The sequence below is a fragment of the Polistes canadensis genome, unplaced genomic scaffold, assembly GCF_001313835.1.
Source record: "Polistes canadensis isolate GaletaPanama2010 unplaced genomic scaffold, ASM131383v1 scaffold_5, whole genome shotgun sequence".
In the NCBI taxonomy this organism is placed as follows: domain Eukaryota; kingdom Metazoa; phylum Arthropoda; class Insecta; order Hymenoptera; family Vespidae; genus Polistes; species Polistes canadensis.
In genome coordinates, this window is record NW_014569552.1 from 1,301,143 (window position 1) to 1,373,231 (window position 72,089).

Genomic DNA, 72,089 nt, shown 5'->3' on the forward strand with positions numbered 1-72,089 from the left:
CATACGCAAATAAGTGTGTGTACTGTATGTTATAAGATTTCTTCGAGTATGTTTGTATACAATTAACTCTTAGAATGTATATGTACGTGTACGTGTACGTGCTTACAATTAAGTCTTAACAAGTCTCCAGGCACTGCCTCAATATTACCAGTATGTAGCTATGTGCTTTCGTTTGTTCGAATGGATTGAATTCGTTGACTCATATTCCTCGATTTCCACGTGGGAATATTCTTGAATTGCAAGCAGAACATGATCGCTCTCAAATAGTTTGGTTTTTTCCCCTATTTCCTAGAAATAAAGTTGAGAAATCCTTTTTTTCATCCCATTTATATTCTAACTTCTCATTGTTCTGGCGTACCTACTCTCTCTCTCTCTCTCTTTCTCTTTTTTTTTTCAACGGATGAACGATTTGAATCGAGATACATACATATGTATGTATATATACGTTCGTATATATGCACATACATATGTATATAAAAGGTCGAAACGATGGGATCCAAAAATCGTTGAGGATTTTAGGAAGCTACGTATTTTTTGCTGTCGGTTTTTATGAATTTTCTACCTCGCGTTTCATGCCTTTCACTTGTTACGACATATATACTATATATTTTCTCTTTTGAAGGTTGTCAAGTATGAAAATTCGGAGAAGTAATATCTAAGAAAAGGGAAAGAAGCAGACAGGCACAGGATAGCTCAGCTCCTTCGTCTTGTCTAGTATATCTTCCAAAATAGTTTAGTATTTAACGAGTTTCACAGTACTTGCTTGTAATGCGCTTCAGCGCTTCGTGTTCCATTGTAAGTAGCTTTTCTCAAAACGACTCGAAGAAATATAAACTCTAACGTGTTATGGAATATTTCTTCTTCTTTTTCTTCTTCTTTTCTTCTTCTTTTCTTCTTCTGTAATAGATAGAATAAACGTCTTTAAATTGAGTAACGCTCAAATAGATCGATTTTCATTTTCGTATTTGATAAAAATTTTGTTCAAAGATTCATATTCACTTAGGATATCAAAAGTATTGTTTTCAGTTTTTTTTCCTTTTTCTTTTTCTTTCCATCGACCACTCGTTTTTATTACTTTCATTTCTTAAGATAGGTACATGTAAAAGGATTGGTATTTTCTCCTTTTCTTTCTTTTCTTTTTAGATGAAAACTATGATACATTTTCGCGTCGAGTTCCTTCTGAAAGGGGATTAAAACTTGTGGGGATTAAAAAGGTAGGAGAGAAGGAAAATGCAAAACTCGTGTCGCGATGGAAGAAAATGACTACGTGAGAGGTTGCATCGGAAAGTGTTGCAACATTTAGAATGATCCTATAGGGAAAAAGATAATCTTTTTCCATTTCTCGATATTCCACGTTTCTGCTTCTTTTATCGTAAAATCTATAAAGGTAATGAATATTGCTGAGTATTCTAACTCTTTTCGTAAAGCTTATTAATTTTAATAGGTTTTACATCGAATATTAATAGAATCGCATTTGTCGATGGAATCGACAAATCAAGATAAGATTTTGTGATAGGAAAATAGGAAAAGGAACGTCCCTCGATACATATTATTTTAATTATGATCGTCCGTGTCGTCCTTATAAGTATATTTGTTACAGTTATCGACGGCACTAACCCTTGAGAAAAGTAAAAAGTTGAATAACGCGGACACCTGATTCGCAGATTTGAAAATACTAACTTTGCGGTATATTTATAAAAACGATACGTGGTACTAATTTTTCGTAATGTTTCTATTTTCTAATATTAAGTATCCATCGTTTAATTATATTTTTTTCCTTACATTACAATGCTAATGAAAGACATGGATATTGAGATAGATTTTCAAGAAGCTATAATATATTTTCTGACTAATATGATGCTTAACAATTAGTCACGTAAGATTATCGTATCGATATATATGTATATATTCGTTTCATATTCATCGTATGTATTATATTTAATATACATATATTATATATGTAAACAGTGTGTATAATTATTTTCGTTTGTAAAAATTGTTTGTAATTTTCTTAACTATAAGACATTTTTTTAATCTGTCACCATAAACAAGATCGACTTCTCTGTTATGTTCCGATGAAAAAAAAAACATGTATAAATTTGTTAATAAGCGAAATTCTCTCGTAATTGTAATTACCGATGAAGTACAAATTATATACCACTATCTTTAATATTTGAGATATTCGTTATTCTCATAAATAATCACATATCGGCTTAACTCGTTTCTTCTAATAACATGATAACTTCATTAAGCTTACATTATCGATCTAATAAAAAAACTAAGATAGACGAAGGTATAGGTTCGTTAATTGTAAAGCTCTTTGATGTTTTTGAGGTATCACATTTCGCGTTTAGGATAGGCAGTAAGGAGATAACGGTGATACCCATTTCTTGTCCTTGGTGAGAAAGCTTGGCGCGTATTAACGTCGTCCTAGGAAGGAAGTATACTTACCAGAGAAGCGCATTAACTTCGTTCGTTTACGTATCTACTTGCTATCATGAGTCTAACGCGTACGTATATAGTAGATATAGGTATGTCTTCTTCTGTTGCTCCTAACAATAAGAGAAGAGAAGAGAAGTAAGAGACGGTACTCGGCCCTTCTAACGGTGCTTTCGCGTCGTTTTACGCGGCTCTTCTCTTTCGAAACACACGAGCATAATCATGCGACGTTGCGAGAAATATACGTCCTGAGTGGTTCGTGAGCTACCTAGAAGGAGAAGAAGAAGTAGAAGAAGAAGAAGAAGAAGAGGAGGAAGAAGAAGAAGAGTGAGATAGAGAAAATGAGAGAATGGAAGAGAGAGAGAGAAAGAAAGAGAGAGGAGAGAGCAGAAGGAAGACGTACGAAGGGGGTGTTCTCATATATAGACAAGCGAAGAGATGACAGAGGGTGAAAAGGGGGTGGAACGGTGGGGGTATACGAAGAGAGTCGGGCTAAAAGGTACGAAGAAGGAGTGCTTTGCTCGTAACATCGAATAGAACAGGAACATAAAACGTTGGGTAGGAGGGTACTGTTAGGAGCGCGTTGGTCTCCTGCAATTTCCTCAGGATCAACAAACTCAGTCCCGTCGGCTTATTAACTTTTATGAGGGGCGATCGTCGAGAGGTAAAAAAGTTGCGAATGCTATGGTATACTCTTTCTCTCTCTCTCTCTTCCTCTCGTTCTCTTTTTTCTCATTTTTCTTTTTCTTTTTCTTTTTCTTTTTTTTTTTTTTTATATCGTTCGCTTTCTTTTACTCTTTTTATCCAGACCCCAAGAGATCCGAGAGTTTCCAAAAATTTTCTGAGGAATTCTTCTATTCGAGTTGGACCAATTCGTGTTCTTTTACTCGTAAAATCATTGACGATGTGGCTCTATAATTTTTAAGATACTTATGAACTTCTCGTTCTTGAAAAGTAATCTCTTGTGGTAGGCATTTGTATTTTTATAACATCGTGAGAATTTTGCGAGGGGTTGTTTTAGGATCGTTACGCTTGATTATATCGATATGGTTTTAAGTTATTTTTATTTTTTTTTATTACTTGTGTACTTTTTGCTTTTTTTTTCGAACGTGAAAAATCTGTACGAATAGTTTTCCCGAAGAAATACATTTTATCGACATTTTGTTTTGTTTACACGAATCCATTGGGCCAGGTGTGCTTCGCTAATTGCATCAACGTAAATGATACCAGATGAAAGAATATTTTTCCTGCGCGCTTTGCTACGTACTAAATAACTATATATATATGTATCGTTGGTAACATTGTGCAATTTATCGAGTGTAAGCGAATATCATTTTAAAAAGGGAAACTTTATTTCTAATTGCGTCGCGTCATACCGTTTTATAATAGATACAAATTTTCTCATCAGATGTATTCACGAACGAAGTTTACTGTTTCCTATCCCTTGGGATAGATTTACTAGCGAACATTTCTCAGATTTATTCGCTCTAAAAGAAAAAAAAAAAGGAAGAAAGAAAACATTTAAAGTTTGGCTTGAGTTATTTTTATTAATTTACATAAACGTTATGATTGGGTGTTCATTTTTTAAAATTATATATTAAAAGCGAATAAGCAATTAACAAATTTTGGAAAAATTTATATGCCGAAAATACTGAACGTTTGATCAAATTTAAAAACGTTTTTAATATAATATTTCTGTTTATTACTTTTACCGTCCTTTAAAAAGTTCTTTTAAAGGTTTCCAATACAAATATATATCTTTGATTATGTCTCGACAGAAACTGTAGCTCAGCTCATATTAAACTTGACTTGCATTCTAAAAAAAGTAAAAGCAAAAAAAAAGAAAGAAAATAAATGCGTGGGACATGGACAGGAATAATTAAATGTAATGCTTTTAATAGGAACGGCGCGTGCTCTTTAAAAGACGAAAGTATAATTTCGTAAAAAGCGTAGACTCGTTATAAAATAAAAAGAGAGTGAGGGAGAGAAAGAGAGAGTGTGTGAGAGAGAGAAAGAGAGAAAAAGAAGCTATCGAAACGTGACCAGAGCAAAAACGTAAGAAATTACAGTAATTTGATAATTGGACTGCCGATTTTCTTTACGCAAATGTATATTTTTTTTGGAAAGTAATAATAATTTGAAACGTAAATATAAAATTTTGTTAGTTTTTGTATATACATTATTTATGTTGCATATTTTATATTTTGCATATATTTTTTTAAGTGAACGTGTAGAAGTATATTTCAATTTGCCATATATATTTTAAAAATTCGATATTATTCACTGAAGTTTCGGGCTAAAATGTCGCAAGTCAAGTCAAAATCTTGATAAATTTACTAGTAAAATTCTATAGTGTATACAGACGTTATTTACGATATTACGTAATTTTTTAGGGAATGACAACAAGTATAATTCAGATTTTCTTTAATCTAAAAATGTGTGATAATGTAATGATAAATCTAAATGCATACATTATTTTTTATTATTTTTAAATGTAATGTAGTGTTCTCTCTCTCTCTCTCTGAAAGGAAATTCCTGAAACTATATTATAAATCGTTAAAATTTAAAAAGGCAAAATTAACAAATTGAACTTAAAGAACTTTACTTGAGTAAATTCAACAGGCTTTGTTTTTAACGATCATCAGTAAATAGTGATGTTATTATTATAGCATGTTTATTAATATACTTATAACATATATCAAATATTTTTGCATATCTTCTTGTTAGATTGCTGCATATGTTTATATATACTATATTTTCATATTATACATATATTATTCGCATATTTTAACGTATTTTAAGTGCATAAATATCCACAGTCCGCTGATAATATTATTAAAAAAAAAAGAAAAAAAGTATGGGAAGAAATGGATGCAAAATTCCATTGAAAAAGTTTTTTTTTTTTCACAAAACTTCGGTCGGCCATAGTCGACTACGTAAATTTCACAGATATTTACGTGCAAATATCGCGTTCGTTTTTCTCTCGGAACGATGAAGTTTCTTTCTTAGCGTTTGCACATAAATCTCTCGTGAAAATTTTTGCGGCCGTGGCAAAAGGGAAGTATATCTTCATTTTCCATCGTCGAGTTTCGCCAGAGGCTCTGTTGGTCCTTTGGGCTTCTTCTTCCTTCCAACTAATTCGTAGGCGATCTTTCTACAAGAACGTTGTATTCTAGCACCGATTCATGAATTAAACAACGTGACCTAATTCCACATCTACGAGCTATTTTGTTTGTGGTATATATTGCATGTGAGTAAACGCGTTAAAGATGTGCGAATACTACTTCCTTTTACTCATGGGGAAATTCGAGAAAGGGAAAGATAAAGGAAACAAAATAGAGAACGATGGAGTCTGACCAATTACGTACGACCCACCGGAAATACTGGTCTATTTGAAGATACGCCATTTTTTTCATTCTTAGGTATTTTAAGCTACCCTTCACGGCACCCTTTTTTGAGTAAAATTAAACGTATCTTTAAAACGTGTTTTCGATATAATCATTTAATTTACGTTGTTACACTTAACAAAGAATAAACGAGTTTAACAAACATTTTGCGTAACTGCTTGGCATTTCGAAAATGTTCGATTAATCTAGTTTACTTGTTTTATTGATCTTCTTACATGATTTGCATACTATATTGTTCTTCTCTATCCCTTTTTAATGAGCTACTTTGTTATTTTCGTTTTCACAAACCACTAGAGAAAAACGCCAATTATGGACGAATAATGACGTGATCATAGTAACTCGTTTGTTTGAAACTTCCTAAGAATATCTAATTCAAATGCAAGAATTACGTACCTCCGCGTAGGTAAATATTTGTTGCATCCGTTTATTTTAATTTTACTTTACGTAGGAGTACGAGGTAAATATATATAATTGTTAAATAAGGATGTTATTACATATATTATAATATTTCATTTTATCTATTCTTTATTGTTTGCATCCGCCTTCATCGGCATTTATATGAAGCAATTTGACGACAGTAGCTATTGTAATATTTGCAACTGTTAAATTTGCATAAGAATGAACCTTGGTAACGAAAAGTCGATCAAAGGAGTTAATTAGTTGTGTAATATGATAATATTGTTTCAATTTAATATATATATATCATATACAATTTTATATATTGCACAAAAGCTCATTTTTTCGTACAAAAATCAAGATAATAATATTATTATTTTATAATAATCTACTTTCCAATTGACGCCGTACCACAATGTGTTCTCTATCTTTATCGCTTCTCTATTTATATATTGTCTAGCCAACTAATTGAGTATCGTTTACTTTAAATTTTGAAAATATGGTTATTGCCCGATCATAAATAAACCCTAATAATAAGTCGAATATAAACATTTATAAATACTGACAATTTTGAAGTTCAGTCATAATCCTAGAATTGCTTAAAATCTTATGAATTCCGAATTCTGTTAATATTGGTTTTAATGGAATTTATCTTTTATTAATATATTTATTAATATGTATTTAAAAAAGAAGAACCTAATGTCTTATTTTACACGTATTGTATACATTATCTTATGTGTTAAATAGATCTTTTGTGAAGAGATTTGTGTAAATCTCTAGTAAGAGAATAATAAAATAGAAAGAAGAGGCTATTTTTAAAGCGATTACTCTAATGGGTAGCTATGGATGACATTGTGGTTTATCTCTTGATGTTCCTATATCGACGAAAACGGTAGAAGAGTATGACGTAAAGAAACAGCTTGAAGAGGAAGGGAAGGAAAAGTTCAGATTAGGAGCTTTACTTCAGAGTCCTTCGTCAAGGACGATCGTGCTCGTTTAGCCGCTTAGCCTCGATCTTCTGGGCTTTACAATTAAGCTACTGCGTTTCCCGGTGACGTACATCGTGAGGGAAAGCTTTCTCGTAATTATGTTACGTCATTAAGGACATTGTTAACCCTTGGGAATATTCGTGAACGTTGGAATCGTCGTTTTGCGTTACTGTTGCTCCTTTTGCTAAGAAATATAACCATATCCAATACTCGATTTCACTTCGATACTAGGCAAATAGATCCTGTATAATTGTATTTTCTCATTGGATATTATACGGTTAATAAGATAAAATCGAGAACGTAAAGAGAAACGAGAAAAAGTGAATAACAAAGTTGAAGATATTCGAATGCTTGATTCGTAAAGATTGTATTGAAGCTTGCATGCATGCTCGTTAAAAGTTTTGTATTGTTATACGAAATGGCCACCCTTGAGAATTCGTTGAAAGTTAGTTGAATAGATTTCATAGACAAGATAAAGGGCCAAAATATAAGAGCTTACTGTTTATTTGGGATTTTAGACATCCTCTATGAATACTCAGCTTAACAAAATTTCCTAAGCCGGCTTATAAATTTAAGAAAATTTAAAAACATTCGTCCTAAGTTTACTTACGAAATATTTATTTCATAATCATAATTTGATGCTATGTCACTTCGTGCAAGGGATTTTACATAAAATAGTTCAATTATATTCTAGGACCAATGGTGTCAAACAGATGGCCTGCAAGATTCTAAAATGCAACTCGCGTCTCGAAGTTTGAATCATGGATGCAACATTATAAATACCTTTAATTGTTTATTTACTTAAATTTTATTATAAAAAACTTTTTTTTATTTTACCTGCAGCCTGTAAATTCTCAAACTAAATTTAATGGTCTGTGTTCATATATGAGTTAAATATCACTATTCTAAAATAATAATAAGGACCAATCAAGAATATCCTTCCATTCACTTTCTTCGTCATTTTTTACTCTTTTACTTCTTTTTTATGAATTTTCCTATCCGGTTTGCCGAATGATTAGTTACCTCGGCGAGTTCTAACATCAATCAACTCAAAACTTTATCAAGATTCCAGACACGTTAGTTTAACATTATAAATTTCATATTTTTATATATTAAGAAAAAGTGTGAATTCTGCAGGAAATATTTATTCGGTTTAACGTCATCGTAAATTAATGCGAAAATTCTAAAATTGTTTGTTTCTTTTAATATCAGTTTTCTTCTTACTGAACATTGAATACGCTTGCTCACTTTCAAATTATCCAGCAACCCGTGAAGTTTCGCATCAAGGAAGCGTAATTTTCATTCTAACGAGAGTTCGTTACATGTTCGAGATTAGCTCGAAGCTCTTCTTCACGGTTTTCGAGTCCGATCTGCAGCATATCTACGCACTACCGATCGGTTACGAGCCGCTTGTGAAACGAGAGAAATTTTCGAGGCCTCCTTTAACGTGAAGAAGATTTCATTGCAATCAGCTACGTTCATGTTTCTATCGTTCGTAGCGTAACGAAATTTAAGTAGCATGAAGAAAAGGAGTGAGGAAGGGAAGGAGAGATAGAACGTGAGAAATAGAGAGATAGAGAGAGAGAGAAAGAGAGAGAGAGAGAGAGAGAGAGAGACAGGAAGGTAGAGTGAGATGAACAGATCAACGGTCGAGAATAACCAATCTAATTTGTGCCAATTTGAGAAGAGAAGGGATGAGCATATTGCCAGGGGCGTATAATGTAGGTATAAAATCTTGTTCAGTTTAACTTTTTGTTCGTTTATTTATAAAACTCCTTCTTTACTATTATCAGTAATCTTTAAGTAGATAGAGTTATTTGAACAGTTTTTTAAATTTGTTTTCTGATTAAAAATCTAAAAAAGATATGTTTAAGTTAATAGAATCGTGTTGAATGTAGTTTGTTAGGTAAATTAACTAAACACAAATCTTACTAATTGAACGTTATTAAAAAGTTAATAAACCTATACTTTTAATTAATGTTCTTATTTTATCAGTAAAAATATGATTAATTAAATAAATAAAGAGAGTTACTTTAGAGTTAATTTTAAGAGTAATAATAGTATAAAACTGTATTTATATATTATCTGAAAGAAATTGGAAATACTTCATTCAATGTGATTAGATTGTTAAGTACATTTCCTAATACTAAATAGACTCAATCAAGAATTCTTACAAATGTGTAATAGTGATAAAAATTTGTAATGTCATCGAAAGTATGATTGATAAGATTAATTGAAAAAAATCGTTTAAAATTCTATATAGCGAATAACACTAATACAATACTGTGTATATACTATCTGGCAGAGGTCGGAAAGATCTCAGTCAATACGAGTTCGAATGTACGTGCGGACGGTTCGTTTGAAAGTTCTAATAAAATGTATTTACGTTGGATGAATTTGTGCTTTTACGTTTACATTGTTTTCTGTTTCATTTGCTACGAGACGAAAAGTGAGTTTCTTAAAAAATCATCTGAAAAGAAATTAAAGATTCTTGGCCTTTTTCCACATCCCGGAAAAAGTCATTTCTTCGTTATTCAGCCTATATTAGAAGAATTAGCTAGGCGTGGACATGAACTTACAGTGATCTCGTATTTCCCAAGAACAAACAGTAGCAAAGTAAAAGAATCGTTACCAAATTATAAGGATATCAGTTTGATTAGTGATAAATATGAGGTTTCCGAGGAATCGGTTAATTTAGGTAAAATACATCACATTCCGTTCGTTACTTCAATAAAGGAATTGCTTTTCCTCAGCAAACGTGGTCAAAAAAGTTGTGAAGATGGAATGACCAATCCTGGGGTTCTCGAATTCCTTCATTCGAACCAAACAATCGACTTAATATTTATCGAGAACTTCAATACCGATTGCTTTTTGAGTTTCGTACATAAGTACAAGGTGCCTTTCGTGGGAATATCAACTTGTCAAATCATGAGCTGGACAAATAATCATATTGCAAATCCCGATGACGAAGCTAACATACCCAGTGTATTAGGATACAAAAAAATGCCGATGAACTTTTTTGATAGAACTGCAAATCTGCTATGGATTCGTGTACAAAATATTATGTTCGATGTTTGGTATAATTATCATCATCGTGGTCCAGCTGAAAAACTTTTTGGATCCGATTTACCAAGATTCGTAGACATTGCCAAACAACAATCACTTTTATTGACGAACACACATTGGTCTATTCATGGTTCTAGACCACAACTTCCAAATATTATTGAAATTGGTGGGGTTCATCTGCCGTCTTCAATTAAACCACTACCACAAGACCTTGCTAAGTTTCTCGATGAAGCAAAAGAAGGTGTATTGTACTTTTGTCTTGGATCCATGATTAAAGCATCAACGATGCCTCCAGCTAGGCTTCAGTTTATTATTAATGTCCTTAGGTCTATACCAAGAAAGATTGTTTGGAAATGGGAAGATGATAATTTTACTGCGAAACCTGATAACGTTTTCATCAGCAGATGGTTACCACAATTCGACATACTAAGTAAGTAGAAAACAAATCGAGTAATTCTATCAATTTAGTATTAGAACAGACGAGCCGAGTTTTCCTTGTTGTTAATCTCATTTCCTCGAACTGATTGATCTTTCAGTTCGCGTTTTTCATTTCCTTGTACTCTATAAACTGATGAGATTGATTTCCCAAATAAAATGAGTATTTATAAGTATCGTATGCATATATTATAATAGATATTTAAATGGACATGCATCTCTATTATATTTTAATAATAGTTATTTAATTTATATATATGTCTTATTCAAATTTTATATCTTATAATATTACATATAGAGATTAATTTTGATATTCGGATATTATAAGATTTTTATTTTGCTCGCAATAAATAAAAAAATTCTAAATTGGAATAAAAAAACGTACATGGTCAGGTATAATATTAAGACACTGTATTTAGTTAACACAATATGGCATAAATTTTATTTATATTATTGAAAATATTTATTAAATAATATGTTTAAAGAGTGAAATAATATCTGGGTTTAATGTAATTCAAATGTGCTGATTAAGTTATACTCGTATAATAAACGTTTAAAATGAAAAAAGTTATATAATAAGATAAGAAAGGAGATAAAAAATTAGAAGGTTGAAGATTAGATTATAAAATTTGAAATTGAATTAGAAGACTTCGGATCATTGAATTATTATTTTTTCTTTCAATGTTAAATTTGGAATGTTAATAATTCATATTATGACACCAGAAAATAAAAAATCCAACCATTTTTCTCCTTGATACCTTAGATCGAAAATTAATGATCCTCAGTCATCGCGAACAATCATTTCCGTCAATTTTTCATTTTGGTGTAAGTAAGACAGGTAAAAAGATTTTTCGAATGGCTTTGACGTAGAAACGATCAATGGAAATCCCCTGTAGAACATCACATGATTCGATGTTTTCGTAACGGCGATATTACGTATCACGTTCAATCATAAATTTCTTCCTTGAAATATCGGCTACAAAGAAATCCTGATCGTGCTAAACGAAATCAATTAATTAGAGGTTTGGTTAGTTTCGTGTTGTTTACTGGACTTTTATTATTTCTTCATTTTTGATCTTTAAATTAATTCAATAGAAAAAGAAATAAGGGAATCGAAGTTGATATTTTAAAAATGTACATAAATTATATATTTTAAAAGTTTTGTTCTCGATAGATAAGAAAATTTAAGTTAATGAGTTGCTATTGTTGACAGTAAATTTATAAATTATCCTCCTTCTCCTTTAGTTACTTTTATAAATAATATGTACATATATCATTATCAATTTTCATATCGTTGAAAAACGATAAAATCATGTAAAAAGAATGACTGAGAAAAAATCCCTTGTCTTCTTGTAATAGTGCAACTTTTTCGTTTGAAGTTTTTTAATACGATTATAAACAAGGAGATATTTAGGTGATACAATTGGGTGTCTCACACTGTATAATAATGACTGTGCGATGAAGTATTTAGATTTGTACGAATGTGAGAGTATACACATCGTGAAAATTAATTACAAGGAGAGGATAAGAGAGAGAAAGAGAATGGGAGAGCAAACGTTGACCGAAAGGAAGGACGTATGTAATAAATATAGCGTATGTTATTATATAACAATAAACATTAAGTTAATACGATTGAGTCATAAATCCATTCTGAATTTTTATAATTGTAAACATTTTTATGCATATAATCATTTTATGATTAATATTCACTAATCGAAATAATTTCATGCATATTTCCGGGATTAATATAAAATTATTATTTTTATAATATTAAATATTTATTAGTATTTTTTTTTCTTCATATAATTATATGCAAGTCACGTTTAATAAGAAATGTGACGTCAAGATGTTACGTTGACATTGCGTCAGCGGTACTATTTCACATCGTGCATTCCTATACTCTTAAATTAGACACGTTGCTTATACGAACGTTGTAAAAATAAATAGCTCATTTCAAAACTCATTATCATGGAGAAATTATCAAATTGATGTATGGTAATATATGTGATGTATAGTACGTGTAATGTCGATGAAAACACGTAAATTTATTGTGAATAGTAACGCGAGTGTTTATAACTTTTCTTTACATAAAAAACGAATCAAGAATGAATATATTTACCTGAATGAATATTAAATGCAATTATTACTTTAAGTAAATATTAAAGTTGAACTAATATAAAAATTATATTATTATAATTTGTGTTATGAAATTTAATGAAAAACTCAATGATTTTATATGTTACATTGTACATAAACCTTCTCTAAATCACGTACACATATGTGAGCGATAACCCAGATGATAATTTGAAAAGCTTTATACTTTCAGGTTTATCCCTTCGTTCAAATATGATACATGCACTTTCCAGTTTGAATAATGGAATAAATATTCTTCCTAAACTTAGAGAGTCAACATTTTTGTTTTATTATTTATTTTATATATTATTAATGATAATTTATTTTTTGTTGTGCATGCGTAAACCAAATTTTAAAAAGTTATGCGTTAAATTATCATTGTTGTAGGATTAGACTTATTGAAGTATGGATAATAAATACTAAAATGAATAAAAAGCCTCACAAATTAGTGCAATTCTGGCAATAATGTACACAACTTACTATAATCTTTAAATAACTATTTTAAACACTGTTTCCGTTCGTTTATTCAAACTTACTGGTTTCTTTTCTTTGTGGAACGGACGTACGAGTAAGGAATATATATACACACACACACATATACGATATCTTAATAGATTAACACTGATTGTGGAATATAAACTTGATAATCGCTGCTTTGCCTATATAATAAACGCGCGCTCACAGACAACGCTCTTTTAAATCGTTGCTTTTTTCTTCGTTCGTTTCTTCAACATATTTGGTGTTGTCTTAACGCATCATATACACTAAAATTGGATTCTCTATAAATACATGTAATTAATATTAAATACTATTATAGTACATGACTCGATAATTTACTATGAAACTTTTAATGTATTCAGACGAGGTCGTATGTTGTCATCGATCGAAAGCACGTGTATGTTTCTTTGCAAACACGTGATCTATATTTTCTTCGAATTATTGAGAGAAGGAAGTGGGAATGACGAAGGAGGAAAGAGAAAAGAGCAGGATAGATAGACGTTCAGCCTCTGACACTCGTTTCAATAACTCGAGACTCCTTGTGGATTCGAAATGCCGGAGCTCTGAGATATTTTCTTCTCACTTTTTTTTTTTTTCCCCCACATCCCTTCGATTTCGATCCACGAAAACCTTTCGTGAAAATCTGATCGAGACTTTTCCAAGACGTCTGACGATTTTTATTGCCATACGACGCGTTCGATGATCGACGATCGCACCTGCCGTGCATGCATATCGACTTTTTCGTTTTAGCTTTTCTATCTCTTTCTCTTTTTCTATTTTTTTTGTCTCTTACCTGTTATCTTCGTCTTTGATTATTTCTCTATCTTTTAATCTGATTAAATTTTATATATCACATAAATATACCGTAAACTAACAATAAGTTACAAAATTGAAAACATTGATTTTATTATATTATTTATTTTATATTACAAATTATATATTGTATTATAAAATAAATCATAAAATTAATTGTTATCCATTTTTGGACTTATTCCATTGTCATGAATATCGACACATTTAAAAAACGTTTAATTTAAAATGTTTCATTTTTTAAGATCTGTTTACTCGAATTAACTGCATTTTAATTATACAATTGCTGGAGATAGCATTAATTTTTTGATACGAAAATTATAATTAGTTCAAACATATATATATAACTTATATTTTAGAAATAAATCAGTCTGTAAATAAATAGAATCAATTGCTGAGTTACTTAACATTAAATCATATGTATGTTTATCTCTTGGATATCTAATAATCATTATCGATGATTGAAATTCTTTATTTTAAAATATATGGTTGAAAATTAAAAGGGGCAGGGAGATTGAGAGCAAGAGAACGGGTTAAACAGAGAGAAGGTTTACCAGTTGGTAACAAACTTGAAAAGAGGGAAAGCAACAGTGGAAGACGGAATGAGGCAATAAGGTTCGGAGGAAAAAGGTTAAGGAAGGCCATGTGGAAGATATGCGATAAGGTGCAGAGAGGAGAAAAATGGGCGGAAGAGTGAAGGAAGGGGTTGATGGTCCCGTTGGTGAAGAAAGGAGAGGAGAGGAAAATGGAGGAGTACAGAGGGATCACGCTAATGTCGGCAGGATATAAGATCTACACAAAAATCTTGAGGAGGAGCCTGGAGAGGTAGATCCAGGAAAGGAAATGTATCCCCCACAATCAAATAAATTTCAGAAAGGGGATGGGCACACTGGACAACATATACATGCTTAACTTCCTAGAGAATAGAAATCTGGGTAAGAGGAAGAGGAAGCTAGTCGTTCTGTTTGTGGATTTCAAAGCTGATTTCGACTCGATGAACAGGATGGTACTGCGGCAAGCACTGAGGGAGAGGGAAGTGGATGGGCCCTTGATTGGAAGGGTAGAGGAATGCTTCACTGATTGGGTCAGAGTGAGAATAGGAAGACAAAAAGGAGAATAATTCTGGACAAGAAGGGGACTCAGACAACGCTGCCCGTTGAGCCCCCTACTGTTCGGTCTGCTGTTGGCGAATATGGAGAAAAAGCTGCAGAGAAAGGGGAAAAGAAGTGGCAAAGTGTGGTCACTAGCATATGCGGATGATATGGTTCTACTAGCGGAGGATGAAAGAGGGATACAAATGTTAATGAGTATGTACGAAGAATTCTGCGCAAGAGAAAGATTTAACGGTGAATGTAAGTAGGACGAAAGTAGTAGTGTTTAGAAAGAGAAAGAATAAGTCAGAGTATGAATGGAGGATGAATAAGGAAAGGATAGACCGGGTGGATGTGTTCTGCAACCTGGGTTTTTGGTTTGGTATAGACGGAGGGAACGGATTACAGGTGAGGAGGATGTTAGAAAGGGCGAGTAAGGTTATAGAACAAGTTTGGTTTCATCAATCTTATATTTTTATTTATAGTATTAAGAAATGTCATTGTTTTTATAATTTTATCGTAAAAATGTATCTAAGATCACTGAGTAACTGGATTCGTAATATTGTGTTAGTTTAATCTGAAATTTAAAGTTGAATGCTGCTTTAAAAATCGATAAAAATCACTCGAGAGTGAATTCGTGAATAATTAATGACAAGCAGATCGTATATATGTATGTAGGCACGTATATATGTACATAGTCCGTATTTTATCGAGTACATAATCGATTATGTAATCGTATTGGACAGTTCAGACATTCGATACGATTCTCTTGAGATAATTATCGAAGTAATGTTTATCTTTGAGCTCTTAGGTTAATTGCTTTTCGAGCTTTCCAATTAGTTGACTTTGCTCTTTTGCCATCAGAGTAAAGCGATCCTTCCGACATCATCACTAACTTACGATCGAGTTAGCATGCTGAGACTAATTAGTGTACCCTAAATTATTTAAAAAAGAAGAATCATTGCATGAGGCCTAGCTAGACTGATCGTGTTAGTAGATGTGAAGGAAATAAATTAGTAAAAAACACATAGAATGACTTATTTTATCATTTAATCATCGTGTCATTATGTTATCGTATTTGATAATAATTATCTAATCATGGCAATGATGTGATTATTTCATAAAAATATTTTTTTACTTTGATACGTTTTATATAATCTCATAAATTGTTCAAGAGTTATATAATATTCCAGTTTTGTCTAATTATGTTAATCGGCCTAAAAGTTTTCAAAGCAATTAATTTTATACATATATAATAACTTTAGAATACACTTACAATATTTTTATAATTAATATGAATATAATTATGGTAATAAAAATATTACTCTAACGTTTAATACTCACTACCGCACCAATTTTTTGTTTGATAAATCTATAGACTTATCTAATAATAATAATCTTTATAACTTTTTGCAAATATATTATAAGAGAATTTATTATCACATTAGATATTTTACCCTCATTATTTTGTTCTTTTATTATTTTACTCATATATATATTTTAAATAAAATCTCTAAAAATTAAGTTTTGGACTCACCTTGTCATGAATGGCCCTAACGTTGTCTAAAGCTTTTAATTTCTTGCCTTTTATGTTCAAAGGATTAACGTCGATGTAAAGATATTGATAATGATTATAACATTATGCACGCTAATGTTTAAGCACAAAGAGCCTGCTTTGTAAATTAGCTTCTATATATTTTGTTAATAAGTTTTTATCTCGCGGTAATATATCGATTACTGTTCTTTAACATTATAGTTTCTTTAATGTTATAATAGCAATTTTCTTCAAGGAAAAAATATCTCTTTTTTTCTATCTGTCTTAAGATTAAGCTAGCTCACTCTAAAGTTTAAGAAAGCACGTTACCGATAGAAAGCCAAAATAATATCTTCGATGGGATTAATTTACATAGCGAGTTAGTAAATTGCTATGAAATATCAATTTTCAATTGAGATTGATTTGGAAACTTCGATATTCGCTATTCAACCTGGCCTTTCTGCAAGTAGCAAATAGTGTTGAAGCTTCAAAAGCAGCTTGCGTGGGCGGGAAGCTTTGAAAGCTTTGAAACCATTTCAGCGAATGAATTTAACGATTTGATGTAAAGAGGCATATCGATCGTTATATCGTTGTTTGTTCTTAAAAAAGAATTATTCTTCGTGTAAAAGCAACGATCATACGATCAGCATCCTACGCTTTGTTGGAAATTCGAACAATATTTGCCAATCGCATATCGAATTGAGAGAGAGCTATGTTTCGATAAACAAATCAATTATCATGTTCGTATTAATACGAGAAATCATTCGATTGCCGATTATTGGCTATTTGTTTTTTTTGTTTTTTTAAATAGCCTTATATTTTGACCATTAAAAATATGTAAATGTAAATACATACGTGTACATACATATGTATTATACATACGTATACATAAAGCTAAATGATTGCCTAGTTATTCGATCTCTCTTTCGAAATTGTTTAATTGTAAGTATCGTGTTAGTTCTTTTATTCGTTTAAACTAGGTATTGCCAATAGAGGTGAATTACTCATTGAAAAAGGTTATCCAATTGAACGCGTATAGATCATTTGAATTATCGTTCATTAACCAACTTGAATGAGATCAAATTGTAATGGGATTTACATTACATTGGAAAAAATTTACAAAAATATGTTTGTTAATATAAGAAAAATTCATTATTAACGTATTTATATACTTTATTATGTACGACGATACGTATTAAAATGAACATTACTATGTCTTATAAAAAATTTATTAGTGAATGAACGAGCAAATAAAAATTTGTTGAATAAATAAAATGAAAATGATGAAAGGTAACAAGCTGGGTCCCCTCTTATTGTTAGTTATAATTATTATAATTTTCATAAGCATAACCATTTCTAAGTTTACTATTTTTAGAATATCTTTGTGTACGTGCGTGTTCTTTTCAGAGTAATTTAAGGTCATGCTAATATTAGCTTACGTGTGGAAGGTTCGTGTGCCGTTTATAAATTCTCCCTCTCTCTCTCTTTCTTACGCTTCTTTGCTTTTTCTTTAATTACTTTTTAACATTTTGTTGAACTCTTTAGCACAAATAATCATTAATTAAATAACGTTAGTACTTTCATAATTATTCTTAGTATTCTATTTGAGCCAAAAAGTTATATAAATAAATGTGCAAGAAAATAGAGTAAACAGAATACGTTTAGTAAATTCAGGTGATGTTTGAATTTAATGATCATAGTTCGAAACATGGAAAACTTTTTGTGAATGACAAATCGAGCGGATGCTCATTTACTAACATTTCTATTTTTCGTGAATGGGACAAACGCAACGAGTAATTTTAATGGCAATACCACAAACGTTGCAGTGGTTTCTATCCTGAAAGTAACGCCCTTTGGAAGCAGCATTTTGGTTTACCGCTTCTAATCTTGCCAGCATGTATGCTGTATGTAATGTGTACATATATATATATACACATTACGTAAGGGTTCAATGTACTTTCACATTTTTGAACAAATGATATTAAAATGACTTTATTTCTACGAATTATCATTATGCAAACCTTTTCTGATAACCTTTTATAATTTTCATATATGTTACGTAATCAAATATATTTATCTTATAAGTCTTCATTTCATCATTTAAAACACAATTAATTGGAGTAGTTTATATAATATTTGAAATTTAATATACTTGTTAAGTATACAAGAGAGAGAGAGAGAGAGAGTATACATTATACTACCAGTTTCATATAAAATAAGTGTTTTTCAGATAAAAAAAAATAAAGGGATTTATATAGAAGATTAACTTCTATCATAAAGGAGATTAGAAAGACGATTAGATATCTTTCAAAGGGGAATCGAATTCGTTAAGTCAATCGGTATAGTGAATCGTTTCTCCTTCTCACTCTTTCTTTCTTACTCATCATCAGGATCATCTCCCAAGAGTCGACAGATCAGACCTCCTCGAATATGTAAAAACGACTCAAAAGATCCATTTCTTTTTATAGAGACTCTCGAAGAACGGTTCTCTACTAAACTCGACCTTTCTCTCTTCGTCTATCTTTTTTCTTACTCACACTCTCTCTCTCTCTCTCTCTCTCTCTCTCTCTCTCTCTCTCTCTTTCTCTCTCTCTTTCTTCATCTTGATTCTCTTTTTTCTTTTTATCTTTTATACTCGACTCCTCGTTCGATAGCAACGCGTTTCGAGTACTTCGGCAGTTTCTTACAAAAACAGAATGGTGGCTCTAGAGAGAAGAAGAAAAAGAAAAAGGAGGAGAAGGAAAAGGAGGCGGAGAACTAAGAGAGAAGGTGAAGGTAAAGGAGGCCGAGAGACCACGAGAATTTTCGCGTAAGCAGTTTTGCAGTTCGGCCTCTGTCGAGTGAAACGACTTTAATTAGGCAACTCGCTAACGACCCGCTGGCAACATAAATCACCGTTAAACCTTCCCAACGACGAAGCTTTTCCTCTCCCTCTCTTTTTTCTCTTTTTTTGTCTCTCTCTCTCTCTCTCTCTCACTTTTCTAACTTTTTCTTTAACATTTATTTTTTTTTGCACTCTTTGCGATACGACCCTTTTATTTATTTACACATTCCTTCATTTTCTCCTCATGTTTTTTTTATTTTTTTTCTTTGTCCCGTAATACACTTGAGCTTTTACGTGCTTGGACTTTGAAAATCGATTTGGGTGCAAAGCTAGCACGCACCAAAGCATGCATGAACAGCGCGTTTAGCATCCTATCGCAACCAGTGGCACGTTGAGATCGCGAATTGTCGCATATATAGGAAAATTTCAAATGTAGAACATTAGGAGATATTTAGGACGCTTTGAGTACGCCGCTTTCGATGAGTTAATATAGAGAACGATTCATTGGTTAGATCTATGTTATTAAGGAGGTTGAATAAATGCATGTCATTTACGTAAAACTTTAATTTTCGAGAATCAACGCCACGTTTCAAGGGTATGTTATTATACTTATTTGAATGTATTTTTCGATTAGCTACACGATGAAATAAGAAAAAAAATGTAGTTATACGTTAAAAAACACTGATTAATTTGATAACTTTTCTTAAAAATAGCTTCGCGTTAGGCTAAAACACTTTACCACGATCCCTAATAGCATACTACTAATATACCAAAACTCGTTAAAATCCGTGGGTATCCCAGTGTAAGGTCCAGTTGTCAGACACTCGTTGAAAAAACAATACAATATCAAATGCGCGCACGTTAATCCTTTTTTTTCTCCCTTCTATCGTCTTTTGTCATTTCCTTGCATTATTTCTCGAGTTTTCCGGACCATTCCTGATCATAAAAATTCTAGATTCTTCCTGTTGAGAATGTCGAAAGGTTTCGGTGCGACCATATTATACATCAGGTGATAGGCTCAAGTGGTTTCGGCCTTAAAAACAAAACACACACGTTCGTAATAAAACAATTATATTGAGTTTCCTAATTATCTTTTCTCACACAGAAGACAAACACTGTTCATTCGTTCATCCTCACAATTGTTACATCACATATTAGATGTGATTTGCGTTTTGTCAAAAAAAAAAAAACTCGATCAATAATAATTAAATACTGAAATTATTAATACGTTAAGTAATCGTAAGGAGTTCATTAATTAGCGATGAATCGTCTAAAGGAAAAAATATAGTAATGAGTAAGTGTTTCGATGTCTTCCAAGTTCCGACTACTCGAGTTCACAGTCGTTTTTCTTTGAAAACCGCAACGTGAAAGATTTAATATCGGTCGAGCGAAGGAGTCTACGCTTTTCCTCCTTTTCCTCGAAGTTCGGCTCGCCTTCTATTTTCCTTGCAAATTACTTTTCCAACGAAACATCTACATCCGTTTCCCTCTCCTTCCCTCCTTCCCCCCCTCTCTCTCTCATTTGATTTATCTTCGTCCGGTAGCTTAATACTTTTCTCTCTCTCTCTCTCTCTCTCTCTCTCTCTCTCTCTCTTTCTTGTTGCTATGAAACGTTCAGGAGATTGGACGGTCACATACGCGATTCTCAATTTTCCTTCCATCGATCGATTCGGTCGTCGATCTATTACCGGAAATTCCAATTAATAGAACATCGTTATGCGAACGTGTAACAAGGCGATCGAGAAACGCGAGTCCAATTATATCGTTGCCGACGACGAGAATGACAGTATATAAGATAAAACAAAAAGTATTTCGTATATTTTATAAACAGGTATCGGCTTTTAACCTATTTATTTGTTTGTTTGTTTCTTTTTTCTTTTTTTTTCGTTTATCCTGACAATTATTCTTATCGATCGATCGTCTTTAACGGTGATTGTTATTATAAAACCATTTGGAGATTGGTCGACGGAGAAGGTAAAAACGATAATGCGATATCGGTAATGTAGAAGACAAAATGAAGTTTAAAAGAGTAGACGAATAAATGGAAATCGTTCCCCATAAAATCTACCATTTGCCAGAATGTGTTTTCAGAACGTTTGTCGCAGTACTTTCTGTGACAAGGAACGTAAATTTTCATATCGAAACGACTAATGCATAAGAGAATGCTTGTTTGTTTTTATAATATTTATGTTGTAGAATATAAATAATATTTTAACGTTGCGTCATATTTTTCTATTTTTTCTTCATTGTTCCACACTTCCTTTTTTTCTTTCCTTGTGTTTTCTTTTCTTTTTTTTTTTTCAAATTGTACCTATCAGATTTGTTCACACAGATGCACATTCGATCGATCACTGAGTATAGTCTTATCGGAAACAGACCGCACCCTCCATCGTTTTAAGAATGGTGATCCACCCTTATTTTTTTCGATAGACCGCATACTTATCTCGCCAGAGGCTGTTTCGAATATCAAATGAAGGCCGATATCTTTCGATGGGCTACGATTAAACGCAACGATACTATTCTCCTGATAAGAAATTTCATTCTTTTTGTAGTTTGATTATTCTTAAATTCAATCGAACGTTTTTAAACTATTTTTATCATAGAAATTACATCTTTTAACAGTGTTTATATATTTTGTGCATTATATGTAATACACATTACAGTACTATACAAGTTTCTTATAATTATTATTTATCATAAATATACAAATAATATTACTACAATTCCGTTAATTGGTAAATGATTAATTAACAATTTTTTGTTTAATCAATTAAGTTATGTTTGGAGCAGAAACAATATCATAGATAAATAATATTAACTTCTGATAAATTATTTCTTGTGTTTTCTTTTATAAACATTGTTATTTATACAGACCTATAGATAAGAAGGAAAAGAATGAGAGTATACAAAGTTAGAAAAAAGTAAGTTTAATTTTCAATGAGAAAGCAACGTCGACTTGAGTTTTGGAAGCTCTCGATGCTTCGAAACACGAAGAAACATTTAAGTGGAGTCGATGCAGAGACGGTAATCGCTTTACGAGTCTCGATCGTTTCGACTTCGAGTTGCTTCTATTGGGAACGGAGTGAAAATATTGTCGATGCTGTAGTCTGAAATGTCTATCGCGAAGAGCGATAGAATTTTCAAGCACATCCGTTTCTGCTTCCGCGTGTCTCCTAACTTTTCTCGAGCAATGTAACTGATAGGATGGAAGCTCGGACGACATAACGAAGAATCGACGAATATATTCTCAATTCTCGTAAAAATCTTACGACGAGAGTAAGGTGGAACTAAGTTTTCAACGATTTCACCGAAATGCGAACTATTAATTATATTTCTTTCAGATAAATTTCTAGAACCGAAGGTATGAAAGTTAACCCCCCTTCCCCTTCCCCCTCTTGGGTGATAACAAAATTTTCAACCATCGTAACTTTCCAACTTATAAATTATAAATAAGACAAAATGAATAATTTGTATCGAAAAAGATGAGAAAATACATATATTATTAAAATTAATTGTTAGAAATAAATATATATCGCTACTTTTAAACTATAATTACTTCCATCCGACATTGTAGATTTTTTTTTAACCGTAATTTCGTGTTTTTTGTCGTTATCTTTATCTAAATTTTACATAATTATATAGTTTATAGTTTATGTAGTTGTATAGTCTATATCTTTATCTTAACGTTATGTTAGTATAATGTTTGTATTTCTTCTATTAGCTTGTCTATAATTAGAATGTTTTTATTTATGTTATCACTTGTAATTTAACCTTTATACTATTTTTTTTCTTCTGTTCTCTTATTATTTTTTGCACACGCATATATATATAGATGTATATTATTATTATTACTCACTTATGAAGTAAGTAAATAAATATTTCAAATGTAGAAATAAATTTAAAATCGATTAACACACAAATAAGTATCCTATTATTGCAATAAATTTCTTTATTTAGATTTATTTAATTACATTGCAATTATACATCTATAAATTAAATATCTTTATTTCTACTTTGATTAACATGCAATAAAAATCTCAATTTTTGTCTACTAACGATATTTTTTCTCGGAAAATATTGGAATCCGTCGATGGTAAAAATAATCGCGTCGGGAGCAGAGATAACAAAAATTGAAAAAAAAAAGAGAGAGGGGGCGGGGCGGGGCGGAGAGGGTGAGGAGAAGAAGAAGCAGAATGGGAAAAAATCGAACGTGTCGAGGGTTCATGCCGTGAGAGGAAAGCACGCGAATACGATGTCAGAGCGTGAAATCTCGCTCAAATCGTGCGAGTGGTATATACGTATGCCCGATTTTTCGTCTTCTCGCCTCGCTGCCATCGACTCGTCGGCAAAAATTCAGACTGATCGCTGGATCCTGGATGGATAGATGGATATCTCCCATTCGTATTCTATCCTCCTCTGTCTGTCTGTCTCTTTCTCCCCCTATACCTTTCTTTTCAATATGTATATGCAATCGGTGAGAGAAACGACGACATAGCGTATCTACCGTGAACGAAAAACCGTAGAAAAGATGTCTTCGATTTTTTCTTATTATAGTAATATTTATATATTAATAAGTAAATATACAGGGTGAATCGCGAGTCGTGATTATTAGAGATTATTACTCTGTAATTAGCATGATTTCATGATAGCTTTAACGTGATTATAATAAATTTCTTGTCAATTTTTATTTGGATTATTTTTCAAGGATATACTTTGAATTTTTCACAAATTAACATATAATTTTTGTTTATGTCTATTTGTTGGAGGATTTCAAGACGAATTTGGTAAATATCATAACATAATACGTGTTACGTTTTTTTTTTCATCTGCGTCGAAAAAAGATTAGTGCGTTCTTCGAAGCCTTGTTTAATTCTGATGTAGCTATTCTTTGTATCTTTAAGTTTCACAATGATATTCAGCTGTCTTACTTCTTTTGTCTCACCAGGTATATGCCTTTCGTAGTCAAAGAATGAAATATTTTTCAGTTTTTTAAAAGAATTTATGATCAAATAATGTTTTAATTATGATTTATTCTGCACACTTACTTGTACATGTATTTGTATACCTATATATTAAATATATATATAGAATAATTCTGTACTCATGTTACAAACTTTTAAGGATGATAGAGAGGATTATTATGAACAACTTTTATACAGGAACTTGTGTCTGAAAAAGTTTTGTTTGGGAATTAGAGAACGTGATATGTGTTGTCAGAATGTTCTCTCTAACTAGTGCTTTTGTTCTAAGGAATCATGGTAAATCATTGGCTTGCCTTTATGTAGACTATAATATTCACCTCTAACTTAAATCCAATTAATTTTTTCTTGTTAGGTCATCTGGAAGCTTTGATTTATGATACATCAATCGAATTAAAAAAAAAAACCCAGTAGCAAATAACATAATTGCTTGTGATACTCGAACATTTTCGAACGAGTGTGTCAGTTGATTTCATGACGCTATAATACTAGGTATTAACGTTAGTGTAAGACAGTTAGAATTACTTCTGTAACGAGTACTGAGTCGGTTAATACACACATCACGTACTGTAATTCCTAAAGGAAATGTTTCTGGACACGGGTTTCCAGATGAAAGTTGTTTCATAATAACCTTCATTATCGTTCCTAAAAGTTCTTAACATGTTCGCACAATATTAATTTGAATATATAGATGAATAAATAAATAGAATTAAAAAGAAAGGGATTTAATGCAAACAAGTTTATACGTTTCTACCTTTAGGAGAGTATGGGGTTTAAGCGTGATGGTAAGATGGTGGAAAGGGAAAAAGGAAGGGCTGCTATGCCGCGGTAATGGAATTTGACATTAGGATCGACTCTGGAGGTGGTATTCTGTGTCGAATAGGAGGGTGTGTCGCCTATCCTTCTTTACCGTAGACGCTTCGAGAAGTATATGTGTGTGTGTGTGTTAGAGAAAGAGTAAGGGAGATCGAAAGAAAGAATAAGATGGTACTGTCGTCGACGATAAGCGACTCGACAACGATTCTTCCGCCGAATTTTGCGATTACATGATGCGCTTTGCTCCTCGCCTAGAAGAAGGCTTCTAATGCGCCATTCGATTTCACATTGCAACTCGCTTTCGAAACGTTTACAGATTTTTTCTTTCTTTTTTTTTTTTTCTTTATCTCTTTCTTTTACTCTCTCATCTATTTCTTTCCTTTTATTTTTATATATGTGTGTGCACCACTCCGATCGCGTCTTCCTCGCTTTGATATCACGAACGAATTTTATCAGTTTGTGTCTCTTTCCTAGACTTTACGCTTCGCCTGTCTTTACATCGTTCTTGCTCGATCGACTCGGAATTATTTTTTCTGCCTTCCGGGAGAATCGGTTGGAACGATTTCAATGAAAAAAAAAGAAAAAATTGAAAAGTGTTTTTCTATATAGGATGAGTTTTATTTTATTTGTTAAACTGGGACACCTAGATATCTTGATTACGAAGCATTTTCTTTTTCGAAAGATAGTTTTATATAATATTTGTTTGATTTTAGCGAGTTAACGTAACAACATTATTTGTTTATTATTCGGTGGACGTTCTCACCATTATTTTCTTATTATTATTTTATTATTATTCTTTTTCTCTAGTATATACTTTCTATGAGAATTAACGTTTTTTTTAAATATAATTTCATTGTGTTAATTATTTTCTTTTTTAATTTTAAATTGGCAAAAGAACACAATCTTATCAATATCGATCTTTAAACAAGAAAATACAAAAAAATTACGTTTACAGGGAATATTTATTGAATAGGATTGTTATATAAACATATAATATGAATTCAATTATTAGATTTATTGAAAAATTCTCTCTGTACTCGATGAGAGGTTTATTTTCCAAGGACGAGATATTTTATTGTAAAAACATACAAAAGCTTTTATCAAGACAGAAAGAAGTTTCTCATATTGACGAATATGATATTGTTAACTAAATATTAATAAACAGCATAGAGATGCATTAGTTTTCATCATTTACAAAACAAAAACAGAACTTTTTCAGTAGTTTATATATTGCATTCCCTCAATCCCAAATAAGTTGTCACATTTGGTGAGTAAACGTTTATATTAACAAATGCGACAATTAATTTGTGACGAAATGAAAAAATTATATTTTGAATAATTGAATATTAATAATAATTTCTCTTATGTGTGTTTGTTACAGATCATCCAAATGTAAAAGCTTACGTGGGCCATGCCGGTTTGTTAGGTTTGACAGAAGCTGTGTACGCAGAAGTCCCGATGATTCTTATACCGATGTACGGTGATCAATATACAAATGCTGCAATTGCAGAGTATAGGGGTGTAGCTATATTACTCGAATACGAGGAACTAAACGAGAAAATCTTCAGGCACGCTTTGGATGAGATTTTCAATAACACTAGGTACGTTATTCAGGCATTCTCCCCTCATCCCTTTTCAACCATGACCGGCGTATCGTTCATTCGCCAATTTTCCCTTTCTCTCTTTGTTTGTTCTTTTTTTTCCACCAAACCCCCTCCACCCCACCCCCCAAAAAGATATCAGCACGGAGTTGGAGTTTCGCGTTGCTATCCACTCTATTCGATCTTCTGTCTCTATCTCTATCTCTCTCTCTCTCTCTCTTTTTTCCCCGAGCATCACAGCACGGGGTTTAGAAAGAAAAAGAAAAAAGAAGACGATAGGGAAAGAGAGGAAAATCGTATAATCTGGCCGGATATTCGCTCCGTTGAATATCTCACGAGCTGTCCGGACGCTAGGATATGCGGGAAGTGCATCGTCGTTGCCGTACCGGCGCACCGTTAATCCGTAACGCGGTTCACTGCCGCCTCCACCCTTTTCTTTTAGCTCGTTCGTTTTTTGACGCTACGTTTTCTCCACCCTTTCTCTCTCTCTCTCTCTCTCTCTCTCTCTTTTTTCGTCTTTTTCTCTCTTTCTCCTTAATAATGATTTTCTCTCTTTTCATCCCGTCAACTTTTTACCGACTTCTAACCTGTCAAGCGGGAATTACGAATAATAATACCGGTACCATACTTATTGTTAGACTCGATAAAACTGTTAATACAAGTAGAATTACGATTTTAATTAGAATGACGTTTACTCGATCGCAGAAAAGATATTTGAAAATGAACGATTATGAAAAGTATATTTCACTTGATAATCGCGTGTCATCGAATCGATTGGTAGATATTTCTTTTTTAAGAGAAAATTTTATTTTAAATGTATGCATGAGAAAAATTGTCTGCGAAGGAGAAAAGAGAAAAGGATAATTATTTGATGAGTTAGAAGGGATTTTTTTTTTTTTTTTTTTTTTTTTTTTTTTTTGTCGATTTAGTCGTAGATGAGATTGACCGAGATACTCGGGAGTAATAAAGTTTTATATACACAATTTATTTTATCGTAAAATAATATAATAGTGAGTGGGTATAATGGTTCTTGCGAAAATATCACAATTTACTGATTAATAATAATAAGCAGTAATAATAGCGATAATAATATAAGTGCCAGTGGTGATAATAATGATAACAGTAATGGATCGTGGAATGGAATGAAACAATGAAAATTAATCCAGTCAAAAATACAAAAAAAAAAAGAAAATCTTGAATTTCATTTGAAAATCTTTACGATCGGGTTACCGGAAGAGAGGAAAATGTTTGAATAGTTATACGATACTCCGATCTGTTTTCATTTACGAGTCTCGTAATTATCGAGGTATTAAATTGTTCACATTTCTTTTCGTTTGTTGTTTCAATGCGAATGCAATCACTACACTTTGCGTGTAACTTTAAAACACGTAGTATTAAAGTTTATCCATCAATCTACGCGTTTCATTTCTTTTTGAAAACGACAAATATAACAACGGGTATCGTAAAATTTCTTGGCAAAGTCTAATAAAATTTTTAAGTAAACCTTTATGGTTCTATCGATTAAGCAATAGCGATCATTCTCGAATCGGTGAATATTAGGAGTCAGATGGTAGAGGGGGAATGGGGGGAAGAGTTACGGAATTCGAAACACGCTTCTCGAGCTTACGCACGTGTGCGCGCATGCGCAAGTACAAGTCCCTTTATCCCTATGTAGAGAGCTATGTGTATGGTGGGTATTATCCGGCGAGTCGCATGGGAAATTTGGCGTGTGTTAAATGTTTCACGGTACGAATCAACGGTACCGCGGTATGCCGATGACGACGAGGAACCAACGTGAAATTAAACGTTAAATTATTCAATGGTGAACCGCGAATAACTTGTCGACCAACCCATACCTCTCTCTCTCTCTCTCTCTCTCTCTCTCTCTCACTCTCTCACTCTCTCACTCTCTCACTCTCTCACTCTGTCGACGCGGCAGCGGTCGAGTTTCCGCGTGGTTTCTGACTCCTGTCTTTCCTTCGACCAACATCGTCGACGATAATCCACGCAAAACCACGACAAACTCGCTAAGCCATTTTCGTGCATCGATTTGAGGAGAGAAAAATAAGTGGGACGCGTATTTAAATCATCAGATTTATTAACAATTTATTTTTTTTCAACGTTCGCTTATACGCATGCAAACGGATTAAGATTTATAATGAATAAAATTAAGCCGATTTGTAGACACCGATGTTTCGTTTTTGAAACTTCAGTAGCAAACGAAAAGGATATTAATAAGTTAATTCATTTTGAAAGGAACTACGAATCATCTATGAATGTTATTAAATGTGTATTATGAATCGTCGATTATGAAAAGACCGTGAATGCTCGCTTAATAAACCGCAATCGATAAAAGCCTTGACTTTATTTTAAAAAATCAAGCTTTATCGTTTCATCCGCGAATGAATTGACATTTATTTGGCAAATGAGAAATCGAACGATTATCTTTTATTCGCATGGAATCCGTTTATAATCAGAAAATAGCCTAAATTGTTAAGTAAATCTGAAATTTTTGTTAGGCACTTTTCGTTGAGTTAATTCCAGAGTTAACGACGAAAATAGAAAATGCAAGCTCATACGTGTACGCCATGTGATAACGTTGGGGAGTGATGGGGGCGGGGGTGGGGGTGGTGGTCTTTTGACGGGGTAATAATAGGATAAAGAAAAAGAGAATGAATGAGTGGAAAAGAGAAAAGGAAAGAGATAAAGAGCGAAATGTACAATATACACCGTTTGCAGACGCGACTCTCTCGTTTCTACGTCGTCGTACGAGAGGCTGATCCGTATCGCGCTAATTAGCAGGGCGATTTACGAGGGCTGTCCTTGTATTTTAAGCGTACTCGACTAACGTTCCGCGACTACCGGTCGAGATAATACCCTCGTTAAACCGGCGTCCCGCGTAACTATATCCTGCATGTATAGCTAGCTATCTGTGTGCATGCACGTTAAATATTAATTTTATTTCTAAACAAATTTCGTTTGCACCTGTTACCGATCCCGGTTGGTCGTTCCTGCTAACCGTGCTTCGACGACAATCATGCGAAATTCTGCTTACTCCATTTGAGTTTCTCCTTAACGTCCAAATAATGAAGATACGTTCCTTCCACTAGGATCGCACCTGCATACATTTTAACGTTGGTGTCGTGTAATCGTGTCGAGGCTAATTAACAAATCTGAGAAATAACGAGATAGAAGGGAAAAGATAAAGAAAAAGGAGAAGGAGAAGAAGAAGAAGGAGGAGGAGGAAACGAGAGTGAAAGGGAGGTAGAACGAGATTTGCTTTTTTGCAAGGGGCGTTAGCATAGCATGGCACTTGATTAGACGCGTTCTTTATCCTTGAAAAAGAATTAAGGCTAACGAATAATGTAAAAGAGCTAGCTGGATTTGGCTAACGTGCTATATCAAACACGAACAAGATTCGAATGAGAATCGTGTATGTTTGTTTTGTTTTGTTTTGTTTTGTTCGTGCTTTATAATTTTTCTTGTCTCTACATTGATCGAAGACAAATTACTATTTAAATTTATTAAAATTAATTTGAGGGAGATGGGATCATAAACTTACAAATATTATAACTACAATCTCTTAACTGATAATTAAAAATAATTCGTTTAAAATTATTTCATCTTGATTGTAATTATATCTTAATTGAAAATTATTTAATCATTTTTATTTAATATAATATGTACATTAGTAATTGGCGGTAACCGACTTTTCTTTTCTGAGTTAACAACCTATTTGATGTAGTTGTCTATTTATTCAATGTTACACTGATTAACTATTATGCAATCAAAATGGTGGGTATATTTTAAAAAAATATATATAAAAGAATAATATCTTCCTTATCATATTATTTTAAATATCTGAAATTATCTAAAGACTTGTTCGTCGATATCAAAGATTTAATTTAAGTGTTTCGATATCAAATAATGAAATATTTTATAAGTAACGAAAGTTGACATGAAAATATTAGTATCGATTGGAACGTTTCTTCGCAACGTGACATTTCTCTTCTTCCCTCCCGATCTTTTTTTTTGGTCTTTTAACGAATATAACAAATTTCGACGAGCTGTAATTAGCACAGTACGAATTTACGATCGAGTGTCTTGAATTTTCGACGAAATGAATTGAAAGCGTTAGAGGAATGTCGTACGCACAGCTGTTCTAGGGATAATTCGTTAAATGTTTTAGCCTAACTAAACGTACATCTTCTCTAAGAGGTGTTTAGAATTATATAGACTCTTTCTCTCTCTCTCTCTCTTTCTCTCTCTTTCTTTCGTTTCCTCTAACGAATGTAGGTCATGCTTTAAAACATTTTTCTCATACCTCTTTTCTCTCTCTTCTTTTTCTTTTCTTTATTTTTTTTTTCTACAAACGCGAATTTCGGGCGCTAAAAACAGCGTATAACGAAAGGGATATTCCCGTATTTAATTACACAGGGTAATATTTTTAACGACGTCGCAGATTCCCCTTTGGGTTTCTCGTTTTCTTTGCCTTTTCTACGGGGAATGGCGAAACACTTCCGAATCTAATTAAAAGTGATTTGCAGTGTGCCCACGACATAGGGACCGTTCTAGTTCTCTCTCTCTCTCTCTCTCTCTCTCTCTCACTATCACTTTTTCTCTTTTTTTATTTTTCTTTACTCTTTCTTCCTTTTTTCTTTTTTTTTTTTTTTTCAAAAAATAAAAGAAATAAATCTGCTACGCCGAGCGCAATATCCTCTTTCGACGTTGTATCGAGAAAATACGCTCGTTGGATTCTCCGCGTGAACAAAAGTCGAGAGAAGAGGGAAATACGAACGAATCTCATAAATCACAGAAGGATATATGAAAATATTGCGATTAGCCGAGTTGTGCTACGCTGTCCGCGTCCTTCCGAGCGAGCGTAATTAGCAGTCCTGTGGATTTACGAGGGTGGCTTTGAATTTTAGATGCTATTACGTTCTCCATAGCTATCGATTTTACCAATCCGCATGTTCTCTCGATATTTCTCTTACGACTTACCTATTTAATCGTTCTTGGATTACCTGCGAACGGATATCTCATGGCTAGGTAACGATAGCTTTTATTTATTTATGCGGTTGCTTAAATTGCTTCGATCTTTCCTATCATGGGATTGCTTTTCTATTCTTCCTATTTACTTTGCCTTCTTCTCTTGGGTGTAATTTCACATACACACATATAGACCCACATACACATATGCACGCATGCACGTTTTATATATATATACATATATACGATACATGTATTCATATGTATTATACAAATGCATATACGTGTCTACTACGTGTATTCCTACAGTTTTTTCGCTGAAGAGTCTTCAATTGTAAAATACGTATTTATTGGATTGTCTACGATATTGATATCGTTATCCTTATTGGAGATTATAAATTGAATAAAAATTCCAATAGCGACTTTGATTTCAGTACTTTGATGTATGTTATTTGTATAACGTTGGTAGATGATAGATATTCGTTATTTTTTAATTGTTTTCTAAGGAAAAAGATAATTTAAAGAATTTATTTATTTAATACTTAACTGTTTGTGAGTTCCAGGAGTTATTAAAAAAATCAATCGATAATTGTCAAGCGATACAATTATGAATCAATTGTACATAGCGTTTTAATAGCGTAGCATTGTTGATAGGAAAAAATCTAAACAACGTAATCACGTTGCTTAGGACTCAAATGGTTAATAAGTATTATTCTATGTAATATGGTATTTTATATGAGACGGTAGATATTTTCTAGAATTACATAAAATAAATAAAAATATATTTTTATAATAAAAAAGTAAAAGAGTAATTATAAGTACCTGAGAATCTAGTCATATAAAATACAATTTTTAATATTACTTTGTAGTTAATATTATTTGTCAATAATGTCATAAAATTTTTTATAGAAATTTGTCGCTACTTCATTTAGTTTCTAATTTTTGTATCTCTCTCATAGAAATATATAATACCATATATATTAAATTTTATCTGTGTACTTAATTGAAAAGTTACTGGCTAAAGTACTGATTGTAAAATTAAAGAAAAAAGTTTCTTCGGTATCGTCCACGAGGAGAAATGTACTTAGGAATTTGCAGAATAGTAGTAACAGTTAACGTTTTTCGTTCCACAGAAATCGTCCAATAATGGTAGGAGCATCAACGTATAAGGGAGAACACTTTGGCGTGGATCCTCTTCGTATCGATAAATGATAAATACAGCTACCGCCATCCGGAAATGGTTTTAAAGTAATATGGTCGAACACGGTTTACGACCTCTCGCACGAAAGCCGTGACCCGTGCCAGTAATCGTGCATCTATGTTAGTCAATTCTTTACGTCCTTTTTCCTGCGAATCGGATAGTAAAAGCAAGGGAAGGAGAGTATGAGAGAGAAGGAGGAAAGATAGAGAGAGAGATTCTCTCTCACAAGATCTTTGAACGCGATTGCACTCGCAAGCCAACTTTTAAGTCTTCTTTTTCCTCATTCTAGCGATGCGGTTCGCGTTTGAACATCCTCCCACATACTACAAACCCTTCATGTGATTTTATTGCGGTCATTCTCTTAATGCTTTGCACGGAACAGACTTTTGCGTTCGATCGTGAACACCTCTAGTAGAAATAATTTCACCTAATGTTGTTTTTAGGAGATTAAAATCAAACCTGGGCCCCTCCGCTCAGAACCCTCTTCTATAGGAGGATTTTCCGTGAACCATTAAATCGATTATTTTTAATTCACTGTTATCATTATTGGATTAAAAGGATCATCGTTGTTTTAATTTTATTCGCCAAATAATGGTCCCGATTTTTTCGAAAATTTTCCGTAATTTTTTAATCAATTTATAAATATGTTATTATAATGTATTTTTGAAATCTACAGTTCTTAGCTAGCCGAGTTAAGTATATAGTTATATAATGCAATTAAAAAGTTTTAACAATTAGCTTTAGCCAGCATGTAGTCCCTTGTATTAGCTCTATAAGTTTTATAGTTAGTAGTTTTCTTATACAAAGCCATAATAACCATGATGAAAATGTCAAAGTAATATACCTCTTTTGAAGCTTTGTGTAAATTTCGCTATCATAAATAATTTCGTTCTTTATAATTACGATATTATTCCGTTCAACTAATTTACTTCACTCATTTGTTATAAATCGATTTTGGTTATTCATATAGCATAAAACTTGATTACGAAATGAGATCATAAATATTGAATTTGTTTTCAAATTGGAAGTTAAATTTCTACGATTCGTTGCCCACGATTGTAACATATTCCTCATTTTATGTCGAACAGGTGTTACCGACGTTACTCCTCCCTCTCTTTTCGAAAAGTTCCAGTTTGCGAGGCATAAAAGACGATTCTTTCTTTCTTTATTTCTGCTTTTGTCCCATTAACGAGCAAAGCAGTTTCGATTTTCGAATCACGTAGGTCTCGTAGCACTTTAACACCGACTGTTAAAACTCTACGGCACGTGTTTTCATAAAATTAATCCCGATTCGTTTATTACTCCCCTTTTAAAGAAACATTTTCTTCGTTAAAATTTCTGCCATTCCATTAACCCATAGTTGGATCTTAAAAAGAGAAGAGAAAACATATCCGTAATTATAACACTGGGGATTGACAAGGAGACATTACAGTTAAACACCAACGAAATATTTTATCGTGAGAATACCTTAAAGGTATACAACTTAATATACCAAAGCTTATAAAAATCCACTGGTATTCAACTGCAATATTGTGAGTCAAACAATGGACAAAATTAAATATACAATTAAATAAAACATATTTAAAAATATTAATTAAAAATTAAATAAAAAAATAAATCATAAAATAAATTTTTGTATTTACTCCAATGTTTCGATTATTGGAGCCAAAAAATAATGATATGTGTATCTTTTAAGCTGGTCTCAAAATCTGTCAGTAATTAGCGGATATTTATAAGCAAACTAACACGTAAAAAGTCAAAAGAAATATTGAGATGAAATAAAAGAGAGAAAGAGAGAGAGATAGAGAAAGACGTAGTCAAAGTTTCGGCAGTTTGTAAGGAGGTACCAGACACGCCCTCGCTTCTGCTCTTCTTCTTCGGTTACGCTCGAGGGATAACGTAGTGCGGCTTCGTCGCCGAGTTAGCTCGACACCGACTATTCTCTCTCTTTCTCTTTTGTGTTCTCACGTTCATCCTTCTCTCTCTATTTCGTGGCAGACGAGGTGAGCCTTGTCTTCTTTATTGCCCTGTTGTTCTCATCCTTGCTCTTTCTCGCCTTCTCTCTCTTTCTCTCTCTCTCTCTCTTGTTCTCCATCTGTTCCTTTATATATATATAGACAGACATATATATATACTATGTCTGTCTTTCTCTCTCTCTCTCTCTTTTATAACCCTTTCACAGAATAACCAGTTTCACAAGTGAACGTTTCCACCCGTTCCGTTCATGGACCTAACATTGGAGCATCTTTGTTCTCCCTACGTTATTCTCTTTCTTTATCATTCTCTATTTCTTCTTATCTCTCTTACAATCGGTCGGATTTATTCGAGAGGCAAAATGTGCTTCAGACTCTTATTTCTTGTCTGATACCAGAGGGAAGGGCGAGGACAGTGTGTAGGTGGAATAGGGAGGACGAGACGGTACCCTTTTGCTGGGATGAGTAGGAGAACTGTGGAAGCTCCGAGTACTTCGACGCACCTGCTCGCCCGTAAGGGATGTAATGGTTCAAAGCGGGCTGAGAGGAAGAGGGGGGGGGGAGGGGGAGAAAGTAGTGGTAGAAAAAAAAGGGAGAAATACGGTGGAAGAACGAAAAGAGCATTGCCGCGTAACGACGCGCAAGCGGCGACAACGACGACCTCCTTTTTTCTGTGTTTCCCTTTATTTTTCTCAAGAATCGTTGATATCTTCGCGATATAACGAGTCCCCCTCGGTTCTCTTCATCGGAAATTGCGATAGCATAAATCGAGACTCGGATACGTTGCGTTATATCAAAGACCATTGTATTTTCTTGTCGTTTTAACGATAATCGAACGCTTATCTCTATTCATTCTCCCTTTCTTCTCTCTTTCTGATGATTAAAAAATATTTATATAAACGTTTATATATAGTTAATGGTCACGCAATAATTTAATTGCATTATTGTATTTTTATCTTCTCTATTTTCATTTGTTTTGTTTTGTTTACTTATGAAGCATACTTGCAAAGTTGTAGCTAGACCGTAGTAGAATGAATATCGTTGGTGAGATACTAGGTACTGTAATACATATGCATATATGTATATTGTTTTAGTTATTTTAAAATCTATTTTATTTTTATTAAAATATATGTATTTATGTTAAAAAATGATTTTGCGTTTATTGAATCAAAATTCAATAACGAGAAAAAAAAATTTATATAAATCGACATGTTTAATTCATCAGTATTTCTATAGAATAAAGTTGGGAAGTAAGAAATTGCTCGATCAAACAGTGCCCTTATTAGATTCATACGCGTGTATGTGATTAAAAGTATATAAACGAACAAAGATATTCCGAAAATGAGGAAAATAGAAAAATGAGCGAAATTTGAACATGAATTACATGAATTAGCTTCCGTTCGGTATGCTTTTCCAGCAGGGTTGGATAAATCTTTTGGGAAACTCCAAGCCAATTAATTCGGGAAAAGGAAATAAAGGTGTGGTAATAAAAATGGTCAGCTATAATGAAAAATATGAAAGCGTCCTACAGTCAGATGGAATAGTTATTTTCTATGTTTGTTTCATTTACGTTCTATGCTCGTTCCACTTATTTCGCATTCGGCCGTGTAACGGTCCAGAATATGTATACGTAATGATACGTTAATTGCCGGTCTCGTGTTTTGGTAACAAACAAAACATACAGGATTGCATATACCCGTCCTGAAATACATCCGTCGGTGACCTGCGAGATAGAAAGAGGAAACAAGAGCATACTGGACGAACGTATTTTTGCAAAACTCGTTGAGCTTGTTTTTTGGAAACATACAAAATAAAAACTTTTCACATACGGAGTCGCCTTCTCTTTGTCGCGTAAAAACACATTGGGGACTTGGTATAAAATGAAATTGAAATCTATTGTGATATATATACTATAAAGTTAAAATTATTGAGGTCAAATTTTCTAATACTGATTTGTATGCAATATAACCCATACAAAGCTTTTTATAGATGAGTTTTGTTATAACCAATATTTAAATCAATTTACTATACAAAATTACAAATAAACGATAAAAACTGAGTATGAATTGATTGTTTGCCCAGCAAAGTGGATTCGAGAAATGTATGAAGAACTTTTTTTTTTCAAATGTGGTCCTAAAGAATCGAACATGAAAACTTCTTTTAAGTCACGAAGAAAAGTTTCTCCGCTTTAAATCGTCACACCACGTGTTTCCAAAGAGACTCACTGAAATTTCCGAGGTAGGATAAGATATCAGGATTCTTATCTCGTTCGGTTATATCTCTGGAACTGTTGTCATATGTTCCTTCCTCTTTTTACTAGACCTTTCGATTTCTTGAATTCTTCTCTAACCTTTGATATTACTAAAACGTTCAGTCAAGTTATATCAACTACTTATTCGAAAAGTTTACAATATCTAAACATATCGACGAGTTTGAAAAGTTTTTAGTTTATTATGCAACATATATTAATTTTAGAAAACATATTTAGAATATTTATAACTTGTCATTAATGTTTAAAGTATACTTTCCAGTATAAAAGATAGCAGATTATATAATTCCTCATTTGGTATAAAAAAAAATGATTAAAATAAATGAAAAATTATAATAAGAAATTATGAAATTTATGAAACATCAATTATTATATGTATATTTAATATTTCCATCTGCCTTGTTATTTATATCAATTAAAATAAGTCTTCATATACGTTAATATTTCGTTAAAAATGTTCACGATTGTGGTTTATAAAGACAATTTGAAAAAAGGTATGATACTAAAGTAAAAATAATGAAATTTAAAAATAAAAAACTGTCAGCCAAAATTAAATAAAAATGTTCTCGGTGTTTATGAATCTATTCAGAAGTTCGCAAGTTTGAAAGAGAAAATTTCAAGGGGACATTCGTCTTTCTTCGTTGAAACGCTTCTCCAAATCGTAACGCCACCTGAACTTGAAAGAAGTCTACGTTTCAATATTTTACAGGGAGAGTCAGATTTTCGAATTTCGATATCGCTCTGCCGCATCCTTGAGAATCTTCGAGGTTTTATTTTCGTTCTTGCTGGACGACGATATTTTCTTTCTACTTTGCTTTATTCTCTCTCACTCTCTCTTCCTCTTATTTTTTTTTCTCTCCTCTTACCTCTTCTTGGTATTACTCGGGCGACTTATCGAGTTACAAAGACGTATAGCGTCGAAAAGCGATTGGATCTTCCAGACCACCGTAACCGTCTAGTACTCGACGAAGGAGAAGAACCTCCTGGGAATTAGATCGGCTTTCTATCTTTGTATATATCTTCTGCGTGTGCATGTGTATATGTAATGAGTTTACCTAGAGAGAATACAATATATAATATATGTATTATGTAATATATAAATTATTTGTGTGTATTTGTGCATGTGCGCGTGTGTCTAAGCTTACGTAAAGAGAATACATTATATAGCATATGAATTTATTTGTATATGTTCGTGCGTGCGCGCGCGTGTGCATGTAATGAGTCTGCGTAAAGAGAATATAATATATGATATAAATAATATATACATTGTGCGTTTACGTCTGTGTATGAGTTACTTTACAAAATATAAAGTCAATAAAAACCGAGTGATTTGAATACCTCGAAAGTAAATTTATAAATAACACAATTAAATATCACTCGATACTAAATACTCAATTGAATAGTGATGTTCGATAGCTATGTTTTATATCGTGTCTTACATATAGTTGGCAACGAGTTTATCGATTACCTATAGTTTCCTATATCTCTGAAACTATAGTTGCCAAGATCGATAACCGATAGGGCACTTTGCTATCCGATTTATATCGGTTATTGTCCGATATCGAAACGAATCGATTTCTTGTTATCAACTGTTAACAGAATTTTCCTACCGTCTGGTCAGACTTTTACGCTTTGTTAATCTCTTCTATATAGGTCATACTTTTATCACGAATTAGAAATTTATTTGAAATAATCACATATTTACGTTTAATTATAGGATATTACGAAAATGATTATCTATTAGAAATGTTGATGGAGAACTCGTCGTAGGATTTAATCGAACTTAAAATCAAAGTAAACGAATGACGGGAAAGAAAAGAAAAAAAAGGGAAGGCAAAAAAAATGTGAATTCCAACGGAGTGTAAAAGTATTCTCGAAAAATCTTTTTCTCGTTTCGAAGGAGAACGATCGAGGATTGTTCGGACACCCGGTGTGTCATTCGCTTCTGTGTACGTAGATTTTATGTCTCCCTGCCTTTACGGTATGCGATAATTTAGAATTGGTGTCAGGGACAGGGTAGCCGATCTATATGCATCGGCAGCCGTTGCCAAGGATCCCGCCCATTTTCCAACTCGAAATACTTATTTGGAGAAGCGTAGACCGGCCGTCTCCAAGAACAAATCGACCATAAAGATTCGTACGGTCTATGGCGGAGCCTTTAAGATTCCAAATGCAGATCGTCTTACGGCGACCACAACAGATTCGCATGAAAGATCACCTCGATAGAGTTCTTCAATACTCTTCTTTCTCTTTCTCTTTCTCTTTCTCTTTCTCTCTCTTCCTATTTCTCTCTCGCTATCTTATTCTTACCTCTTCAACTATTCGTCCTTGTAATGGCAACGACCGTAAATGTACTTCCATTTGCGGGTTCTTGGCAAATGCGACAAATTTGATTTAACCGAAGTTTATTAGGAAACAAGAAAATGTATCACGGAATATATTTTATCGAGTAGTTTTTTTTTACATAAGGTATTTAAAATAAGCCGCTTGAATAATTATGTTATTTTTGGTTTTATGAAAAAATTACTCAAGACAATGTTTGTATGAATTGATTTCTTGTATCATTCTAAATCAAAAAGTATTAGATTATATACATATCGAAAAATTGTTTATACGTTAAATATTTAAACAAATATGTCTGGTGTTATTACTCTATAAAAAGTCATATTTTTTTTATATTCTTTCATATTCTTTTTCTCAAGCGCATATAAGAATGCATTATTGTATCGTACTGAGCATAATTTCTATAAAACCAAAAATAAAGAATCTTTTAGTTGACCTGTTCTAAATATACTGTCTTATATATGAAATAATTAAAGTAGATATAAGAACTTAATATTATACAAAATCTTAAGCGAAAATGTTATAACAAGCTGAACCACAATCCTTTTCTAGAAGCTGGACTAATTGCTAGAAAAAGAAAAATAAAGTTTTATACATAAATAAAATAAATAGCTATACATACATCGGTATTAAAACACGAAGGATAGAACAAAATTATGAACAATTCAATATAAGGTGATGATAAACGTGGAACTAAAATTTTATATTTCAACATTTGGAAATAAATAATAAAATGAGAAATTATCGTAGTTTTTAAAGAGTATTATTTAAAACATGGAAGTAAGTTCAGTCGATTAGAATTTTCTTATAATAGCAAAAATAAAACATTACAAACTAATAAGTTAAAGTAGAAAACGAAGGAAAGAGAGAGAAAGAGAAAGAGAGGTAGAATGAAGCATTATGGTTAAAGTACTGCGTGCACATTCTCGGTGCAATCTAAATCAAGCGTTTATATACCACACGAAGAACATTTTACTTGTGTACTAGCAAACTATCTTCTATGGAAGCCACGTGCTCGTTCCTTCGTTCGTTCGTTCGTTCGCGTCTCGGACTTTATTGCTCATAATAATGCATAATAAACGATTATTTTTCTCTACCATCATCTAGTCCCCCCTTCTTATTTCCTCACTTACTCTATCGCATACACGGCGTTATATCTTTATGGAAAATTAACACCGCACGAGGTTTTACACGGTAGCCGTACAAACAGCAAGACTAGAAGATAATCTTCAAACGTTTATAACAATATACGTTCGTTTTCTCGTTTAAAATCGCAGACAATATTCTCCTACGTCTCGTCTTTTCTAAAAAAAAAAAAGAAAATTAGGTCTTAGCAAAACTTAAATGAGATCATAAAATTCTTGTTTATATTCTCTCAGTTATATTTTTATTATTATCGACTTAAACGGAAAAAATGTTTCTAAAACATTTAGGAAATATTACGTCATTGATTTATTTACAATATCATTTTAAGATTTTATTACGACTATCATCGTTTAATATTATTGTAATGTTTTTTAAGATTCGTACAATTGGTACATTAAATGCGTGAATTATGATAAAATTTCTTAAACTATCTTTTTTCGGTCTTAAAAAAAGAAAAACAATTGGAAAGAACAAAAAAAAAAAACACATTAGCTGGATCATAAAATTCTCCCGGTAATTTATTTTTAGTCATCTTTTTATTATCTTCGAGGTGAGAAAAGCCTTATAAAACATTTTGTAAAAATACCTGCTGAGCAATTAATTTAGAAAATCGCTCAGGGAATATACTCTGGTCCAGTAAGTATTACGAGTATCATCGTTCGACGATAGTTTTCTGGATTCGTGGCCGGAAATTGTTGAAGCGAGTAAGATGGTGGTAGTGGTGAAGTTCCCTTCATGGTGAAGATGATAGTGGTGGTAACACTTGGCCTGAGAAGTTCTTAATCCGACACCGACGAAGGGCCATGCGAGAGGTCGGTGTCAAAAGGCTGGTTTCCCTGGGAACCGGTTAATCTTTTTCTCAGCCCGTAGGGACGCGGACCGGTACGTGACTCGCGGAATAGACCGAGCAAGGATAGAGAACGGCGGGATGGGTAAACTTTTATTAAAAATCTAATTGGATCGGAGCTCGGGGCCTGAGGGCCATTTCGCCGTACTCGTCTTCTCTCTTTTTCTCCCTACCACTTTCTTCATACATTTTACTTTCTCCTCTCTTCCTTTCTTTCACTTTCTTTTTTCTCTCTCTCTCTCTCTCTCTCTCTCTCTCTCTCTCGCTTTTTCTGTCATGGACGTACGTTTCTCTGTGCACCACTAGACTACCGCTGGAAGGATTTCAAAAGGACGTAGACGGTGTAAATCCGTCGCGGCTCCTTAACTTCGTCGCACTCTTTTCTCCCCTTCATTTTCCTATCTTCTTCTTCTTCTTCTTCTCCCTCTCGGCGGAAGCTCGCTCGGCCATTTCTTTTACTTTTATCTTTTTTTCCTTTTCTCTCGCTGCACCCATCGGCTGCATTTCATTAATCTCGGATTAAATCTTCGGCCTCTTTTCCCCTACTTATTTTCTTCCTCTTCTATTCCTTTATATATGTATTATATATCTATATAGGTTTATGTCTATCTCTCTCTTTCTTATATGCTTCGAATCAAACCGCATTCGAAGTTATTAGACGCTTCGACTAGCTGACTGATGCTATTATTATTCATCTTCATTATTACGTACCTTATCATTCAACCAGTTAATGATTTAGTTCGCAGGCGATTCGACGTAGAAATCGATTTAATAATCTCGAGAATTATTATGCGACCATTTTATTGTTGGTTCAGTCATATGTAACAAATCGGTATTTTACGATGAAGATATTTTAATAGGATTTCTTTAATTGTAAGTTGAAAGTAAAATTTTTGAAAAAGTAAATTCCTTAGATATCAAATTTATTTAGTTGTGAGAAAAAGTAACAAATGAAAGATTATTAATTAATATGGTTTTTTGTTTATTATTTTATGCATTTATTATCAAATTCTTTTTATGATATCTGCTTGTAAATATATATATATATAGTATATTTTATCTAAAGAGGGTATTAGACAAATTTTCATAAATCTCTCTATCGAATTTGACAAAATTATTTTAAACTTTATAACTTTACGAAATAAATATTATATATCGAAATAATTCAATATTGAATTTTTTTGTTTAAATTTATAGGAAGAATTATAAATGTATATCTTTAGATTCGTTTTTTTTTTGTATGCATAGCAATACTGTGGTAATAAAAATAAATAAAAAAGTTATTTTTTCATATTGTAAAAAAAAAAACGACAATTTTGAAATCTAGCAAAGGAAACCAAAAAAATTCGATTATTAATTAGATTTTTTTGTTCAACGTGTTTTTATATCAACAGAATGAACAGAAATATTTTTAATGTTCGTATTAGATAAAACACTCGGTAAACTTTTATATTATATTTAAGGATATATAAGAGGAAAGAACTGTTCTATTTTCGATCCAATTAATAAAAGCCTCGAGGCTGTAAGCTTAGTTAGTTTGCTAAACGATCAACGCGTAACATTGCAGCGATTATCCCATAGGCAATACGAATTTTAAAACTTCATAAATTGTAAACTTGTATATCTGCGTATGCGTATACATATATACATAACGTAATAATACATAAATGTGTATACGTAACGAGTAATTTTAACGAGATCTGATTTTTTTTTTTTTTTTCAAATGTCGATCGAGGGGCTCGTTATTTCAGGAAACTAAAGAATTATAAAAATCTAGTATCGATCAGTGCCCTTTCGATCACACTTGCATAACTTGTCGTGTAATATTATATTATTTAGAGATAATTTCATGCAGATCTTCCCAAATCGATGTTTTTCTATATCGAAGTAACGCCATTTTCTATTCATTTTTAATAATTGTATGAGGAGGACCGGAAAGAAAACCATTATTTTTAGAGATGGTATAATTTTAATTAATCTCTATTCATACGCGGTGGAATAAAAATTTTTGCGAGCTGTTTTTTTTTTGTAGAATTATTTGTTGACTTTGTATTACGCGCACGAATAAAGTTTTTTTTTCTTTTAAGGATAAAATTTCCAGGCCCGAAATAAAAAACTAACCATTTGCTTATTGTTGATAGAGAAATCGTTACAATTGAGAGTCACAGGTAGTTTTGATAATTCAGTCGTTACAGCTTGTCAGTATCATTCAATGGTTACAATTACTTGGTATAATTCAGCCGATATACTTCTTAGCAAGTATATCAATTTACGTAATTCAGTAAGAAATAAAGAAAGCAGAGCAAATGATCGTAATAAGAGCCGAGAACTAGCTGATTTGCAGTTGCATTTTCATTGGTAGTTAAAGCGTGTCTTTCTTGAATTAATTTCTTCAGCCTTTATAACGTGGAAGTCGAAAAAATTGTATTTTTATACCAGGCAAAGTGAGAAAGCACGTGCACGAGTGCGTGCACAATACGGAAGTGAGGAGTAGTAATTCACGACAATACAAATATACATATATTACATTCATTGTATTTATTAGATATTTCTTCGTCCGACTATCATCTTTTTTGATCTGTGGAATACTTTTAGAAAAAAAAAAAACATTCTGAAATGTGAACGGTGTTGAAACAATATTTTAATTCATAACCACAAAGTTTTTAGAAATTTTTGTTAATGTTAAATGTTACACTATAAAATAATGGATTACTTTCCGGTCCCCATAGTATATAATTTCTCACTACACCAATTAGATATCGTCGATCAATGAGTGGGAAATGTATTATCCGGAAATACTGAATTAACAACGCGAATCTACCCGTTTTGTTGAAAGTTAAAGGGTCCTCAATTTATGGATGGCGAGAATTTTGATTCATAACAAAATTTTGATATTCATAATTATTTTCAGTGAGAAAAGAGAAAATTTTACTATCGTTGTAAAACAGTTCGTTAAATGAAATACATATATTGTACTTACATTTATATAGTATATATTATATATATACTATATAAATACATATAGAAATTTATTCTATTTATCGTTACGATATATGAAAAGTAATTCGTTTAGCTTGATGACCAGTTTTGAACGATTGAGGAACTGTTAAAATCGGGCTTTTGTACTTGATTTACTTTTCGAACTTTGGAATTGTAACATTTAGTAACATCCATTTTGATACGAATGCTTCGATTGTCAAATCGTTTCCTTTTTCAGTACGGCAAAATTTCAAATATAAAACACGACGGGATCGTTCGAAGAGGAAATATATTCGATGAAAAGCTTGTCAGAATTTTAGGTTTAAATGATCGCGCTAGCTGAAATTCAACGCTGCATGCGTGTGTCATGTCAACTTTTTCGTTGAAAACACGTGAGTAGTACGCACGAGTTACGGCATATATCAGTTATTAGAGACAGTTACAGAGAGAAAGAGAGAAAGAGAGAGAGAGTGTGTGTATGTGTGAGAGAGAAGAGAGAAAGGTCCCATTGCATCTCCATGATAACGTTACAAGTCTCAAAGTTTATAACGTAGGGCTGTTGGCAGAGCGACGAGCGGAGATATCATGCGAATTATGTCTCCCTCGAGCGTAATAATCGTCACATTCAATTCGATAATTAAATTCAAAGGATAGATCGAAATTATTATTATTTTATAGCAAAAGAAGTTTCTTGAATTACTTACAAAAATGATCGTATACTTTCAGATTAAAATATGAACTTGTTTATTGAATGATACTTAAATTCTATTGTTAAATCAAGAATAATTAATAAAAATATGAGATTAATTTATCGTTGTTGATATCGATAAAGATTTTTCATAAATTCACGTAGAACACACAAGTAATAGTTTTTTTTTCTCGATTTACTTGCAATCTCGTGACACTTTGCACGTAATCAAAATAAAGTCGGTCGATTGAAAAGTGTATATAATCATTTTTGTGACCCACTATAAGTTTTTTATGGCGCAGAAACACGAACAAGGATAGGCGTTAGAAACGTGTTGAAAACGTTTCTAATCTATTTTTATCGCGAGCTACGTGTAGATTCTTTTTTTTTTTTCAAAATAAAATTGATATATAATTCAATAAAATAATACCGTCTGTCTAATTACGATTGAAATATTTTTAACTTTAGGAATAATAAATTTATAGGAATTCCAAATCACAACCACCATTAACAAGGATAGTATATTGTGTTATTTAAATTCGAGAAAGAGAAAGAGAGAAAGAGAGAGAGACAGAGAGAGAGAAATAAGAGACATGAGGGAGAAACGAATCGTTCGTGGTGTCGAATCACAGAATAAGAATAAGGAGTGTAGAATGGTCGGAAAGGGAGATGGTAAGGGTTCCAGCGGCTCAGTAATAACGTTACAAGTCGGAAGTTGGGGAAAGTAAGTTTGTAACGTGCCAGAGAAAGATAGAGACAGAGAAAGCTCGAGCCGAGCGACAACGATTCAAGATATCGTGGGAATTATGATCCCCTGGAGATACGATCCGGCCTCCGAAATGGGACTAGAAATGGTTCTCTACCGTAACTTTCGCGACATCTGCCTTCTGACTTTCGTGACTAAATAATTCAGACAACTTCCGATAACGTTACTTCTCCTTCGAACTATCCTGGCAACGTTTAGCCTCTTTGCCCTTCTCTCTCGCTAACAATAAGAAGAAAAAAGAAGAAACTAGTTAGAAGAACATTTTCTTGTTCTATGTTAGCTCGTCCAATTACAACGACGAACAACGAAGATCGGTCAGTTTGTTATTTCTATCTTTCTCTCTTTACCTCCCTCTCTCTTTCATGTCACGTTCCTCTCTTATCTGCCAAATTTATTTCCGATGAATCATCTATTCTTCTTTTTCTTTTCGGAGAGAGGTCTAGGAAAATAGAGAAGAAGATAGAGGGAGAGAGAGAGAGATCGAGATAATCGGAGCCATTACATTCGACGTTCGACTATTTCCACTATGTGTTCCTATAATAATGCCTCTAGATAGTTTTCTTGATAACCTTAGCGGCGTTTCTCTCATTTATGTTTCAAGACAAATAGTACGTTAGCTCTTTTTCTCTTATTTTATCCTATACAAATGTTAAGTACATATATTTTAAAAGCTTATCTAACTCTTTTAGGTTTGCCATTTTTCTATTTTTGAAAATAATAAATTGACACATTTATCGATAGGATAAACGTTGCGCGGTCTCATTTTATATTAAATAATATATTTATATATATAGATTAATTAAAATATTAATATTTCATTTTGTACTTTCTTAATCGCGCGCTGTATTTATTTTAATTAATATACGATATAAATAGCAGTGCCGTCGGAGGAGTAATTAGGTTGCATTTAATACAAATCCGCGCTTCGAAAATTGTCATAAAAGTGCACGGGAGCACAAAAAGAGCGTGAGCTTCACCGGCCTATATAACTTTTTAAAAACTTGATGCTTTTCGAGCGAATGAAAGCGACCGCTATTACTTTTTCACTACTCTCGAGTTTTCTCTTCTCTCGTCATCATAGTAGTAGTAATAATAGTAGTAGTAATAGTAGTAGTTGATGGTAGTAATAGTAGTAGTAGTAATAGTTGCCGTTCGTGACATAAAAGCAGACTCTACGCTATTCGTTCGTACATACAATTCTTTTTCCTGATCTATATTTTTTTTCTATTACCAACGGATTGATTGATTTCCAAAAGTAACAAGTTTTCTTGGAATTTGTTTGTATAATTACTCGTAACTCGTTGTGTTTCTTTCATACATTCGTTTATTGCATTTTTTTTTGTGTTGTGCCAGAGCTTGGTAGTTGAAACGAATTCGTCGACTGGTTTTCCAGAACAAGAAAGCAAATAAATCTAAAAACAGCGAAATAGTATAATAGTAATCGTATCGTATAATGTAAATAATAATAATAATAGTGATATATTTTTCATTATTTAACATATTGTTTTTCATTTTGAATTAATCGATTTGATTTTTGATATTTAAAGACCTTTAAATTAGGCCTATCTTTTTTATATTATCGATAATGATACAAAATTTTAAATAGTTCTTTACGATCTTGAAAAATTAATAATTTCGATTAAAATAATTATTCATTTACATAAACACAGAGTCACGTAAATGTAATAACATTATCGTACATTGTTTTAAATTAATTCAACAATCATCGCTGTAATACTTTCGTGGAAAATTTCAACTTGAAAGAGACGAACGAGTCACGGAAGTTGTTCTCAAAGAAAACTAAAGTACATACCTACTATACTTATCCATCTACTGCTGGAACCCTTATCCGAAACATTTCCATTATCGTGGCAAAGTTAACGAGCTTGGTTCTCGAGTTGATTAGCCCTTTTGAAAGAGAATCTCAAGTAAATTACGTTTGCTCGTTCTAACATCTTTGACGTTTTTTTCGTGTTTCAAGTGTCAAATATTACGTTGAAAATGTAAAGAGTAGTTTCAGAATGAAGCCGATTTATCTAAAAGGGGATATCTTCTTTATTGATATGTAACTCAAAAGAGACAAGAGGAAGAGAGAGAGAGAGAGAGAGAGAAAGGTGATCACGAGAGTAACGAATTAATTTCCTCGGCCTATAGCTTCATTCGATAACATGAAAACATCGATATCTCCGTGGCGAGGGATCGTCGAGAGTTAAGGGTGGTACAGGGGGTGCAACGTACGGGGTGTCCGACGCGCTTAAAATTGATGGTTAATTCAAAACCGCCGCAGGGTTGCGACTGAATTTGACCGAAGCAAATAACGGCTACCAGGTTGATTCGCGGACTGCAGCTGTAAACACGAATAATGGAGAGTACCGATTGGTAAATTGTGTGTCCCGATTCATCCGAGTGAGCGAGTTCTGGTGTGTGTAAGTGTGTTTGGACAAGAGGTAGAGAGAGAGAGAGAGAGAGAGAGAGAGAGAGAGAGAGAGAGATACAAATAGACGTTTCTCTTCTTTTATTCTATAGCTCCTACTGCATATCACTCTCTCTCTCTCTCTCTCTCTCTCTCTCTCTCTCTTTCTCTCTCTCTCTCTTTCTCTTTCTTTCTCTTTCTATTCGTCAATCTTCTCGCTCGTTGGAAATCATCCTTCTTGCTTTCATTAATACATGTCATACATAGGAGAGATGATATTTGGTTTCGTTTGAGGTGTTCCAGACTCATACTTTGATCCTAAAGAGTAAACTATGTGTTTAGTTGCTAAACCGAGTTTTCTTTAGTAATACGAGAGAAATTAGATGGATGATATCGACGTTAATGTTTTACTCGTATATAGAGTATTAAATGTTGTAATACGTACGAATTTTATATAACAGTGAATATTATGAAATATAAATACATATATATGTATTATCGCGTAGAGCGTGAAATTGTAAAATATAAATATAAGTACGTATTTATTTATTTATTTGTATTTTTTTTGTTTTTACTTTTTATCTGTTATGAAATTCGTTTAACGTGTAAAATAATTCGCATTAATATAAAATCTATGTTATATATTTAATTTTAATATTAATATTTTGTTTGTCATATTTCATATATTCTTTTCATATATTTATGTTAAAGCATCAATAAATAGAATATAATCTTCCCTTATGTTTTTTCGTTCTAATTCCTTTTTAAAATGTCATTGTACTCGCATAGCACGCGAGCAAGGCACGAATTGTTGTAACAACGATTGCTTGCGTGTTCACAAATGTAACATTCATGAAAGGACGAGCGTGAAACAGAATGCCGTTATTTGGTTGCGTCCACTGAAGGACATCGTTGTGAAGCAAGTTTTACGAAGCAGTAGTAAAAGTATGCGTAATGGTCAGACAAGCAAACGTGAGTCGTGTAGAAAATGGTTGGTAGAAGAACCTGAAATGAGAATGAGAAGGAGAGAGAGAGAAAGAGTGAGAGTGAGAGAGAGAGAGAGAGAGAGAGAGAGAACACGTAGAACGTTTAAACATCGATTTTCCGAACATCACGAGCTCTTTATCTCTCTTTTTCTTTCTTTTTCTTTCTCTCTCTTTCTCTCTCTTTCTCTCTCTCTCTCTCTCTCTCTCTCGTTTATTCGTAGAATTAATTTCAACATTATTAGATTTTTTAGAGGTAATGTTTACATTGCAGAAATATTATTTAACATATTTGAACGTGAAAAATAATTATAAAAATAACGTAAAAATAAAATGTAATCTCATCGAACGATATCATCTACTTTGTTTATTCGTTATTTAATTGATTAAACATGTATTAACATTTTCCATTAAAGGAATGCTAATCTTTTATGTTCTGGTTTGGTTTCAGGTATAGGGATAATGTGAAAAAGCTTTCAAAGGCTTTCAGAGATCGACCATCGAGTCCATTGGAGACAGCAGTATGGTGGATCGAATATGTCGGCAGAGGAAATGGTTTAGCATATATTCGAAGCGATGCAGTGGAACAACCGTGGTATCAACGTCACCTTCTAGACGTCATTTTATTTTTGATCCTTCTCTTTTTATTCATATTATACGCTATTTATCGGCTGATCAAGTTTTTAAGTAAAAGGACGAGCACGAAGATGGAACATGTCTATGATAATAAAAAATCGAAAAAAAGAGATTAAAACAAATGAAAAACTTCGTGGAATTTTCTTTTAATCTATTAGATATTTAAACATTATAATAATATATATATATATTTAAAGAACGTTCACATAATTTATTAAGTCTTTATGAAAATAAACATATAAAATAAGAATATTTAAAACAGACCTCTTTTTTTTTTTTTAAAAATGTATTGTTCATTTCCATGTGAACGTAAATACTTTTCTAATGATTCTCTACCGATTCGCATAAGAGATCTAAATTGTTGCTCTGACTGTGTTTGAGAGACCGTACCCGATGCATTGTTTGACGAGCCAAGATGGAGACTTTTTTTTCGTTCTATGCACATCTCACTATTGTTGCAAGTGAGTACTCGTATTCGCTAGTGGCCGAAAGATAGCGGAAAAGAAATGGAAAAAGCATGAGAAAAACGTAAAAACGTATAAAAAGAAAATGAGAGGGAGAGAGAGAGAGAGAGAGAGAGAAACGAAAGAAAAGTAGTATAGAAAGAGATAAAGTGTGAAAACGGGTAGAACGGATGAAGAAAGATAAGAGAAACAGAAAGAGAGAGAGAGAGAGAGAGAGGGTAAGATTGAAGTTGTAAGGGGGAAAATAGGTGAGAAAAAGAAGCTAGAGAATAGAAAGAAAGAGAGAAGTATGGGAGAGAGAGCCAGCCAGCTTTATGGGCATTACGAGGTATTTCCCAGGTGGCCGAGTTTCCGGCTGCTTCGAGAGGTGCAGCCTTTTACTCAGTTGCAGAAGCAACAATAACAAGGAGCTCGGTGGCGCGAGATCCGAGACTGTTGCAAACATTTTCAACGACTGTATTTGCAGTGGCGTAGGTAGGTAAAGACAACTTGGTTCATTACGTGGAACGATAACGATGGCGGTAGGGAAAAAGAAAAAGAAAAAGAAGAAGAAGAAGAGATTAAAGGAAAAAAGCCGGAGACTTTCAAGATGGCGACGCCTGTTTTTCTTCTTTTTTCTTTTTTTTTTTTTGGTTACTTGAAAGGACAAGAAAGATGGATTGCGTCAAGCTTTGCGAGATTAAACGCAATTCCGTGAGTCTCGATACAGTGGCGCCGGCGCGGCACTTTCTGCTCGAGTTTGGCTTTTCCAGTTTTCCTTTTTTCTCTCTCTCTCTCTCTCTCTCTCTCTCTCTCTTTCTCTTTCCTCTTTCCTATTTCTCTCTTTTTCACTTTCTCAAGCTATATCGTATCTTTATTCGGTACGTACCGTTCATCTCATCGATCATATTCAGCTTCCCACGCAACATTTCCCTTCCCTTACCCCGAGTCGTGAGAAACGCGACGCGGTGTCTCGTAAATATCTAAACTCCGAGAATAGTGAATTTTGTGATGGTTTGCTTTTTTCTCTCTTTTTAAGAGAGAAAGAAAAAGAGAGAGAGAAGAGTGACCGAGAGGCTGAATAAGATTTAGGTGCTGGTTGCTCGTCTCTTGACAATATTTTGTGTATCGATTGAAATGAAATAAAATATACGATTTGACTATTCCATGTTGTTATCGTTATCAAAAAACTCGCGAGTGTTAGTTTTTATGATGGAATTTTTTCATTTTATTTTAGAGATAAAGAAAAATATTCTACCCTCATCGATCACGGATGAAATATACCGTTTGATAAATTCTCTTTGGTCGAGATATCATTTGTATTGTAAATATAATGTTTATTACATTCGAATATAAAACGTGATTATTCTGCCGGTACTGTTTAAATTGTCAATAGAATAAATATGTTCCTACACGTGTTATATACATATATAGTACGTGTACTCTTTCCTACATCCACGTTTTATCTATCTGTGAACTGGCAAAACTCAATAAATCAACAACCATGATTTGTTTAAAAGATATTTGATGAGGTACGAAACAGGTCACCGTAATTCATTGCTATTAATTAAAATCGATCGAATTGTTTGAGTATTTTGTGCTTAAGATAATACGTATTTTTTTTGTTATTTCTCCTCTCGTAAAGTTTCTTTCCAATTTTTTCTTTTTATTTTTCTCCGGAGAATTTTTGTCTTTTTTTTTTATTATTATTCGAAGCATGAAAATTTAGATTCACCGATGCGAGTTCATACTGTGGTTTGAAAAATTATACGAGAGAAGTAACGTGGTATCATCGTGGTGAACGAGAGAGCGTGATTGGCAACGTTTTCGAACAAATGCAGAAGGGTTGTCACGGGGATACATGGTACTATTTTGCGCTCGCTTTAACTTCGTTGATTGAATCATGAACGCGGTTTACCCTCGTACTGCTCGTATTCGTTCGTACCCCTTGGGCGTTGGGTGATGGTCCAAAGAGGGTGATCAAACCAGCCTGGGATTTGACCACTGGCTGAGCTTATGTATGCGCATTACTTCCATTCATATTTCTCGTTTCGATTGGAAAGACCACGAATTGAAAGGCCCATTAAAAGGAAATTTTTCCAATGTAAAAATAGAAATCAGAGCGAGAGAAACGGGGCCAACTTTTGTTCAACTGTCGAATATAAAAATGAAATAATCCCTTGCGTCACGTGACAATTTGTAATTTTTCTTGCATGGAAGAGTAGACACAAGTAGCATAAAAATCTATTTAATGATTATATGCTTGAGATAATTCCGCTGTGAACGATTGTCTGTATTAAAGCCTCGTAAACGAGATACACGGATAATACCGAAACAAGAAAGAAAGAAAGAAAGAAAGAGAGAGAGAGAGAGAGAGAAAGATAGGACATAATGAATTAATTTGTATGCTTTTTGTTATTTTGCAACAAAATATACTATCTGAGGAGAAATAGGTTAATTGTAATATGATAATAATATTTTAGCACAAAAATAAATATAATAAATAAAGTGTATTAATGATATTGTGCACATGTTGCAATTATTTTGATTTTAATCGAAGGATCGTTTGAATAACGAAATTAAAATTTACTTTCGTATTTATTGAAGATAAAGATTATCGAAGAAATGTTTTAGCGATGCTTGCATTTTTACCAATTTCGTTTTATAATAAGAAAAAACAGAGAGAGAGAGAGAGAGAGAGAGAGAGAGAGAGAGAGAGAGAGAGAGAGAGAAAGGGCAAATTCAGCTGTAGAGATAATAAATGAGAGGATTCAATAAAGTCAATTAAGCTTCCGGATTTTCAAAGAGAGTTCGTAAGAAAGTAAACGATAAACAGTTCGGTGGGGGGAGAAAAAGAACGTTAGACATAATTAAAAGATTCCTAGTATCCGGATAAAATGAAGCGCGACGGAATAAATACGATTAAAAGACAACTATAATTAAATATTAATTTTATATACCAAATTAGGGCAAGGATTTTTCGTAATTTATATTTGTAAAATTAAAGCACGATGACCGTCGAATTAATTAAAATCTTATATTATAGTAATGTTCATACGTGATTTCATTTAACGTACAGAACTCTATTCGGGTTTTTTATCTTTTTCTTTTTTCGACTCGTCGTTTGGCTTTTCGCAAGTTGCTTTGAAATATAAATCTCACTGGCATTTAGAAAATATTAACGATACAGCTCGCATTTGAATAGACCCGTATTTTTCTCTTTTACGATCCCCTTTTTACAGCCGTTCCATTTACTTCCGACTTTCTATCGTTTCTAGGCATCTATTGAACTTTCGAACATATCATCTCTCTCGAAATATTAGTGATAACACTGACGTGAAAGATGAGGAAAAAACTTTTATAGTAAGAGAGAAAAAAGTCCAAACTTGAACGCATTATATTAAGGTCAGGAAATTTTCCATGTTTACATTTCAATCGATTATATCTTATTAATTTAACATAATCTTCCTTAACACCATTTATTTTCTCATTAAAATTTCACATTTCTATTTAAACTAAATTTTTCTCTATTCGTATTCCGTATTATGTAAAAATTGATACTTTTGATTCTAACATAATAATCTTAATCTTTAAGAGATCAATAAGGTAGAAAATATCATGCATATTATATATTAATACACAATTCTTGGAATCTTTCGTCTCAGGAAATACCCAAAGATATCAGTGAGTTACCCATGAGACTCGTTTACTTAAAGTTAGCCAGAGATGGCCTTGCAGTGCAAATTTGACCACATGTCCAATCTTTGCTACAGCAATCATCTAAATTCAAAAACAAACATCATTTTTTCGATATTAATTGCAATGAATCGATGAAAACGTATATTTTCAACGATATACCTACTCATTTGAATTTCTCACCGGCTATGAGAAAGAGGCAACAGGTGATCGATTTAAATCTCTACAAGCAACCCTTTCATCTAAGTCCTCTTCTAATTAGTATGGAGTATCTGACGATCATTTAACGTGCGATATGAAGAAGGAAGAAATACTCAGATCGTTTTGCGAGAAACGTCGTGCGAAAGGTCGTCGTTTGGATTAGCCGAGGAAAGGGCAACAGGTGCTTTCTGACGAAAGAGAATATCCCCTCCGCGATGAATCGTTTAGTCGGTTTCTACCTGCCTTCTTTACCTTTTTCTATTCTTTCTTCTCACTTTTTCTATTTCTTTCTTCCTTCTTTTCTTTTTCTTTTTCTTTTTTACACATACGAGTACCTTTCCTTTATCATAATGCTTTCGCAACATTTTATCGAATTTTTATTACCGAAATTTTACCTGCGATATTATTATTATTATTATTATTATGTTTTCATATTATTGTAATTACGTTACGTATTCATTTTATTTCGCTTGTTTTTTTTTTTCTATTTTATATCATCATATTTATTTAACGGTTACGAATAAATTTGTAGGCCTATAAAATCTTCCAGAACTTTCTTTTAATTACTCTTCCACAATCGGAATAAGTCGGAGTTGGATATATAAACTCTTTAAGTCTTTCTTAAGTCTTCTTAAATATTAAAAGATAGACGGATATTCTTTTGCGTTGTGGTAGTGTATAGTTTCTGGTAGCTGAAGTAGTTTCAAGTGAGCAGAAGCTCGACTTCGTAGGATATTATAAGAAGAGAGAAAGAGAAAGAGAGAAGAAGACCAGTTTTCCGCTTTTCGACGCTTTCAACACTTTCTCGATCTCGTTAAACTTCGCAAATGTAAAACTCGGATAGAAAAAAAAAAAAAAAAATGGGAAAGAGAGATGGATGGTATAAAAAGAAATGCGAATATATCTACGACCGCAGAAATTTTATTAAAGTTGTTACAATGAAAAGATGAAAGATCGAAGATGAAAAGGATTAACTTTTGAACAAAATGCGAGGTAGGAATAGTGAGTAAAGATAATTGAGAATAAAAATATTACGATGATCACATCGTCGAGCATATTTATGTTTTCTATATATATTATTTTCTCTACTTTTCCTAGATGCACGTGGACTCGTGTCATTTGAGAATCCAATATAAATAATAAAGTCGTTTTTTAACCGTCGTCTTCTCGATATCGTTCGTTACTGTCAGCCAAGCCGGTGAACTCGAGCACGACTAGAAACATAATTCTTTCGTCATCCTTCACATATACATATATATATAGAGGTATACATCCGATCTGTTCGCTTTAAAATAGATCTATGTACATAAGAGAAATTCGTCTTTATTATTCCGACAGTTATGCTCGAGCCCTTCCATCAACTTTACAAATTAATATATGTCGACACGATTCTTCTCGAATAATCACGTTAAAAATATCACAGTAGCACAATCTTATCGATAAAAAAAAAAAAATCATCTTTCTAAAATAACTTACGAATATTTATATTATGCTCTGGATAATGATTATTTCAAATTGTAATTTTCAAATGCATATAGATGGGAAAATCGCGAAATATCTAAAACGTCTAATAACAAGTGATTCAAAATTAATCATTTACGACAAAAATTTACAGAAAAGATCGTGGTCGAAGTAAGGTGAAGCTTCACAGACGATGGCTAAGCCGGGATTGACGGCAAAGTAAGGTGATGCCGTTTGTTTGGTGGGATTGGAAAGGCAACGTATGTTATGAGCTGTTGGCACCTTGCCAAGCAATTGATTCTGATCTTTACTGTCAGCAATTAAAAAGATTACAACAAGAAAGTAAAAAAAAAAGCGATCAGAATTGATCAATAGAAAAAGCGTTCTTTTCCATTATGATAACGCCAGACAATATGCATTTTTGATGACTCGGTAAAAATTAAGAGAACTTGATTGGGAAGTAGTCCTGATTTTACACTATCAGATAACTATTTGTTTCAATTTTTTCAGAACTATCTTAATGGTGTAAAGTTAACTTTAAAAGGGGCCTGTGAAAATCACTTGTTGCAATTTTTTCGCAAAATATCCCAAGAGTCCTATAGCAAGGCAATAGATATTTCATCTGAAAAATGGAAAAAGGTTGTCGATCAAAACGACACATATTTGATTGAATAAAGTTTATTGGAAATAATATAAAAGTGCGTTTGAATTTAGTGTAAAAAAGCAGCATGAACTTTTTTGACAACCAAATAATAGATTGAAATACTCAATATCAAATGATGTGCAATTATTTAGTTTTTCATTCAATTTCATTTTATATATATATATATAAAAAAGAAGCAATTTAATTTTCCCGTAATGTCTATCTTAATATTTGCTTAAGAGCTAATTTAATATATTTTCTATAAACATTTTTCTAAAATCATTTATTAAAAATTTGACTACTGAAGGAATCTTAAATAAATCGATAATTTCATTTAATAACCTTTTATAACTTTGTTTAAATAAAGAATCTAAAAGAATTGATTGTCACACTTTTAATATTACACTTTACTTTTATTAGAAGATATATAATTATAGTACCAAAACTTTTTTTCGATTAACTCGTGTTATCTTCCTTTTCTTTTTTACATCCTTTTAATACATTATGGAAATACGATTGCTTTATATGACAAATTATAAGATAACATTATTAGGTGGTTTTTTTATGTATTTCAAAATTTCAAAAAAAAAAAACTTCAAACAATATAAATACAAAGGGAGGGAAAAGAAAGAGAGAGAGAAAAACAGAAAAGGAAAGAGTAAAGGGTCTCAACGTCATCAAGGAATTTGTTCGTGGTTGAGTGAATCGGACTGGCCGGACCACACGTCACTCGTTGCTACTCTTGCCGACTCCTGGAAACCGCTTGGTCGTTTTCTCCTCTTTCTCCTCCACCACCTCCTCCTCCTCCTCTTCCTCCTCCTCCACCTACTTAGTCGACCCTCTCCAGCTTTCCAACGCGCCAGTCGAGACTGTTTATTCGAAGAACGGTACTTTGGAACGAGGACAAGCAAAGAGAGAGAGAGAAAGAGAGAGAAAAAGAGGAGAGAGAGATGAGAGATAGAGGAGAAGAAGGAGGTGGAGGTACTTTGCCATGAACGGCACAGAGTGCTGCTGGAGGAAGCAGTAGAGATGGAGTTTCGAGTCAGACAGTGAAGAACCACAGACCTTCTCCTCTGCTGCCAACTTGTTAACGTCGAATGGCAAAGTTACAGATTGCCGTCGAAAGAGTACCCGTTCCTTTTTCTTCGTTTTCTTTTATTCTCTTTCTTTCTATTTTTCTTTCTCCCTCTCTTTCTTTCTATCTCTCTCTCTCTCTTTCTCTTTTTTTCTTTCTACCATCTCAGTCTTGGACTTCTCGCGCGAAACGACCACTATCTTCTCGTTCGCAGGGTCGAGTAGATAAAGTTGTCGTCGTTGTGTCGTCTTCGTTTCCGGCAACGAAGCTATACTGCGCTTTCTCTACTCTACTTTTTTTTCCCCCCCTCTTTTTTTCCTTTCTTATTCTTCTTTTTTTTTTTTTTCCCCTATGAATCTTGGCCACGTTCATAAAACGTTTGCTCTTAGTTTTACGAGGACGGGATGCTCCGTCGAGTTCGCAATGATATTATTCGTGGTATTTCGAGATAGAATTATCGAGGTTCCTCCTGGGTGTTGTTCATCGTTAATAGAGCAAAAAAAAAAGAAAATAATAATCATGTAAGCTGGGAGAAATATTATTATTATTCTTTTCGTCTATACAAGATAACAGAAGGATTATCTATCACTCGGGTTATTTATCAATCGATTTACTTCGACATAGTTCGATAACTAAAAGCAAAAAACGTTGGAATCGATCGCAAAGGACTTAACGAAAATTTAACGCTTCATTGATCCTGCGAGATCGTTCTGTCGCACGTCCCATCTAGCGCGGACCAAAGTATCGTCGTCGTCGTCGTCGTCGTCATTGTCGTCTATCGCGTAATTTTTCTTCTCTTTTTCGTGTTTTCTCCATCGATTATATATTGAATATAGAATTATATATAATCCAGCCCACCCTACCCCCATACCCCCAGCCCTTCATAGGGCTGGCTTTTATTCTATATTATAGAAGTGGGTATATATATAATATCAAGAAGAAAAGAAAGAAATGTATAACAAGAAGGAGGAAAAAGGACATACGAAAATCAGCTCGATCTTCGTTTACCTCGAAAAGCTCGTAAAAGAATCGTAAAAAGAACTCGAATTCGAAATTCTCTATCATCAAGGTATCGGTACAAGAGAGAAAAGATTAAGGGTGCTTCGAAAAATCTTACTGTCCATCGATCTTCTCGAAGTCCCTTGTCGCACGTTCCATCTGTGAGACGAAGCGAACGTATCGGTGTTTTATTAGATCGTCGGGTAAATTCCTCTTTTCTCTCTCTCTCTCTCTTTCTTTTTCGGGAATAGCGTCAGTATATTATATCGTTCGACGTTTCTCGATAACTCAAACTTTGTTGGCTGGTCAGTGCGGAGTAACCACTACTGTCGGTAGCTACCAATACTCTCGGATGCAAAGGTAGATACGCTTTAAATAAAATATTCTGTTTTCGTATCGAGCGTTGCATCGAGATATTTCATCGACGAAGCGTAGTACTTGTTCTAGTATCCACTATAAATATAAATATATATATATATTTATATACCTATATTTGTATGTACGCAGAGATAGATATATATATATATCTGTCACATGAAAGAATGAGTGGTAGATACTCGAAATAACGCTGATTCCGCAAGGATTTTGAATAAGTGTCATGAACGTGGTCCGTTATAGTGACGACGAGGAGGTATATGATGACGACATTTCTGTTTTGACGAATGTCACGTCAAGCAATCGTTTTTCGATGATTGACGTTCGTTTAGACACGAGCACACTTTTCGTTTAATTTCAATGCAGTTTATCTATATTCAATTGTCATTACTATTCTCTATTCTCTATTCTATTCTATTCTATTCTAATAAAAGTTTTGTTTTTCTTTACTAATATCGAGTTTCGTACTATATTTTTCTCTTTCATTCTTTGTCCCTTCTTAACATAATTGTGAACATTAATTAATGATGTAATCTTATCTAATCTAATTGAATTTTTCTATTTATCTTAGCCCTTATATTTACTTTCGCTCGAATTCCATTTAAACGAAATGAGCTTGCATTCTGTATCACGAAGGCGACACTAGAAATTAAGCATTACGCCTTTCTTTCCATCTAGAATAAGAAGAATCGCGCGTCGTTTGAATTAATTAAATGTCAACCAGCCGACCGTGCGCACACTGGCCGACCTTCCGTGGAATAATTACTTTTTTCATTTCAGAGGCTCGACCGAAACATCACCGGTACTTCGCTCATTTTTTCTTTCTCTTTACAAAGTGAAAGAGACAGAAAGTGGAAGGCCGCTGTGATGGGGAACGAGACAGAAAGAGACTTTTAACGTAGGTCAACCTAGCCCGTTCAACAAACGATGCAATAACGTAACGATGTAAAACGAGCTTTTATAAAATAATTAGTTTGCAAAGTTTTTCAAGAATCGCTCGAGTCCCATATGTCCATGGAAATTGCGTTATTCGGTTCTACTACAACCAACAACTCCGGCACGTTGTAACACGACACGTTAGCTGTGTTATTTGCGCAACGTTTAAACGATTTCCTCTCGAAACGATCAAGCGACTCGTTGATCCGCTTGAATGCATAGAAATATATTGCGATTCGTGTGAATCGAGAGAATACCTATAGCGGAGATACTTTCTTCTATTTCTATCGTATCCATGGGATCATTGATATAGCCTTTTGTAACCAAAAAAATAGCGATACGTTAACACATTGCAAATAGATCATGTTATACGATATCTCGTATTCCGTGTTATGTTTTAACTACATGTTTTTCGAGTAATCATTAATAGGTGATCATTATTTCTTTCAATTTAAGTTCGTTGTTTTTTAACTGTTTTTATCTAAATTATTTTAAATTATATATATTTTATTATAATTAGATACAATTATGTATTTATGTAATTATTAGATTAAAACAATTTATAGCTTCGTTACTGCAATTATTTCGCAAATCATATCTACAATTTGTTAAATATATATGTTCGTACGTAATTTCGATTGTATTATATAGATTTATCAATAGACATTGTTTCTATTATCTATTTAATTCGATAAAACTCATACCTCAGCCTTTTAGCTATAAGTATTTGGATATTTTTAAATATATGAAAAATAAAATTATTTACGTTAAATAATTAATGTGACAGCAATAAAATCCATATGCTTTTCTACGTATTTTAGATTTCTTAATACGCCTAGCTATGCTTTATGCGAGGTATCATAGTAATCGAAAAAGAAAAAGAATAAGAACGTCTTGCATACTCGAATTTCGAAAGGCATGCCCGCAATTTCAACGTCGAAGTTTCGCCGTCCGATTGCATTTCCATATTCCAAAACCAGCAATGGAATTCTTCTCATCCTCTAGTCGACTTTTGCAAGACGAGAGTCTAATATTCCGTGATATATTCAAGAAAATTGCGTTCAATGGGATCTCTTTTCGGTTTTTCTTTGTGAACAAAGACATCAAGATAAACAGGAAAAAAGAGAAAAACATAGAGACAAAATAGTGATCTATCAAATATATCGTAATTCAATCATTTTTTTTTGTTTTAATAATGCATATATATTATATATATATATATACATATGGCATTTCACGTCAAATCGGCCACTTTTGGTCGGACTTTAAAAAATTTGAAATTTTTTCCAACAAACGAAATTTCTCAAAGAGAATTTTACTTCAAATATTTTTTTCCAAAGAGTTCATTTAAAAACAAAAATTTCAAAAAAGAAATGTCCCCATAATCAATTTTTGACAAAGTTACGGCTATTTAAAAAAAAAAGACACTTTCTTTTTAAATTCATAACTTTTTTGGGTTGGGTAAAAAAAAATTGAAAAAATTCTCAGAGAGGTTTTCAATAGGGTAGAAAATGATAAAAAAAGTTTCAGCCAAATCGAAAGGGATTAGAGTCAAAAGTGGTCGATTTAACGTGGAATGCCTCATATACATATTGCATATGTAGACGTTTAATAGTAACAGACCTTCTTTTAACAGTAAACATAAAATTTAATATTTTAAACATATATCAGAGAGAAAAGAAAAATAAATCATTTGTAATTATTCATTTTTCTGAATGTTTTGTGATAAATTCAATGTTGTTGAAATAAACTTCGATGATAACATTATATTCTTTTAACGAAATTTCATTTACCTCTCTTTCTATTTTTTCTGTCCCCTTCGCTCGCATTTCTTAACAAATACGAAGAATTGGAGCGAGGAATCGAATTGAAATTATTCGGTGGATCGTTTTCGGTATCGGGAAAGCAACGTTTTGCATCCTCGATTCGAATACATCCAATTAGGATCCGCAGAGAAGTGGTTGGAGTAAGACGAAGGGAGGAAGAGTTAGCAAAGAGAACCTTTGAATCCTCATAGGACGAGATGAGGGAGTAGAAAATGCTGAAGGTTCTTCCATGCTTGATAAAGTAATCGCGAAGCAGCTTGCATAGAACTCTCTCTCTCACTCTCTCACGAATGCAATGAATATAAAAAGTGCTGGTGGACCGATTACGGTTCCAGCTTTTCCTTTATTTCGTGAAAATAAAGGAAGAAAGCGTGCTTTTCGCGTCGTAGAAACGATCTGAGAGAAAAAAGATGGGTTGGATGAAAGCTCGAGAAGAAAGAAAGAAAAAAAAAGGAGAATTAAGAGAAGGGAAGGAAATGTTGGGTGGGGAAAGGGGGGAAGGGGGCGGGGTGGGGGAAGGGAGAAGTGGAGGAAATTCTGCTTCCGGCCAGCAGGGAATTACTCGGTCGAACCGCTTCGTCGAGTTGAAAATCGTAGACGGGACACTAAGAGTAAGGTCGAATCGAACGACGATGTGTCCCGACTCCTGCGTCCTTCTTTGCGCGCGCGCGCATTACTACAACTATTCCTAGCAACGTTGTCGAGTACAGGAAAATGAGAGAGAGAGAGAGAGAGAGAGGGAGAGAGAGAAGTCGATGTAGAGGTAGACAGTAAAGCGAAGAAGGCAAAGTTGTGAGAACAGCGTCGGCATTAGTTGCTTTAGAGAGAGAAGGACGACGAATACAGGAACTTGATGAAGTAAAGAAAGAGAGAGAAAGAAGGGAAAAGAAAAAAGAATAAAAAGAGCGTGTCCTTGCTCCCAAGCTAACTTCTTCCTCGTGTCTTTACCCTCTCTTTCTACCCTTAGAGACCTTCGTATACCTTCTTTCCACCCTCCTGGATAGTTCAGTTTTCTTCTTCTTCTTCTTCTTCTTCTTGTTCTCTTTCTTTCTTTCTTTCATGTTCGGTGGCTTCTTCGACTTTATGTTGTCTCTCTTTCTCTTTTCTTTTTTCTCGCTCACTCTGACACATTCGCTATCTCTTTTTAGCTTATTTTCCTTCTTCTTCTTTTTGTTCATCTCTTCTCAACAAGCAGAAAGCCGCACACGACCTCACCGTACCACACCAGGGGAGAGGAGCTGTTCCCTATCCCTCCCTCCCCCGTTCAGCCTGTCCCTTCCTCCCTTCTACACACCATCCTACCAAACTTGAATCCAATTTTCCACATCACATCCCGCAAAAGTTACTTCGCGGCGTACACCCTCTTTCTTTCCTTTTTTTTTCTCTCTCTCTCTCTCTCTTTTTCTTTTTCTTTTTCTTTTTATCTATCTATCTATCTATCTTTTTTTCTCTTTCTATTGAGTTAGGAAGCGCAACGCGACGCACGAATGGCGGGAGGAACATTTTTATATCTCCTCTTTTGCCTCAGCACGGAGAGTGAAACAATTTCGGGACATATTGCTCGTTCTTTCTCTCTATCTTTCTCTCTTTTTCTGATAGACGTAATAACGCGTGTTCTCGGTCGTCGTTTTCGCGTTTCTTACATTCTTTTTTATTTTTCTTCTTCTTCTTCTTCTTCTTCTGTATCTACTTTTTCTTTCTTTTTAACACGAATGTCTACGTATTTCTCACCATAGTAGTTGTCGCCGCTTCATCGCTCTTACAAAACGAATTTCATAGCTACTAGCACCTACCATGATCAAACCTGTTACGCCTGCTCGTCAGCCAATAGGATTGCCTCTAAATTCAATTTTTTTTCTTTTATGATAGAATACTTGTTTTAGATGTAACAGATAAGTTTTCATGAATTATGTTGATTTTTTCGATTGTTTATAAATTTAATAAAGATAATATTTCTTTAAGTGATTTTCATTACTATTTTTGTTTTGGTCATTTTTATCATTAGCTTTACGAAGTTATATATATTATACAATACATTAAAAAAATTGTCAAAACTTCTCTTCTCCTCTTCCCTTTTGTATAATATGATATTGTACAAAATTAAAATACAAAATGAAAAGAAAAATAGAAAAAAAAAGAAAAATAAATGTTTCTGTATCGCTCTAGATATAAAATTTGATTTACTAATTATCTCTTCATGTAGTTATGTGATAAGCTGCAAGTGGAATTCTCTGGAGGCTAATTGAAGTAAACGACAAATTCGCTTTACGAGATCTATCTCTTTCCCTCATTCTCTTTGTCGATCGTGGCGAATTAATCGGAAAACGTCGTGTTTCAAATACTCCGCGATTTGCAGCGCGGTAACGAGTAGAAACGAGGCCGGCAGCATTAAATTTTCGGTAAAGCGATCGACGACCCGTTTGCTTTCCTTGTTAAGTACGCGTGCGCGTGCACGAGCGCGCGTCCGAGTATTATCGACTATGTCGTTTGCACGCTGCCAAAGGTCGTGAGATTCATCATTCGAGCCAAACGAAAGGGTCATAGTTGGTCGTATGCATGGAGATCGTATTACGTTGCTGCTTCATTTATGTCAATGACATTATAACGATCTATCGCTTCAATTTTACTCTCAAAACGATTCTAGAAATTCATTTTATCGATCATTTATTTAATTCATTTGCAATTGTTATTTCTGCCATAAGTTACTCCCATTTACTCTATCATTCAGAAAAATTAATAACATATTATTTTATGAGTCGTTATAAGTTTTTGTTCCAAGTAAGATGTAATAGAATAAAGAAATCATTTATCAGATCTTCGCGAAATTTTCTTACAATTATAGTATTTCTTTATGACATAAACGATGTTTTATTTTAACATTTTGTTATATTTCTAAACACTTACCGAAGAATGAGATACTACATTATTTTTACATCCATCGCTCAATGTATTTAATTTCAACGGGGTAGAAATAAACTTAATTTACAAATAGAAATAGCGTATAATTTTTTATCGTCAATGTAAAAACTCTCGTCCTTTCTCATTTTACCAGAGAATTAAAACTTTATTTGACCTATTTGGCTATGGTAACGAGGAACTTTCCGAGCGAATAGGACAAACGAGATTTAGATAGGACAAATCGCATTTATTTTTCATTTTGTGTTGACGTTTGGAAAAAGCTAAAGGTATCGATTACTCATGCTAAGGATCACATTATAGTTCACTTAACGGAGACATGTTAATAAAGTAAAACTGAGTTTGTATATACGTCTCACGTCGAATATTTAAACAATTAAACGTGATTGAAATTTGATTTTAAGAAAGTCAAAAAAAAAAGAATGACACGCTAAGAAATATATTTCAGATTTTCTCAATATATTTATTCAATATTTATTAATACATTTAACACACTTAGACGAACGTTTAAAAGGAAAAATTAGACTGACCCGGGTAGATGACTAACGAGCGGAGGAAATTATTATAAAATTAAAATGAGAATTACAACCAACCGTGTTTTCGTAGTTGACGGAGCGATCGCTAATGCGTCTTTAATAGGAGCACAGTTGCGAATATGTGTCCTCGCACGTGCGTCGTCCTTTGAACGACTTTAGACTTAGGAACATTGGAATTGGAAAGGAAAAGTGGAAGAGATGAATAAAGATAAAGAGAAGGAAGACGAGGAAGAGCAATAATTAGCTCGTTAGCGGTGCTTTGACGGTACACTCGCGATATTATTCAAACCGTGTAACATATTCCTTCTCTTTCTATCCCTCTTTCTATCTTGCATCTACTTCTTAAACCAAACTTTTTCTAATAAAACGTCAAATTAAAACCACCCCAGCCCATCATGATTTCTCGACAGACTTCGATTCTCGTAATGGTATTGTTAATTATGGAATATCTATTGGTCAGGGTACGGAGATAATAATCTTGGTTGACCTCGTTCGAAGTGTTACAACAGAGAATGCTTTGCATTGCATTTACCTTATTCCTGACGGTAATTAATAACGTCTCTATTCTAATTATTTCCCTCTTGGAGATGGATCTTCAATAATTAATTTTAATTAATCCATTGTTACGCGTGTAAATTTCAATCAATGCATTTATATGAAATAAATTTAACTTAACTATCATTAACGGCGATAATCTAATTCCGTTATATCTTTTTGTTTACCTCTTTTTTTTTTTTTTTAAAAAAAAGATCACGTTATAAAGGACGTCTGATGGAGATACGTGAAACTTTCTCAAAGGTTGTGTAAATAAAAAGGTAATCCACTTTCTAGCGTGCGTTTCGAAGAAACACGATACTTATCGAGAACGATCACCGTTATTGCTTGAACGTGCCTCCCCATTCTAGCAAGTAGTGTACTATGCCGAAGCTTTCGTACGGTTGTACTTTGCACCTTTCAAAGTGGTTATTGTATCGATAATACTTATCGCAGACCGCAGATGTTCCCGATGTATTACCTTTATCGTACTCTTAAATCGTAAAAACTCTGAATGTCTATAAGCGGAAACTTTATTATTATTTTTGCAACAGTTACGAGGTTGCGTTTCTTAATACTTAATTAATTAGTTATCATATGGCATTTTCTATTAACGGCTATATAACTCTATATACAAGACTCTTTTATTATTATATTCTTCGATAAAATCGTTCATATTTTTGTTGACAATGGCAATAAAATGAAATTATTTCTATTCTGTATAGAGGGATATCTGGAAGATATGTTTTGATGTCATCGTGGAAAGTATATATGTTACAGTTAAAGTACACTCTTTTGTCTACGCGTAGAATACTTTGTCGAGTTATAAATTTAGCAAGTAAAGTTCATAAAATGTCAGAGAATGCAATGATGTAAATTGTGAATCTTTGCATTTTCTTTGAAAGTTTCGGTAAATATTTTTTATACTAAAAGTTAATAGATTTTAATGATTCTTATATTAAATTAAAGTACATTATTTTGTCTACGCGTAGAATACTTTGTCGAGTTATAAATTTAGCATGTAAAGTTCATAAAATGTCAGAGAATGCAATGCTGTAAATTGTACAACTTTGCAATTTCTTTGAAAAGTTTCGGTAAATATTTTTTATACTAAAATTAAATAGATTTTAATGATTCTTATATTAAATTAGTAGTAGGTAGTTTAGTAGTCAGGTAGTTTTGAAAGCGCGGGCACGTGTGCGTTTACAATACTGAATGTGATAATCATTTTATGACTGTAAACTATCTGTACTCAAAACACAGCAAACTGAAGTACATATATTGTAGATTGATCAAAAACCCTCTTGGCATTCTATAGATTGCCAATTTATGCAATGTTCTACTCGATTGGGCTTTGTGTACAATGCCAGTATTACTATATTGACCGTAGTATATATTTATATATACTTTTTTTCTTTTTTCGAGGGATTTAAAGGTACAATTTTTCTCTCTCGCAGAATAATAGCTGTCTCACAGATACGATGAGGATCTGAGACCACGTCTTTCTAAGATGAGTTAAGGTGAATGAATACAAATACTATCACGACTCTCGATGAAGAATATAATATACATACGTTTATAAAAAATGACAACACAATTTTTCTTTCTGTTATATTTAATTATTGAAATTATTCACTTGCATGTATAATCAATTTTAAATCCAAAGGACGTTGCATAGCTAGAAGTAGAAAAAAAAAAACTCATAAAAATTTCAATGAGAACGTTTACTTGCATTTTGTAAAACTAAAATTGCATTTTACATGTGGTACGTTGGTTTTCTATTTTTTTTTTTCCCCTCCTCCCCACGATTTCATATAATATTCATAACAAATTTGTTTTTTATCCATAAGAATGAAATATTTGTTGATAAAATTTTTAAATCACAAGAAAAAACATCTATAAGATACACGTAATATTATAATAGAAAAAAAAAAAAAAATAGACTTTGATAAAAAAATTAACTTCGTATTTACGTTGAGAGAACGACCTCAGTCATAGGGAATATCTTTTGATGAAAGGAAAAGCCCTCGGAAAAAAAATCTCTAAATTCTGGTGAGAGTGGTAGGAGGGGGGGGGGAGGGGAAAGCGGGTAGAAAACAGATTTCAATATGATAGATGGAATTTTTGGTCGGAGGAAGGAAGAAGGATAACAGGATGTCGAAGGTAAAACAGTGCTCTTGGCTAGCTACTAGGAACGTATCGAGCTTGAAGTTTCACCCCTTACTTTATTCCTCTCTTTTTTTATTCTCCTTCCTTTTCCCCTTTTCCTTTTCCCTCCTCGTCGTCGTCGTCGTCGTCGTCGTCGTCGTCGTCGTTTCGTGTATTCCTCGCGTATGCGAGAAGCGAGCGAGATTACCTCGCGACGCGAGCGAGCAAATATTGGCTCTTATTCGAGTCGGTTATACGGTGCTTACATACCCACGGGTTTACTCCCTTTCCGTCTCTTACGACCTATCCCCTTTTCCCATCTTTCCTCCCTCTACATCACTACCTCGTCCCTTTCTTTTACATTCTTCTTTTTTTTCTTTTTTTTTTCTACTCGTTTCTAGCAACAAGCCAACTACCTTTCGGTTCTACCAACGTTCTCACGAAAAATTTAGTCTCCTTCATTTTTGTGTTCCTAAAGAATAATATTTTCTTATTCTCAAGAGATTATTTAGGATACTGCGAATTGTCAAATGACGGGCTTTACATTTTTTTCTTTTATCAAGATTCTATTCTCAGTGTTATTGATCGTTTTATATTCTATCTTATGGTAGTTAATAATTATTAATATTGTTTTGTTATATAATTTGATAACCGGTTTTTTTATATTTATTTTTTGACTTACAAGTCAAATTGACTTTTATTTGTATAACTTTCATTAACATACTAGTCATTTGTGAGCGATTATATTAATAGGTAGACATACCACCTGTATAAATTGTCAGCAGATTAAATAGTATCAAATCGCTGTGAAAAATTAAATTGAAAATTAAATAATTTATAATAGATTATTTTTTATTAGAGAAACATAAAATATTATTTTATATAGAATAAACTAGATAAAAAAATAATTTACTAATAATATATATTTTTAATATTTATTTCAATGTTAGTAACAGTTTGTGTAAAACTGATAAGATATATCTAAATGCTTTATAATAATTACTTTCGAAAAAATCATTAACAAAGTTCATACGAAAATACTATTCTTTTATTCGGAGCATTGTGTTTGAGATCAGAGACACGAATGGTATCCCAGTATAAGATAGCAAAAGATTAGAACAAAAAAAGTAAGATAAAAATGGGCCTGAAAAAGGGATGAAAAGAAAATTGAATGGACTCCGAGTTGGAATTATCTTCGCGCATTATCGCCATATTTTCCCGTATCGCAAGGAGCTTTCCACGCGTTGCCGAGTTTCCATTTTCATTAAAGGGAAGTTCGTGTTACTCATCGTCCACTCTCTCAAACCTCTCTTTTTATCGTCTTATCTCGTTTTCGTTATGACAGTGATTAAAGCAAAACGTTTATAACGAAGCATCGTAGAGGAGAAATGCATTCGAGTCGTTCACCTTTCGGATAGTTCTTTTACAAACGGCACATCGAGGAAAGTTTAACTTCTTATCGAGTGAAAAATATCGAGTAGATATTTTCAAGTTTCCTCTTAAACATCGAAACTTAGTCATGGAACAAACTTATTTCTATTTATTTTATCGTACCCCTTTCGTTATATATCTTTGTATAATTATATTTATTTTATTATCGATACTAAAAAGTAATTTAAATGAAAGCTAGGTTAATATTCATTTTATTCTTTAGTATAAATGAAATTATATTATTACCACGTAACCCCCGATATTATATAATTACATTTATTTATGCAATTTATGGATAATTTTTTCTTTTCCTATCATCACTACATCAAAGTAAATAAATTTGCGGCAATAAATTTCTAATCTTCCATCCATCCTAATATAATATAATCGATACAAAATTCGCCGAAAGGAATATATAGGAAAAAAAAGCAGAAAAGAGAGAGAGAGAGAGAGACGTGAGAAGTGGAAAGAGAGAGGGTTGGGTACGGAAGAAGAAATTCAATTTTCCCGCGTTCGATCATTTATCGACGCTCTCTATTTCCATCGAGAAGAGAGGAAAACGACGAATAGGAGAGAGGATTTTCGTTGGATCGAGCAAAGGATATCGAAGGATAGACGTGGTAAGGAAAAGTTCGCGTCACTGGAGATCATCATCGTCGTCGTCGTCTTCGTACCCAAAGATATCCAGGGTTACGTATGCATCGCATCGCATCGTATTCTTTCTCTCTCTCTCTTTCTCTCTCTCTCTGTTTCTTTTTCGTTTTCTCTCTCTCTCCTAACTCTCTTTCTCTCGTCTAGTTCCGTTTCGTCTCGTTCGTGAGGAGAAGGCCGCCTTTTCGGAGAAACGTTATTCCGTCGCCCTTTCGTGGCTCACACGGGGAGGGGGGGGGGGAGTGGGTAGATACTAGAGAAATTTCTCTCGGGGCGATATTGGTTTCCGCAGTGCGCGTAATGTCTCTCGACAATGTACTACAGCCGGAGGGCCCGCGCGCGTTCGAGCCAGGAAACGTCGAGTTCCACGGATTTCGCGTTTTCTCTCAGACCTCGAAACAGATTGCATTCTCCCTCGTGTCTACCACCCTCTCTCATACTCTATATCCCCTTTTACGTATCTAGATATACATATATAGATAGATAGATATACCTAGGTAGGTAGGTAGGTAGGTAGGTAGGTAGGTGTACAGCTTTCTATCTATGTGTATATAGAAATATATATGTTTGTCTGTGTTTGGTTCTCAATGTGTTGCCCTCCCTCAGTGTGTATATTTCGTATGCATCCATCTATATCTCTTCTCTCTGGTGCTTGCGTCTCGATGTGGGTTACGACTCCATTCAATTTGTAAAGATACATAGCAGTCTCTGGCACTGGTCCCCCTCGTTATTTCCGGACGGTCGAAACTAGACGAAGACGGCTGATAACGTTGAATCCATAAGTCCGACAAAGACGCGACTTGTTGCCCTGTGGAAAGAGGGACAAAGATAGCGATAGAGTCTAGCTAGTGCACTCGTTTAAACGGTATCCTCTCTTTTCTATTCTGCGGTAAATGCCGGATGCGTCGGTCTCCTACGAATCGCGTATCTTTCGACTCTCTCTTAGAGATTTATTGCGTCCTCCTCGTCGTTTTCCTCCAAACGATTTCATTTATTTTTCTATACCTTTCTCTATTTTTTTCTTTTTTTTTTTTTTTTATTTTATCTTTTCTTCTCTCCGAAATCTCGAATTTCGACGAATCGCTTCCACTTATTCGAACATAGATCAAGATACTGAGCTTTGTTATATAAAAGAGCGCGCGTGTCTGTGTAAAATCATTTCGTATTACTCAATCTGTTTTATACTTTTAGCATCAATATAGTTCAGAAAGAGAGAGAGAGAGAGAGAGAGAGAGAGTTGTCTCTGTTTTCGATATTAATTTATAAGAAAAGATAAATAGCGATTCAAAGAAGATAGTACCTAAACGTTCTTGTCTATTTCTTTTTTATCGTACAAGTTTTCCAATACTTTACTTCTTTTCTTTTTTTTTTTTTCGGTTTTTCTTTCTCTCTCACCCAATTTCGTATGGCGGGAGACCTTTTTTCTCAAATACGACGACGCATCTGTTGCCAATTTGCTAGTAACATATGGAACAAACGAAAGAAATTTGTCTCGGTTGTATTACTGAAAAGGAAAAAGACATATTATCTGTTTCTATGAAAATCTTTTCCTAATGCGTCACGTTTTAGAGTTTGACGCTGATTTGATCTCCTTGGCAGATGCGACCTCTTTTCTTTCTTTTCCTTGTTAGACATAAACGAGCATTACGCGCTTACGCATTATTATTCAACGCGTTTATATGATGCGCTTTGCGCGATAAAATTGAAATGGTTATAAAATACGAACTATGAGGGAAATAAAGCGCCGTTTTATTTTCTCGTTTAGTTATCGATATCCAGTCGAGGTAAAGAGAAAGAGGAAGAGAGAGAGAGAGAGAGAGAGAGAAAGAGAAGAAAAAATAAAACAAGAATATATCGCGCGGGAAGAGTGGATTCAACAAGTATCGGTGTTTAAATAAAAATATTTGCCTCGTAAATTTTTCTTTCTCCTCTTTCGTTTCTTTTCTCGCTTTTTGGCCAGGATCGAT

At 33.2% G+C, this 72,089-nt stretch overlaps 1 protein-coding gene across 1 annotated transcript; it reads left to right on the plus strand.

Moving 5' to 3' along the window:
• The first annotated feature begins 9,551 nt into the window (after window positions 1–9,551).
• LOC106788575 (UDP-glucuronosyltransferase 2A3-like) lies at window positions 9,552–50,407 on the plus strand. The gene is made up of 3 exons (XM_014751973.1): window positions 9,552–10,727; window positions 26,799–27,018; window positions 50,067–50,407. The coding sequence occupies exons 1-3, from the start codon at window positions 9,608–9,610 to the stop codon at window positions 50,365–50,367; spliced, it is 1,641 nt and encodes a 546-aa protein (XP_014607459.1). The 5' UTR covers window positions 9,552–9,607; the 3' UTR covers window positions 50,368–50,407.
• The last annotated feature ends 21,682 nt before the right edge of the window (window positions 50,408–72,089 follow it).

Bases quoted from the DNA above. Each gene is read 5' to 3' on its own strand.
- LOC106788575 (XM_014751973.1), top strand. From the start codon at position 9,608: ATGTATTTACGTTGGATGAATTTGTGCTTTTACGTTTACATTGTTTTC. The intron at 10,728-26,798 runs GTAAGTAGAAAA...TGTTTGTTACAG, and splicing joins ACCACAATTCGACATACTAA to ATCATCCAAATGTAAAAGCT. The intron at 27,019-50,066 runs GTACGTTATTCA...GTTTGGTTTCAG, and splicing joins GAGATTTTCAATAACACTAG to GTATAGGGATAATGTGAAAA.